The sequence below is a fragment of the Melopsittacus undulatus genome, chromosome 4 (genome assembly GCF_012275295.1).
Source record: "Melopsittacus undulatus isolate bMelUnd1 chromosome 4, bMelUnd1.mat.Z, whole genome shotgun sequence".
Classification (NCBI taxonomy): domain Eukaryota; kingdom Metazoa; phylum Chordata; class Aves; order Psittaciformes; family Psittaculidae; genus Melopsittacus; species Melopsittacus undulatus.
The window spans coordinates 28,039,401-28,111,489 of NC_047530.1; the positions used below are offsets into that span (position 1 = coordinate 28,039,401).

General features: G+C 42.9%; 1 protein-coding gene across 1 annotated transcript; it reads left to right on the forward strand.

The window, feature by feature from the left end:
• Positions 1 to 13,608: 13,608 nt before the first annotated feature.
• On the forward strand, positions 13,609 to 58,722 carry PRIMA1 (proline rich membrane anchor 1). Its single transcript, XM_034062410.1, has 4 exons — positions 13,609 to 13,701; positions 19,895 to 20,045; positions 40,760 to 40,889; positions 58,288 to 58,722. The coding sequence occupies exons 1-4, from the start codon at positions 13,609 to 13,611 to the stop codon at positions 58,385 to 58,387; spliced, it is 474 nt and encodes a 157-aa protein (XP_033918301.1). The 3' UTR covers positions 58,388 to 58,722.
• The last annotated feature ends 13,367 nt before the right edge of the window (positions 58,723 to 72,089 follow it).

Sequence of the window (72,089 nt, forward strand, 5' to 3'; positions counted from 1 at the left end):
TACATATTAAAAATTGATCCATTTATATATATATTGTTGTAGTTGAAGTTATCGAGGTTATAAATTCTGAACAGTTCCCAAGCTTGTGGTAATATCAATTTTAGTACAGCCGTATTTAGAATAACCTTCCTTTTTGCCCTAAAATGCATTTTTCTCTGCAACTTGCATCTTTAACCTCTGATATTTTCCTCTTCACAAAACACAAAGACTTCTGTTCTACTTCTGTGTTTTAGAGATCACTGGGTAGTAGTATAATTTTTTTTTGTTTTCTTCAATGATTCATTGCCTTTGAAATCACTTTAAATGCAGTGCATAAAATACTTCTTTGTGAGTTTACTACCTCTCCCAAAAGAAAGGGAAATGCCAGGCCAATATGGACTGGGTTTGAGATTATTCCATTTTTAGGTATCTCACTTTGTCTGAAAAAAAAGTCTGATTCAAAGGGTGGATTTTCAGCTTGACATGTGTTCCAAAAGATATTTATGTACGCAGTATGTGTGCCTATGCACTGAGCTCTCTGAGCGAGTGACTCTTCTTTCTGCTGTATATGTCCCCAACCCCATTGAATGAAATCCCAGATTCCAAATCCTGAATTTTGGTGGAAGGCGAGATCAGGCATCTCATCCCGCCTGGCCATGGCCTTGTTGAGCAGAACTGAGCAACTCCTAGGCCACAGCTTCTTCCATCCAGAAGAAATAGCATCATCCACTTGATTATTCTCCATGGGAGCTGATTTTTCTTTTCATAACTGTTCATCTCAAGCCTTCAGATTTTTCTCACTCTTGCATCTTTTTTTCAAACCTGTTTTTTTCCTATGATATATAATCAGTACTCACCTGACAGGAGAGTGTACTGAAGACTTACAAAAAAAGCTGCTTTAAGACCACATGATGATAAATTCTCCTTAATCCCAAATATATATGAGAAATGGAGCAAGGCCCACAGAAAAGTTTTATAGAGAGTGTTAGTATCAGCAGTTTAAACAGAATTAACAGCAAAAATAACATTCCATCCCTGAGGAAAAATCCAAGTAGTGCATAAGACCAAAATGAACATTTCTATAGGGAACTGCTTATGAAAGAGATTTAGTTCAAAATAAGGAAATCACTAGTCACTGCAGAAGGATTATATTGATCAAAAATAGTCTTCTGAAATACGAAGATTCAAAGAAGGGCCCAAGTAGAAGACAAAATGAAAGGAAAGCAAGCAAGCCCAAATGCATAAAGCGCTCCATCTTTCATTTGCAGCAAAGATTGTTTGTGATCACAGAATCACAGAATCCCAAGGGTTGGAAGGGACCTCGAAACATCATCTAGTCCAACCCCCCTGCAAGAGCAGGGGAACCTAGAGTACATCACACAGGAACTTGTCAGACTCCTGAATAAGACAGATGCTACATACAGTTGGGAACATTTGAAAACTGACTTATAGGTATGATCCATAACAGTGCTGGATTTATTTGCCACATGCTGTGAAAGCAGACCCTTTTTTTTTTTCAGCAGAACCTTAGCTCACCATTTGTGAAGTATCTCCTTTGTCATTTTCACAATTTCCTACAAGATGTGATTAACCAAGATGCCGGTGCTGCTCAGTTCCTGCATGCTCACCAATCAGTGCAGTATTAATAAGATACCAGGTGAGACCAGTAAAACCTCCTGTTGAGCATTGAAAGGAAAGTGAGCATGCTAAAAATATTTAGAGAGATTTATTTGATTTCTCCACGTGAAGTCCTCTATAATTTATTAGATCAGCTCATACTTCTTTGTTTCATTTTAGAAATGGGCCTTTTTTCTCCTGGCTTTTACTGTAAGCACATAACAGATTTGGATCTATGGTGGTTATCAGAGCCCTTCAGTCCCTGTGTTTAGCTATTTGTCCTATCTGATAAACTAGGAGACTTCTCCAGTTCTGCTGAGCACAGAGAGGTTGAAATTATATACATCTCAAATATATATGTATTGAGCAATAAGGTTACAGTATTCTCTTTGCAAGCACATATGGTGTCCATAAATACCTAGAGACACAAATGCACACAGTACTGAGCAACTAGAGAGTTGACTCTTCTGAGCTGCAGGAGCCTGCTCTGCTTCTCTAAATCACAGTGAAACAACCCTCTCATCTAATGGATATTTAATTCAATCCAACAGGTCCCCTTGGAACAGGCAGGTTTTCTGTGAGAAGCTGAAAACAAAATCAGACATGACACTTTTGGGTATTCATCAAAAGCAGTTGAACGAACAAATGTCTAAAAATAAACACGAGGTTTTCTCCAACATTTCAATACCCAGGCTTGGAGACATAACAAATTTTAGAAATAAAAAGATTGTCAGGTTTCCATTGTAAACTGCTGACAAATAAAAGTAAACTGTTAAGTTTATATGAAAACTTAGCATTATTATGGAAAGTCTTATAAGCATAGCAACAGCCCCATGGAGTACCCATGCTGGGTATGCAGTAGCAGCAATTATTTTTTGCATGAAAATATGTCACAATCAATACAAAATACAAAGTGCAAAAGCAAAGTACATATATGAACATAAAGGTAGTGAATGAAGCTGCCATTCTGGATGACCCAGAACTGGTCTTTTACTAATCAAGGTCACAAGGCACATTTGTTTCTGACACTTCTAAATGGGCAGAAAAACTCACTAAAGCACAAGGAATAGACTGATTGATAATAGAGAGTAAAATTATTTTTTTACTATAAAGCAAGCCCAAAATGGCTGATCCTAACCAGAATGAGATGTCAATGTATACCTAGTTACCTCGTGGGTGATGCTGAAATAGATAAATGGGTAGATTCATATTTGCCTGAGCTGAAAATTGTCTGAAAATGCAAGCAATCAGACTGGTACTGACCTGGCGCAATACAGAAGGCAAAAGTGATATTTACAGACATGTTTCAGTGAATGTACTCATCACTGTTTTGAGATATGTCCCCAAAGTCTCAATGAAGTTGACATCATTGTCTTAGGCTGAGCACTTCACAGTGCTGCCCAGAATCATCAGCTGTCTTTGGAAATCCTGATCCTTGTATGTAGAGAGCCATTTGTAGGTGAGTGGCTTTTTTAAAACAAATACATTTATCTATACCTATGTAAATATATAAGTAAAGATATAAATATATGGATTTATTCCATTCAGGAGAGGGCTGTCGACAGGGCTGTAAACACATTATATCTGTCTCCACTGAGCATACAGTAAGAGCCTAAGAGCCTGTGAAAAGAAATAAGGGATGAGTACTCCTGAATGAAGGAGGCAGGCACTGCCTGCCCTCTGTACTGCTTACTGCTCTCACTGCTCAGTCTTAGTTTCACAGGACTTAACCCCAGGCAGAGATTAAATGGCAACTTTTAAGAGTTTAGACAAACTTAGTGAGCCCATTGCATGCAACAAGACATTTTCTTTCAAAGGTGATTTATCTCCTTTGTGTGCCTGGAGCAATAAATACCCTGCAAATGAACTTCATGTGCGCTTATAAAATAAAATCCACATTAATCTCAACTATCAGAGACAACTATAAATTGAATGAAAGTGAAACAGGGTAAAGAGGGTTTGGAAGGAATAGCTCCATCACTGGCAACACAGCCCTGGGCAGTCATCATGGCAATGCTCGCTGAGTTCAGCTGTTGAGAGGCTGCAGAGAACCAGCTCTTGGGTCATCTTCAACAAGGTTGAACATGAAACTTCAGGTCTCTACAAGCCACATGCAAGTCCTGAAGACCACTGTGGGGAATAAATATCTTTGCTTCAAGAAGGAGATAAGTAGGAAAGCTGGTTTTTTTTGTCAATAGAAGAAGGAGCAAAAATTTTGGGGTAGCTATTTTTACTGGATTATGAAATGTGCTGAAATGCCTATAGTTTTCCTAATTTGAATAAATGTGCTCATCAGGGCCCCTTTTCATCAAAGAATACCGTATGTATGTTATCTATGAGTGCATGGCCACTATACCCTGTAGATGATACACAGATTCAGTGTTAGATATATACTTACAAAGCCTCCTGAACTGCCATCTAAACAAGCATCATCTGCTATCAGATTTGCAGGGCACTGATATTCTGTACTCCAAATCAGTCCTGGGTGAATTCCATCCCCACAGCTCACCCATTTCCTATTGAAACTAATCCAATCACCTCAGACTTTTATCTTCCTACCAGTAAGCACATATGTCATCTTCCTCATGCAAGTCATCTTGTAGAAATGTTAATGACCATATTTACGTGAGAGAAGTTATGGATCAAAGTGTTTAGAGGTGCAGCGGTTTATTATGGATAAGATGGATGAGTGTAATTTAAACAAATGAAAAGAGAGTATGAATGAGTACCTGAAAAAGGCTAAACATCATTTCCAGTTCAGACTCACAATAGGACAAAGAGAAATGTTCTTGAAAGCAGATGGTCAACACTGGAGAAAGCTTTGAGATACAAATTTTCCCCTTTCCAAAAGGAAACTATGCAGAGTGCCCACTGCTGATGGAGTTTCACACCTGCAGGTGCCAGCAGGCTCTGACAGTGCTCACCAGAACTCTCTGCTTGAATAAAGCCAAAGCTGCAATATCCAGTATACAACATCAGAACAGCAGAATTACATTCCTACACATCTAGGAAAAGTGTGTGGAGTTGTACTCTGGATTTCCAGTTCACTGGACAGTGCTCTACAGACATGGACACATACAGACTGCTGCAGGCATTCCAGCTCCTCTCTCACCACTGGGACTCTGCAGGACTGCTGCTGTCAGCTGGCCAATTTATGTAGTGGAAACCAGAAACAGCAGCTAAGGAGCTGAACAGATAAATAGCATAGTGTTTCCAAGAAAAAATAAGTTGTCCTTTGCAAACAAAGATACGTCTAGGACAGAAAACTGCTTAGCACTTTCCATTAATGTTTGCACTTTATACCTTCTCATTGGGTGTTTGCTCTGCTCCTTAACGCCATAAGTGCACTGGGACATCACTGCCTACTTGTCAGCATTTGACCAGGGCCTTATTAAGTGAAGCCCCAATATTAGCACATCCCTTGGCACTGTGGTAATAAGCACAAGGACACAATATTCATGTTAGGCAGCTACCATAGCTTTGCATACAGAGAAACCAAAATGGATGCATTTGTTCGTAAACAGATGTTTCCTCTGATTATGGGTTTCCTCCCTGCTCATTACAAACAACTGTTAACTATTCCTGCCTATATCAATATTACTCATCACCAAGCTAACAGAAAGGCAAACCACAGTTGCTTCTATAATTTAGGTTTAGAGTTATTACAGCAGCACATCAGAAGGATTATATGAGAAGGAGGGTATGCTGAATAAAAGAAAATATTATATGCAAATTGTGATCGTTCATGACTGAGTCACAAAAAAAGAATGTATTCAAAATCTGTCATGATTTAAACTTTTAACAATACAATGCTTTGGATTTATGTAATGACTTTCATCAGAGTATCTCAAAATGATTTGGAGGCACCAAGATGAATGCAAAATAATGTCAGTCTCACAGGGGGGCTTTGGGTGCATTTCTTTTCCAATCAGCAGTTAGTGGGGCATGATGCACCTGGGATTAGAAGCAAGAGAAAACCTAAGTGTCAGCAGAGGCCTAAGAGTCAGTTGAACAAGGCTGGACCTTCAAACAGTGTGAGGGGCAGTCAGCTATGTGAGAAGTACCACACATTAGTGTGTTACCTCCTGGGGAAGGAGCATCCCAAGCCAACATTTTTGAAACTGTGTGTGTCAGTGTACTTAGGAGGATGCTGTGCCAACATAAGATGAAATGTGTCGTCATTAGCAAAAATTTGCTACTGTTGCCTCAGTTATCTCTTTGTAACACCTTGCACACCAGTTATCTCCCACCACTGCCTCAGAGAAATGGATGGGAAGGTTCCCCTCAAAACAGTGCCTCCCAGAGGTTTCCAAGACACAAGAATGTGAAAAAAGTGGCAATTTTAATTAAAAAAAAATAACCTACCACCTATGATCAGCAGGCAGATTCTAGTATATATTTGCATACCAGAAAGCATCAGCACCAGTTTAGGTGTCTTTCTTCTCTTTCTTTGGATGGATACAGACCACACAGGATTCAAGAAATTACAGCAACAGCCAACTGGATTGTTCGGCATGCCTCATGGTGACTTCAAACATAGATGATGGAAAAGACTTAAAGAACTTTAACACTCTGTAAAAATCTAGAAACCACTGACGAACTGATAGATCTTCCTTCCCAGCTACAGAGAGAACCACAGTATATTTTTTCAAGAGAGTACAGATATATTGGACAGTTTTGAATTAATACATAAAATAAGGGCCTCTGTTACATACCAAACAGACACTGGCTGGGAGAACTGGGAGCTGTTACCAGTAATGCCACTATGAACTGCCAATATTTGTCCCAGCACTATGTTTGTTTTTCAGCATCCAGATGTTGGAGAGAACCTCTGCCCATTAACCCCTGTGCTATCTGACTGCAGTGGTTCTCAAGGAAGAGCTCTGCTGCCAGTGGTCTCTTTGCAATAGTTCACCACTAGCAATGACTTATAACCAATCAATAGCTCTTGTTCTGAGACAGATGGGCCCATTACAATCCAACCTGCTTGCAGTCTGGCTCTTAACTCTTAACCTCAGCTGATATAAAACATTCACCATAATTCTGTTAGACATTGGCACAACTTCTATTTCTTTTCATGCCATTAACAAATGTCACTCATTTGTCAGTGGCATAAATGATCACATCCACCTTACCACAATGGATACCACATTTGTTAAACGTATTGTTACAGATAATGTAGAATGGCTCTTTACCAAAATCCACTGTGGAGTTTATGGGTACATGAATAAAACCCAAAATAGCTTGGGAAGTATTTCTAGCAGCATTTTCTTATAATCATTAATAACACCTTTGTGATTTACTCTCGAAACCAAGGTCAGACAGAACTCACCCTGACGAAGTTTGGCAGAGGTGATTCATGTTTTGCCCCATGTTGCTTGCCCAAAGGAGTGCAGGTCTGTGTATTTGCTACAGCCTGGAGTGTCTCACAGACACAAAGACAGGTTGGACAAAGACAGGTTGGACAACCGCACCTGAGACCTGAAGACTGACATCTTTCTAGAATCTGGTTCCTAACTTTTCAGAATGGGAATCATATCTATTAGAAATAGAGGTATGTAAGAGAGAGACTGCAGAATGAAAAAGCAATGTCCTGTGAAATGGACCATCTTTCAAGCATTTTTTTTATGGCACACTGTCAAATATACAGACTTACAGACAATGGTATTAGTCACCAATTCAATCATATTTTGCTGGGCATAGAAACTCTTGGACTTTCAGTTTTGGGAAAGATTCTGAAGCTTAGGATTCACTAACCTGTCAATCAAAATTAGATCAGTCAGTCCAAACAATTAGACAAAAATATGTGCAGGTTTCTACTTGCGGGAGGGGTGGGAGGGGTGGGGGTGGGGGTGGGGTGTGGGTGTGTGTGTGTGTGTGTGTTAAAAAAGGAAGCTATAGTGATATTTTTTCTTAAAAATAGCAGTTCTTGATCCTTGCCTTTCAGATGGAGCTAACTACACTCTTGTACATTTTCTCTGCCTTGTCCTTTTCATCTATCCATTTCCATAATGGTCTGGGCAGTCATAGTTATGGTCTTATTCATTCTCCATCTATAACAACCTCAAGAAGAGACAAACACAACCTTACTAGTGGTATGGAATAAACAAGGTATTGTTTCAGGGCTTATTAATGTTTTATGAAGTTTTATAATCTCATCAGCCATTTTCCAATGGAGCAGCTACAGACCATAACCTATTAGGCAATTGTACCCAATTTCCATGGTAAAGCAGATGAGGAATTCCTCCTAGAAATGTGTAACCAGCCCTGCCTTTTATATTGGATATGCAAGGGAGCCAAAAGGAGTCAAAGAGTAAATGTGAAGGCAGTGCTTACATCTTGTCTTTTACACATTCAAATAACAAGGATTTCATCTTCTGAAAAGACAGATGAAACCTAAGCAGCAATGAATGTTGAGTGTAAAACTGATAAAGCACTTAAGTGATTCCCGCAACCTGCAGTTCTCTCAGGAGCTAAGGACCTCATTGTAATAGCCACAAGAGGCTAAAAATGTAATATATGTAAGGAGAAGCAATGTGCTGTGTGAACAATTGACAAAGCTGAAAAACCCAGACATATTTGGGCTATACAAACCCTTCCTCACATCTCGGACTAATAGCTAATCCCACACATTTCACCTTTACATTGAGAAATAAAGAACAGTGATACTGATAAGCAAATCCATTTGCTGAAGAGAATAAATGAGAGAAAACTACAGAAAATGAGCAAACTGGAGGCCTTTTTATCACTAATTGCAGCATTTCAGAGCTAGAAAACTGAAAGCAAGTGCAGGTTTACATGATGTATTAGCCATAGGTCTTCTGGCCGTGAACACAAATATGCCATGTCCTCTTATTCAGGTGCTGGAGCACAAGCTGAAGATTATGTGACAGAACTTTTCATGTTGGTCCTTTTCACCACTCACCTAGACTGGATCCATTGATTTCAGTTAAGGTACCAAGGAAAAAGAGACACTCTGTCTTCATTTTCCAGATGCAGTGCCATTGTCCATATTTATCTGTGAAAAAACTTAAAGTGCACTTCCTGAAATTCAGACACCTTTAAAACTTAAAACCCACTTCCAATATTTAACTAACAATTAATATAATGAAAACTAAAGAATCAGTTGTTATAACAATTTATTCTAGATGTGCTCAAAGTTTGGAATCTTTTCCCACAAGCTGGAATTATAGAACAATTAAACAATCAAGTCTTCTAAAAATCGAATCTGTTACTTGTATGTGTAAATACAATTAAGGGTCTTAGTATTGTTCTGCATTCTTTAAAGTAATTGGGATCACCAAGAAGAATCCTCTCCCCTCCCTAGCAGCTGATGTGTTGGAGAACTGCAAATTCCTCCACTGTTTCTATTGCTGTGACCTTCACTATTTTGTTACCTCCTAAAACCTTCCCAGAAAGGTGTGGATTCCTGGGTAGAGACTTTAAATCCAAACCAAATAAATTTGCTTACCACATGTTGGAAGCACTGCTTTAGATATAAGGAGCAATATAAGTATCTTTGATTTACGGAACAGAATGTCATAACTCACAAAGAGTTATAAAGCAAGTATGTTTATTGGAGGGCCAGGTGCAAGGGGGATCACTCCTCCTAACTCGCACACTGAGAGCTCAACAAGCTAGATATTTATTACACACAAACACACATATTCATTAGATTTCACAAGCATAGGAAGGGATTTCTCAAAAGAGGAGGAGATTATTACAACTAGTTCTAAGAACTCATTAATACCATTCCCCTCCCCTCTACGCCTGGGCACTGCCATCTGGTGGTCTTGGGCAGGGATCTTCTGGATTAAGTAAGAGGTCTTCCTTGCCATGCATTTTTCATCCTTGGCAGAGTTTCCCCAGATGGCAACCTCAAGTCTTACAGAGACTAGCTGAAACAGGTTCTTGTCAGACATTCATCTTCTTGAGGGAAAAGGGTCCCTGATTTTGAACAATGTGTTTCGGCTACCTATTCTGTTCTGAGTTATAATTTAACCACAAGACTAGCAAGAACGAGAACATACCTGCTCCCTATACTAAGTTAAGTGAATCAATACATAGTTTGAAGAAAAATCTTAACCCTTTCCTTAGTCCGTTACTATTCCTCACATCATCTTCAAAAGAATAGCAACAAAAATATTTCCAGTGCAAGCCAAAGTGATGCTGTACGTTTATCAGCCCACCAATGGTATTCTAGACTCACACCCAAAAAATAATCAGAGAGAAAATATGCTTTCAGGCTGCAGAAGGCTTTGACATCTCCACCACAAAATGTTTTATGTTTATGTTTGGCTAGGATTTCACCAAGTTGGATACACTTCTTGAGTTCATTGACTTGCATCCAGAAATGTCATTAGCAAAAAAACCTTAAGTGGATTCCTCTTACTTTTGATTGACCACAAAGCTTGAGAAGTGGTTGCCTTTGCTTCCTCTTCTGCTGGCTCCAGCTAATAGACTGCTCCCATGTGTTCAAAGACATAGGGACAAATTCTACCTGAAGTCAGATTGGTGAATATCTATTGATTTTAATGAAGTTTTGACAAGTCAACCTGGAAGAGAACCTTCTGTGCCCTCTGAATACTTGAATACATGTTGTAAACTCAATCTACACAAAATAAATAGCCTCTTAGAGACCATTATGGCTACCTAAAGGAGTAGGATTGTATTTGTTTGTACATCTAATCAGTGTTGCAGTCCTTGCTAATGTTTCCTGAGTAGATGCTGTATAGGAGTGTTAATCATGATTGCTCTGATTATAAGCAATTGTTTTAAGAAAAGAAATAAAACCACAAAGCAAACAAGATAAATACTCTTCTCTGATAATCAAAACAAAGATAAAAGGGAAAAGGCTAATGGTCATCGCTCCATTGAGTGTTAATATTCATCTTAAATTTTTGAGAGACAGCTCGTATGATGCTGTTTGAACAGCCTTTTTCCTTTTTCTGAAAACAACAAAAGCTTTTCAAATAGCTTAAGTTATTATTTTGAAATATAATGCTTACTTGTAAGGCACTTTTCATCTCCAGAAGGACACCATGGACCTGTGTTGATCACACCAGTGAAGGATCTGGCATTGCCCCTGATTTCTGTGATGTCCTAAATGCGTCTTGCAGGACAGGAGCCCATTACTGCCTCTGCCACCAAATACTGTGCAGCCTTCAAGGTAGCTGGATTTGATCGTGCTGTTTTGACAGGCGAGAAACCTGGTGCAGCTACATCTGTGCCTAAGGCAGCAGAGGAAGTCTTGGCTAGTAGTGGGGCTTACAACCCATGAAATCCTGGTTCTAATCCAGGGATCACAATCCTAGCCAATATCCATCTCAACACTCCAGTAGCATGACTGCTGCAGACAAATCATTTTGTTCTTACACCAATCCCAGTGCTACAAAACCATGAATGTGTTATTAAGCAAAACACTTCAAGTCTGTCACTGATTCAGAGCCGGCAGTCTTACAAGCACCATATCATTTATCTTCCTTGTAAGTAGGAAAAAAATCCTGGACTATTTTCTCTCCATAGAAACTACAGAACAGAAGCCAACATAATTAACAAAAAGCACTGGTATCGTGTGGACAAAAACAGGGCACATACTCAGCTCTTTCTTCAGCCATTCAGTCTAATAGTAATATGCCCATTTGTGGAGCACATGACTGGGGTCAAAGACTGAATTTAATGTATCCACAGCCAAATCATTTCCACAAGGGAACTGTCAATTACTAGTGCAAAACAGAAAAGATGCTGATTACGCAGGCCAAACTCTGCTCTTGTTTGTGTCACAGCGATATCCCTGATTACACTTACTTCCATGCAACTGTGGGTCGAGTTTGGCTCCATCTCCTCAGTTCCCTGGTTTGTTTTTGAACCACAGGAACAACGCTTTGAGACAGCTACTCGGACAGTTGCTAACGGCAGGAAAATCCACAGTTCTGACGTTAAGGTATTGTAAATACTGGAAGAAATCTGTGTTTTATGTTTGTGGCGTACAATGCCTAAAGCTTTATCTCTCATTCTGTCAGTAACCAAGAACTATGTATACAGATAGTACAATTTATTATGTTCTGTACTGTGACCAAGTGCTGAAATACCTTCAGGAAATCACCAGAAAGCCTGAAAAGCTTTGCTGTCTCTTGTGACTCCAGCTCACTAAAACTATAATTGAATGAGCACAATATACTGAGCACTGTGTTACACAGTAGACTTACAGATAAGGACACCATTTTTTTCAGCATCATTACAGAAAATATATTTGCTGTACAATTACTGCCTATACCCATGGTCATAATGCCTCTGCCTCTCTGTATTCTGCATTACAAAGCCGTAAGAAGACGACTTAAATGTCTAGGCTCAGTAAGTCTACCTCAGACCAGGTGTAACTCCATTAAATTCCACTACACTGCTTTCATTTGTAAGATGTTGGGCCTGGTAGTCCTGACATTTAAACCAGTGTCTGTTGGGGCTGAAATTAATGGAGATATGTTGATGTAACAGTGATATGAAAAAAGAATTTTAGCCCTGTATCAGCTGAGAGGTTAATGTATTTCCATTCCTGCTTCACTGAGCAGATTCTTATGAACCTGATTATTAAAGTTGGCCCACCAAGTGCAATAAATACAAAGAAAAACTAAAATCAATGTTCTCAAACTCATTCATGCCTGGGTGTGAAATATAAACACTGGGCCCAACATTTTATTCAAATCTATTTGATTACTGTATTCAAAACAACTGAAAACAGGACCCCTATGCTACTGATCCAACCACAGACGTTTATGGTCATTGTGATATATACCAGTACAAGCCAAACTTGCAGCAATGGCCACCATTCACACAGAGCAGGTGTTCTGCGCATTATCTGCCTCACTGGAAGCAAAACCATCTTCATCTCCGATTTTCTCCTGTTTCGATTTTGTGGGGCTGTGCTGCAGCACCTTGATATTGGTGGATGCTTTACCCACTTTCCCCCAGGCACTGTTAAGCATTTCCACTTGCTTTGTTTTTACATAGAAACACGAATGCCATGAAGCATCTTCCTTATTTCATCCCAGTCACCTCACAGCCTGGGGACACAGCGGGGGAAACTCCTGCCGGTCACGGGACAAGACCTCACATCACTCTGGGGAAACGAAACAAAACAAAACACCATCACCACAACAAGAAGAAGGCCAGAAAAATCCAACCCAAAAGCCACCTGGTTGCAGACTGGGATGGGGCTCCTCCAGGGCGCGGGGGTGCCGGCCTATGCCTTATCTCCGCTGAGCCCGGGCCAGGTGCTGAATGCGGGAGTGGCTCCTCCCTGGCCCGCCGGAGCAACCCGGGCTGCCGTGCCCAGGGCCAGCCTCGCAGGGCCTGAGAGGAGGGCAGCTGCCACCGGGAGGAGCTCGGGCGGGGAGGAAGAGACGAGGGGAGCTAAGCGCGCAAGGGACTGACTGCCTCGATGGGCTTGAAAAATCACTGCACCAGCAGCGGGCAAGGGGAAGATGCAATCTCCGGGCTGAGCGGCCACGCCGCTCTCTCCGCCCCTGCTGCCGGCTCCGGCAGCGCCCCCGGCATTGCCCGGTCCCTCTACCCCCGACCCCAGCTCCAAACTTTTTCCACTGCCCGCTCCCCGCCGGGTGTGAGGGAACCCCGGGCTCAGCGGTGAGCGCCGGTCGCGGAGCCCCTGCGCGGGCAGGCTGCTGGGGGAGCACCCCGGGGAGGGGACGCGGCTGGAGGGACGCAGGCGGGACTGGGTGGAGGCACGGCTGACAGCGGAGCCAGACGGCACTTGCAGAGCGTTGGGTTTTCCCGACCACCCTTTCCCCTCCCCACCCGCCCATCTCCCTGCCCCCCTCCCCCCCCCTTTCCTTCCCTCCCTCTCTCCTTCCCTCCCTCCCCTGCAGAATTAAAGTTGGGACAGTCGCGCTCCGGGGATGGGTGCGAGCCAACGCCTCTGCTGCCGGCTCGCTCTGCTCCCTCCGCTCCCTCCCCAGGTCGCCCGGAGCCCGCACCCTGCCCGCCCGCCCAGGAGGGATGCTGCTCCGGGAGCTGCTGGGGCTGCTCCGCTGCTGCTGGCCCTCCCTGCTGCTGCACTGTGCTCTCCACCCGCTCTGGGGCTCCGCACAGGTAGGGCTGCCGCAGCCTGTCCGGAGCGGGGCCGGGGCCGGGCGTGGGGCGGCGGGCTGAGCGCCGGAGACACCCACGGAAGCGCGGGGAGCGACGGGCGGTGGTCGCCCGGGCGGGCCCCGGAGCGGGCAGAGCTGTTGCTCTTCTCGGCGCGGTCTGCCCTTCGGCCGCTGCTGCGGGACGGGACACGCGAGGGGTGGGTGGCGGGCGCCGAGCCCCGGGAGCGCTGAACTCGATGCTGTCTCTCTGAGCAAGATGTAGTTGAGTTTCTTCGGCGCGCCGGCAGGCAGGAGCTCGCAAGTGCATTTTGCTGTAGGTGGCAAGATGCACAGAAAGAAGCAGTGCATGGAGCGAGGCTCCGGCAGTCTAATTTTGGTAATGTTTTGCCGTGGGTTTTCGATGTTGGTTGCGAATTGAGGGTTCTCTGAGTAAAGGGCTGCATCAGGTTCTGCCAACTCCGACTCTGATGTTGTGTGACCTTGATTGAAATGGGGGGTGACTATCAAGATGGACTGGGGAAAACTGGTATATGGTGAGGGAGAACCATTCAGTTCGGAGAATCATAACGGCAGCAAAGCTCAACTCAAATGCGTCACTTTGGTATTTTAAAGTTTATTTATAATACATGCCTTCAGAGGAGTGACTGATGAGACAGCCAAGTGGTGTTCAAGAACAGAACAATTACAGTTTCTTTCTTGGAGAAAACACAGTGGAGACTCCACGTCTTTTACTCGCTGTTCTAAACTTGGTGACTCCCAAGAGATTAAAGGGAGATGTTGTTTGTTTTGACATCTTGTCTCTTACCCTGATTTGCAAAGAGGATTTGCACTCCTTACAGACTAAAATGAACATAAATGCAACAAAACAACCTCCTTTAAACCAATGTCCCCATCATAAAGGTCTTTGTCAGAGCTACCATCATGCTGTCCTGCTCAGGATTCAGGTAGCTAAACTTAAGTTAAAACTGGAACTTCATTTTTAAGGGAAGGGCAGTTGTGTAAAAAGAAAGGTATTCTGCAGCCTCTCTCCTGTAATCAGTCAGCCAATCAAGCAGTCAAAAAAAAGGCATAAACATCTTTCTGCCAAACTACTCAGATGATCTAAGCCAATCTTTCAAAAACAAGTACATTTATAATAATTTGAACTGCCAGTGTGAAATGACAAAGCTGGGGGGCCCAGCCTTTCCTTGCAATCATTTGGAAGTTTTGTGTCCCATTTATCAACTGTACTTATGTTGTTCCTTGCTATTCTGTGGAAGGGCAATCAAGACATCTGCTGGTACTCAAGTTTGTTTCCAACTGTCCCAAAGCTACGGTGTAGCTAAAGCTTCCATCAGCAGGTAGGGATGAGAAGGGCATGTGTGTAGGGCTCACCAGCATGCCGGCCCTCCTGAGAGTGAAACTCCCGCAATCTTTGAATCCCTCCCTTGACTCCGTTCTCCATGCAGAGTCATAATCCTTGCTCTATCTTCAGAGTCTCACAAGCTGTACTCTTCTCTACTAATTCGGTAATGTCAAATCATGTCGTGTCCCTGCTCCATTTATAGCAGCCACCGTGTTTTCTCATGTCTCTTCTCACAGTCCCCCTTCAGCCATTCGTCCATGCAATGACCTATGTATGGCATGGCTTTCCCTCCCACATCTTTGCATTCCCACTTCAGGCCCTTCCTTGAGGCACTTAAGAGAGTCAGCCAGATGCTAATCAGAGGGGAAATATTTATCTTACTAAAAAAAAAAACCCCAAAACAACAACAAAACCCAAACCCAGAATCTTTTCTTATTAGCGTCATAGCCAGCACTGTGACAAGAAGGAAGGGACGATTCTGTCTGAGGCTTTTGACATAATTAAGAAAAGGAGCAGTAAGTGTCATGATAAATAACAGAGTCACGTTTTTTTCTGGTTTCATAAACATAGATCTGCATTAACTCTGATGTGAATTATGCAGAGCCATCCCGGGATTTACACAGCAGTGTTGAGATCTCATCTCTGTAGACTGCTTCCAAGAGACAAAGCTCTTGCCACATCAGCAGGCTTTTAGAGATCTCTGTGCCTTTTCAGTCAACTGTACTTTTCTTTTCAAGCTTTCCTTCTTTTACCTGATTTAAAAAGTCACAAAAGGGCCACCCTCAGGGGACTGTATTAATCCTCTTTTCCCATCCCACTCTGTAGAGCATGCTAGTGGACTGCTGCAACCCTATAGGACTCTACTGAAATATTAAACAGCTCTGACCACATGCAGATTTAATCTTCCACTCTCCACAACGCAGGCCTAGGACCACTTTCAGAGGGAAATCTCTTATTAGAAAGAAATGCATCACAAGCACAAACTTCAACAGAAAGACTGCAAAAGGAAACCACCAGTTAAGACTTTGTTTTCTTTTTCCCTGGACATTTGTGGATCACTTTCATTTTCATGAATATTTAAAAACATTTGTCCTTTTTGCAAAGCATGTTCATATTAAATGCACAAATCTATGAAGTCATCTCTTTGTATTTTCAGAGAAGGGAAAAAAAAAAGGCATTGACTAGAAATCCAGGCAACATATATGTCCAAACTGGCCAACTGTTGAGTGTGTTAAGAAAGCCCCATGCCAAACAAGCAACCAGGTTTTACACAGGCTGAGGAGACACATGTTCATGGCTGGAAAATGCAGAAGTAACAACTAGGGAGCAAGCCCTGTGTGCTCCATTGCCGTAGATGACCCCTCTCCAAGGCAAATTCTGTGCGACGAACAGCCAAGTGGGTGTCTGGTCAGTTTTTATCTGCAGAGTGCTCCCAAAGCCGTTCTGGGGACATGGTACTGTCCAGCAGAACAAACAAGCAGTAAAGTTTGAGGCTGGACCTGAATTAGCAGACCTGGCTGGAGAAAGATGAGGCTATTCCAGAGTGCCTTTTTTCTCTTGCCATCTCCTGTAAAGGCAGCTTACCTTGAATTGCAGACAGTAAGAAAGAAACATGGGTTAATTTATTTCATCATCCTCTGCCAGAGCAAGATTGTTCCCTAAAGCATAATTTCTTGTGATTTGCCCTGCTTACCTTTAGAAGACCAAGTAATAGCCTTAATTCCTTTCATAAGAAGACTAATAGACATCAACAGTGGGATTTTTTTTTTTTGTTGAAAAGGAGCCAAATGGCTTTTCTTATTTTCTCAAGTCCATCTTGCTACTGTTAGTTAATCTTCCTGCAGGAGTCCTTGACTGTTTCTCTCCTCCTCAAGGCCCTCAACCTTGATTCAAGTCTTTTCTCTTTCAGCCAACTTGCAATATCTTTGTTATTTTAAATTAACCCACTAAGACAAACCCCTGGCAAGGTAATATCTATGTAATATCTGTGTAAAAGGTAATACAGGTATTTTCTAACAACCAGGCATTTTACTGAATGACAAGAGAAGGGAAACAAAGAGGTGATAAAGCCCATGCTTTTAAATGTCAGTTCGTTCCCAGCCTTTTTAAAATGGTCATGGGGAATGGTGATAAAGGTTTGGACTAAGGTACTGGAAGACAAAGCAACTTATTTTTCACACACACACACATCCCGCCCCCAGAAATAGTATTTTAAAACTACAGAGGAGCAGGGAGTGGCTGGGCATGTATGGAGTTAACCTTGTCTGCAGAGTAATTGAGAAAAATATCCGCTGGTTTCTGAGACCACTTGATTATCAGCCTAAGGTAGGAGAGCCTCCAGGGATTTAGAAACAGTCAATAGTGCTAAAAAAAGACAGAGCAAGCCTTTGGTTCTGGTTGATATTAAGTTAAAGCAATAAGTCAATGTAGCTTTTCCATACCAGCACCATCTTCAGACTTACATACACAAAGCTGATTCTGGTCTGTAAATTAAGCTGACTACAAGACTGCTCACTGTTACTCCTCCCTGTCTCTATCCTCTCACACTGCACTGGCTCTTGTAAGACTGTAGTGAGCCACAGGATTCATCAACTGGGCAACTAGGTAGGGGATGTTCATTGTAGCTAAGAGTTGATAGCTGCTTCCTAATCAGATGCCAGGGCCAGTGGAAGGATCTTCCCTTACCTCCTCTCTCTGCACAGTAAATGTTGTCATACCGGTACAACTAGGAGGTACCCCAGGTTATGCTACTGTCACCACATGGAGTGGCCACTTTTCCTATGGGGCTTCTCTTGGGAGAGTCCCTAACACCCCAACCTAGCATGTGAACAGTGCTGGAATAGCTGGAGCAGTATGGAGGATATTCTGCTGTGCTGTGATCACTTTTAAAGTAAATAAGCCTGCTTAGCAGACAGATTTATTACCAGCCACGACGGATTAAGAAGCCAAGTCACTTTGATTCATTAGAGCTTTCAGGGAGTTTGTGTAAGTTCCTGGAGGCTGTCTGGGACGGTCCTTAGCCATCCTCTGTTACCTGATGGAGAAAGGGAAAGTTGGAAAGCACTTGTGCTGAATTTGTTTCTCCCTATGTTTGGTAATAGATTTTGACAAGCTGTTTAAAGAACTGAGCCTTCTGAACTTGTGCTGTGCTGAGCTGTCCTTCCAGCTCAGCTGTGCATAGCCTCCTCTACTCTTTCCTCCCTCTCCATAATATTTAATCAACAAAGCCCTACCTCCGTTTCCCTGAGGCCACAGTAATGCGTCTTTCTGCATTTAGAAACCTCCTACGCATGTGAATATGTCCTTTGTGCACTGATGTTGTTTTAATTAGCCATGTCTCTTTTTGCCCAGAAATGCATGAAATGACTGTGTACAGCTTTCGTGCAGCCAAGAAGCAGCACAGCACCCTTGGTGCCCAGCGGTGGGTGGTGGGAGAGGCTCTGCTGGGAGCTGGTGGCTAGGATCCAAAGGGGAGAGGAGACAGACTGTGTTCCTGGAGCTGGCAGGGGAAGGAAAGCAAAGCTTGGACAGGAGAGAGGAGGGCAGAGAAGGCAACCCCGGGGAAAAGCAGGGTCAGAAGAGGTCAGAAAGCATGGCACGAGTCATCCTCTTAGTAACAACCAGCATGTTGTAGAAAAGAGCTAATTAAAGAAGGTAATGTTAGGACAAAACTACTAGGACTTTAATATGCTCAAGACCAAGCTGTACAAGACAATGGTCGAATGCTTAAACTGCTTAAAGCTTAACTTTGCTTAAATGCTCAAAATGCTTAAAGCATAACTGTCCTTAGCTTCAGCAAGACACAAGTCTGTCCCAGGTGGCCTCCTAATGCTACATTCAAAGTGCTTGTTAGATAACATGCTTATTCATCTTTTAGACTTCTCCTTAAAACTGTATACAGTATTTTCCATCTGAGTATCAGTCCATTCAAAAAGAGCTGGCTTAGAAACTGCTGAATTTAACACCTCTCAAAAGCTCCTGTGATATTCAGCAAATATCCTTTTCATTAGGGACTTACTCCATTTGTAGTGTTAGAATAGGAATTTTACTGAATATTCTTTAAATCCCTAGTTATGTAAATAATACTGATGGTAAGAAAAATATGCTGTTAATGACTAGATCAAACTATTAAATTGCATACCAATCATAGCTAAATCATTGTCCCGTGCAAAGCGATGCCCACACTTGGGTTCTGCAATGCCTCATCTTCAGCTTTATTGCTAGACAACAGTGCCTGTTGAAAAGGCTACAAGTCACAGTTTGTGGCATTTCCATTTTGACCGTGTCGTTGCTGTGGAGTGAATTGTAGGCTCCTCTCCTCTTGGTGGGAAGTGAAACACCCTGTGAAATGCTCTCCGAACATCAAAGGAGGCTGGCAAAGCAGAAGAGAGATCTCCTCTGGCTTTCAGTTCTGCCATAAGGAAAATGAACATAATCCCGACCCAAACTGTCATGCGATTTTTATTTGCTCTCTTTGGCTTGCAGCAATGACCCTGTGAATAATGTATGCTGCTAGATGGCTTTCCTAAGGAAAGAAGGCTTACGCAATCATAATGTCTGCCACTACCTGCCTTCTACTTACCCCATAATAACTCAGAAACCAGCTGGCCAGTTTCAACCAAGTTTGAGGGAGGGAAAGTGGTCTTGAAGATAATTGTGTTAAGTAAAAAAAAAAAAAAGGGGACCATGTAGGGAAGAGACCTCTTTGTAGTGTCCTTAGGGAGGAACGTGAGCACAGTTCTCACACAGGTCTGAAGTGCCCCTTGGGTGTTCAAGTCCAAGGAACACATTCATACAAAATCAGTTTTCACTGTTTCTGCTGCTCATGCAATGACTTGTTTCTTCACAGATCACTCAGGGTGAGCCCCAGAAGTCATGCTCCAAGCCCGTAGCAGAGAAAGTCACAGAGAGCTGCCAGCAGATTTGCCAGTGCAGGTTACCGCCACTGTTACCACCACCACCTCCACCTCCACCGCCCCCGAGGTTGCTAGTGGTGCCAAGTAAGTAGCCACTGGTACAGTTGTGGTGCACTGAGGGAGGGCGAAGCAATGGGCATGTTTGGACAGACAGAAGGAGAAAGGATATGGGAGAGAACACAGCTAGCTCGTCTTTCATTTTCCACTTAGCAAATAAAAGAGAAAATGTTCTCAGTAGAGATGGAGGTTTGTTTTCTGATCAATGAATAATGCTTGGCTTTTGGAGGAAAACCAGCGAAATCCCTTCTTTCACTGTATTATATATGATTCCCTAGCTTTAAATGGTTCTCTAATGCCCTAGCCCTGGGAAGTACTTTGCTACAGAGATATAGCACTGGCTTCCCCTTGAGGTACCTGGTCTCTTTTTTCGCCAGGTGTGCAGCTTGAATGGGTGCTCCAAGGCAAATGAATTTGTAAGCAGCAAACATTTGAACACTCTGACTAGACTGTCCTGCAGGTTTGGCTGTCTTTGAGACACTGGAGCTCTACTGTTTTACCATAGAAGTGAGTCACATGCACTGATTTTATGTTGCTTGCAACCCTAACAGAAGTCAGAGGCACGTTAGGAGTCAGTGGCAAGTAAGCAGTTTCCTCACTAATGCACATACAGGCTGTCATCTATTGCTCTTCATACAAATCAGTGCTCCCAACCTTTATACAGCCCACCTGAGCTCCTCCTAATTTCCAGCTGTGCATTCCCATGTCCAACACACATTGTGCCTGCAGTTCCAGCTGTGCCAGTTTTCATCCACATCAGTATTCATGTGATCCCTGACACACAGATCCTTTCTGGAAAGTGATAACTGTGCCAGTGGTCCCCAGAGAAACAGTCCCTCTGCAGTGCAGGGCTGGGGGCAGGGATGTGGGCTGAACCTTGCACAGACACTTTCAGGTCCCAGGTGTTTGGTGTTCCAGCAAATCACTTTAATGCCTCTACATTTTCACAAATTGGTCTCTCCTAAAAGGCTTCCTATTAATTCTTCATTTGCTTAGATAAATTCCCCTGTGAACAGTGTTGCCAAGTGTATCTAGCATCCTTCTCAGTGCTTTCCCAAGGGAAAATAAATCATTAGGTAGCATCATTCAGCTGTTTGTCGTTATTAGCATCATCCCCAGATGTGCAGAAGACATGAAGAAGGCTTCTGAACACCTTTTAGGACATTTAGAATTTGCAGTGTTTTCTGTCAGGAACGTGCTTCATATTTGTGCCATGCTGCAGAAATTTAAGGCTGAGGCCAGAAAAAAAACCAGTGAAACACTTGGGAAAGGAAGTACAAAGACAGCTTGGAAAGCAGAGATGAAGGTTATTTATAGCTGGAAAAATCTCTTTCAATGTTCAACAAAATGTCATGAAAAATAATATTGAATATTCCCTTGATCTTTGTCTCACAGTCAGAAAATGAAGTACTTTGCCAGTCTCTTTTCTTGTATCTGGGGTACCCTGTTGCTGTGAGGGAGCTGTGTGGCAGAACAGTGTTGGCACGGGGACCAGCCCTGCTGCTCAGCTGCGCTGGAGGAGGACACCACTGCAGGCTGCCTCCCTCCCTCCCTGGGCTGCCATCAGGCAGCTGCTCCAAGAGTGTGGATTTGTCTCCTGTGAAGTGGGAAAGAAATCCTATCAGAGAAAAAGAATTCTGTCATGCACTGCAAAAAGAGGAAAGAGAAATCAAATGGGCCTGCCACTGGGGTAACCTGGTGCTTACTCAGGCTGGATTGCCAGGTGCTAACCCAGTTCTAGAAATGAACTATATAAATCCAGATGACTAATATTTAAATAAGTTATTTCATTTTCAATGCCATGTAAAAAAAAAAAAGATTACGCATTCCTTTCACCAGTAAGCTTTAGAGTAGCAATCATGTGCCTCATCTTGAAAGATGCTTTCATTATTATCAGTTGTCTAGGCACTGTGATTTAGCCCACATGTACAGCAATCCCCATCCTTGTGAGAATGAGCAAGCCTCATGGTTAAATATTGATGTTACAGACACCACTTTTAAACAGCACTCAGAGAGAGCAGTAAAGGGACAAGACAAGCTATTATTAAGTGGTTGATACCAGACTTGCACCTCACACTATTTAAGTTATTAAAGTACTAGAAAGACCTCTGTAAAAAACAGCGGCCCAGGAGTTGCAATTTTTTTTGCCTTTATGAGATACAGTGTATGTGCCATGAGGCACTGCATAAAGATGCTGGCATTGCTCTTTCAGCTTTGTGAGCCACAAAAGGCTGCAGGCACTGTCCTTAGAAGCTCTTTTTGCAATCAAACTGAATATTGTTGAAGGTTTAGATCACCTGTATGTCCTTCTAAAACAGCTACTCTGATGATCAAAGCCAACAGATTAAAAAACTCCTGTTTATCTAGTTACTGCAGACACTGACAGCTCAGTTATCTGCTAAATGAAGTCATCTGGGACTCTTCAGTGTGTCCTGTCTGGTCTCCAGCTGCTGCTGTAGAAGAGCAGGAGACCCTCTTTGTGTCCTCTCTCAGGCCCACATGAATGTTTGCAAACCCTGGTTGGATGTATGGGATGGTACTAGGTAACTGTTTATGAGCAGCTGAATGCCTTCCTGAAAGGATTTTATTGTGCCTGGGAATTTTCAGGAGCAATTACAGTACATTTAGTATGTCTTTAGACATTTTGATATTGACAGGTTGATCCAGCTACAAATCTTTAGCTCTGCTTCCTGCAGATAGATAAATACAAAATCTGTCAGATGTGAACTCCAAAATTCATGAATAATAACTGATAAATGTTGTGTGTACTTTGGTGGACAGTAAGCTAGTTCTCTCCACAGAAAATGAGTAGAATCACATAGAACTTAGCAGTCAAATACATGACTGGTGGTAGAAACACCAACTTTCAAAGCAGATAGTAAGGCATCTCAACATTACAGTCATGTATTTACAACAGGAATGTGTGGGGTGTGATTCAGTGCACCCTAAGGAAGCGTATCATTCATATAACAATGTGAATATGGGAAATTAAATTGGATCATGTGGCCCTTGTATTTCCAGATATTGACAACAAAATAATGATCTTGTGAATTCAGAGACTGCCTCTGTCACCAGAACACCAGGGCCCAGGGGGGAAAGCATAGACTGGTTTTGTCCTCCTTCAGCCATACCCCAGGCTCCCCATTTTCCCACATTTCTAACTCCTTCGCACAAACCACTGGCATTTCTGATGTCCCTTCCACCCCCTGTTCTTGCCTTCACTGCATCCAATATGTAGCTATCATGGGACTTTCCCTCATCACAGCATATCCATGTGCATCCACCTCACTAAGCAGAGGACTCCTGGTCTCTCCAGTGAATCCATCTGCTTTGTGGTGTCTAAATGAAGGCTAGGATCAGCCACGCGGGTCCCTGTAGACTGCTAGTTCAGCCTTGCCTTTTTCTGTGAAGTGGGACACATGGAGCATTTCAGTTTTGAGTTTTCCAAGATGCTTTTGAGATGCGGTTTGTTAGCATCCTGCTGAGATACTGCTGTCTTGTTTGTTATAGATGTGTACCTTTACTGAGGGTCTTCAATGAGAGAGGCTCCAGCCCATGGTAGAAGTAACTAGGATGGTGGGGACTGTCAGGAGACATGGTCACTGACCCAATTGCAGTTTCTCCAGACTGTCTGGCATATTGATGTTTCTGCAGTAACTCTTCTTATGCAAGCAGCAGCCTGCTCTTTAACCTGTGCCTAGAAAACTGCTTGTTGATGTAGTGAAGGGAAAGCTTATGAAGCTTTGAAGGGCTAAGGCCAAATGAGCTTAAATTCTGACAGCAAAGAAAGAAGGAGCTTTCAGTGAAATTGAGTCTGTTCCCTAGATGTGGCTGTAATGACGTGAATGGAGATATAGAACCTGGCTTTTGATTAACTGTGTCTTTCCCCTCCTCCATTTTCTTTCTTCCTTGTCTCTGGATTTCAGCCAGGATGAGGGCAAGGTAGATAGAGTACTTGTTTAGGCAGCATTTCAAACCCAGCTTCACCAACACATGAGGTTAAGCTATGTTAACATATGTTAACATAGGTTAAACAATGTTGACCTTTCAAAATATAAAGAACTGCTGTTGTCAACCGTTAAATAGTTTGTGAGCACACAGGTTTCTCCAGGGGCATTACAAAGAAAGGAATTTGGAAGCAGAAGCTAGGCTTTCAAAACAGGAAAGGGTTAAAGATACACAACACTGCAGTAACTTTCAGTTTTAACCTGTGGAAGGTTTGGGGAAAAAACACTTCAGAAGTGACTTCTTCAAAATTGTACAAGGAAGAGAAAGAATGTTTAGCATGACCTCCTCACTTGCTGGGTGTCAGCATTTGCTGTCTCTGTTCTACCCATCTCCTGCATTAGGTGAAGAATCCTTGGTACTGCCATCTGTTATCTGGGTGATGGAAGTGCCCAGTCAAACACAGCTTCAGTCAAAATTAAGAGGAGGAAACTCAAATAAAAGTTTTTATCTAAGATCATTACAAGCTGTGCAAGTATTGCTGAGTCTGGATACATGCACCAACCTCTGGCTTATTGAATGCTTGCACATAGGTACACAAGCGAAGTCTTTATAGCTCCTGACCTGAGTGCGAGTTTGCCCTGAGCTATCAGTTGAGATAAAGCACAGTCAAGTCAGTTCAAAGCCAACGTGAATGATATCACTGCAGAGGATCTTATTTCCAGGCTGTAAGTGTATGATTTTGTTTTCCAAGGTGAAATCTTTATCTTTAGAGAGAGTGCATCTAATTAATTAATTATTTGGGCTGGTGAAAATTCCAAAGTAAAAATGGCCAACTGCAGGAAGGGTGCAACTTTTTTGGCAGCTACATAAGCACAGATGTACAGCTTAATTTCAGAAAATGGACAGTGTCCCTTCAGTGCAAGTAGGAAAGCTAAGGATATTTGGATCTTTCAGGACAGATGATCACAATATGTGTGTATATATATAGGCAGGAATCTGAAGTACGGGAACAGTCTGGGACTTGTTAAACTTTGAGTAGTTTTTAAAGCAACTAAAATGTGCAGATTTGGCTTGCTGACTATTAGCAACATAGCTTTTCACAACAGGAACTTGTTACAGAAATAAAAACTGTCTGGCTCTGGAACATTAAAGAATAAGAAATGTTTTTTCCTTAGGCTTTTCTGAGACCCAGATCCTGGTGGTAGAACAGACAGGGTGACCTGGTGTGGGTCCAGAGAAGCCTCATGTTGAGCACTGTCTCCACATGGCCATTCAAGCGGGAGAACTGAGCATGTTCCTGATGCTCGCCACGTTGCTTCTTGTACTACCTGGGTAGAGATGTTGATGTGCTTTGCCTACACGATGCCAGAAGGACTTCTCTCTTTGACGGAAGTCTATGGTTGTCTCTGAAGAGCTGATGGGAGGTTGTGATTGAAAACTGAATTGAAATATTCCTGAAGGCCACCGTGTGATTTAAAAAGTGAGGTGCCAAAAACTTTGCTGGGGGAAGATTGGTGTAGTTGCTGCAACATGGGCTGAGCATCTCGGAGAGCTCAGACTTTCAGTTTCCCATTGGGTGGGCCTTTTGTCTTGTGAGTGCTTTGCACCTTTCCAAACAACCATCACAAATGCAGTTCTAACCCTAAAGGCTCATCTGGAAGGACCAGCCTTTACCTATTGCTCTTCTGCCAAAAGGACCAGTTCTGAATAGTTTTGAGATGTTTGAGCACACTTGAGGAGTTTTAGATTAACTTCTGCCAATATTTGATGCCCAAAGGAATTGTTAGCAAACAGATTGGGGTGGGTTTGTTTTACAGTATAGGGAAGGTATTTTCCTACTTCATACTTCATGCATACTAGCGACTTCATACAACATAGCAACAACCAAAACTGAACAGTAGTGGGAAAGAACTACAGTAGCACCAAAATGGCAGGGGGTACATTGTCTCCTATACTGAGACGTTTATAGTAATGACAGCTACTGTGAGATAATATTGTTTTACTACAAGTCTAGTCTAGACAGTGACTTTTTTTAAATGCAAGCAGAATGCTGAAACAGGGAAGCCCTTTCAGTTTTGGTAACACAGCTGTCATACTGTGAATTACAGTCTTGTGTGAGAGTATTGTTTATAATTCACAAAGCAAAACCAAAATTTGATTCTTGTCTTCTCCCACATACACTTTTATTTTACTGAAGGGTTGTGACTCTAAGAACTGACAGCAGGATTTTGAGGCTTTCAAGTCTGAATTGAAATCCAGCCCTGCAGCCTGGAGTCATGGGTAAAGGCACATGCAGAGTCTAATCCAGGTCCCCATAGTGTTATTTTCACATCACAGACACTACTTTCTCTGTTAGCAGAGTGAACCAAATCATTAAACATCCAAGATGGGATTTAGGCAGAACTTACCCACCTAAATCAGAAACGCAACGATTAGATTGCCTGCCTCAAACTGCAGGTGCCTCTGATTTTGTCACTAAAGACATAAAGACTTCAAAATCCTGATTTTTTATTTCTTTTTAAAATTTTTTTAATTGTATTTAGCACAGTTATGTCTGGAATGAAAGTTACAAGTCCTTACCTCCCAGTCAAAATAAGAAAATTAGCATGAGAAGATTGCTTAAGCAACAATCAAATATGAAGTTTGAAATAGTTTGGATAGCTGGGATGTTAAATCTGAAGAGTTGGATTAGTGACTAGAAAGCCAGTAAGCCTGGAAAGATTCGTACTAATACTTTAATGATAGAATTCTGCTATCACTTGTGCACCTAATATGTCCTCATTTTGGGCTTTTTTAAACTCACTATCTTTGTAAAACGTTGGTTAGATCAGACTGTCGTTCACAGCTTCCACTGCTTTTCCAGTTCAATGTTTTTCACCACAGTAAATTCTGAGATGTTTTGTCAAGTCTAACTTTTATTTAGACAAGTGATGAATCTTTCCCCTGCTCTGGGACCTTGCAAATCTGTTTTGAAATTTCCATGCAGGAATAAATCCATATTATGGAAAAATCCACTCCCTTGAAAACACACTTGTTCGTACTTTTTAAAGTATTTAGAAGTAAGAGCCTCAGGCCAGATTCTGCAGTGCAGGAATCACTGGGAGTTCTGTTATCTACCGATTAAAAGCATTGTCTAATTTTGAGCAAAGAAGCATTGGGTATTAAACTGCTGCTGCAGTAGAACAGTCCTTTCTGCTCCAAGATGCATGCTCTCTCCAAGAGCTTGATTTCTTCAAATTTTTGTTGTTTTCAGCAAAAGGAATTGGCTAAGCTGAAAACATTTATTCCCTGTTTGGATGGTGGTCCATTTGTACATCCCAGCCATTTCACTGATGAAGGTAACAGATCTTCAAGGAAACTACTGATGGGTCAGAGGCTGCTGATTTACAAGTAATTGTAGGGTCCCCTGCCTGTGGCAGGAGGAGTTGTGCCTCAGTTGAACAAGTCAGAAGTAAACACTTTATTGGCACAAACTGTTCTAGCAGGGAGGGCTAAGCAGCTGACCTTGGTGAAGCAGACCCACAGAAATGTATGTTCTAGTAATGGTTTTGTGCATTGTCTTTGTTGTAAACATGATAAAAAAGTGTTGCACTGCCTGTGTAATTACAATTCACATGTAATTTTTAAGTCAACATAGCAGATTAAAGAATTAGCAGTCTGGATATTTTGGTTGTTATGCCAAAATGAGTACATAGTGTCCGTTATTATAGTACAAAGATAGGTTAATAAATGATGCCACTGCAAAAACTGTCATTAATAATTATGCAAGTTAACACACTGGTAAATCATACCACATTATATAGTAGCAAAATGTGAATTCCCAGTTGTTATTAAAATTAATTGTTTTATAATTTTGAAGTGTCTTTTAAATGGAGCTGATATTTCACCAGTTCATTGATCAGAAATATTTTAGACAAAAATCTGTTCCTTGACAAATGCTGCTATTAAACTGGGCTTTTACCAGCAGCACTGCTGCTATTAAACTGGACGTTTACCAATGGAGCAGATTCCATTGGATTATCCCTGGACATCTTCCTTTCCTTTTGGAAGCAGTGCATAATCTTATTTCTATTATAGTCTATAACCTGCTAATCTAGCCATTGTCAAAGGAAATTACTATCAGTGGAGCAAAGGGAGGGTTTGGTTTAACCCTCAGCAAGCTGCAGATGCTCTACCTCAGCTTAACAGGGCATCAGTCGGCAGCATTGGCTGCCTACTGCTGTAGGCTTCAGAAGGGAGCAATGGTGACAGACTTGTCTGTAAAGCCTGAGGAAAGTGCAGATAGAAAACAGTAACCAATTTGCTTGCCTTTATAACTGTAAGGTAGCCTTGTGTCTTGTCTTTTAGCTTTCAGAGTTACACATGTACTGAGTGGTGACTGAGGACTTCATATTGGGCATTTGGCATGGTGAAACTCCTTGAGCTGTTAATATTCTATATTTTATGGACACTGCATAAAAAATTATCAGTTGATAAATGTAATTTTCTTTTTATTAGTATTAAATTTGCTCCTGATTTGGAAGGCATTTGGCACTTCGGTTGCATTTTACTCTTGGAGGATCATTAATTGTATTTCTCTTAAGTTGAACCTGAATACAATTTGAAAAAGGAACTTGAGTGCACTAGGGCAGGGGAATTACTAATTGGACTCCTCAGGGACATTTTTAACTGATATCTGTAGCCCTTACTTCCAGCAATAACTGAGTCGTTGAAGTGATACAATGATACATGTACATACAATTCACATGTACAATGATACAGTGAATATCAAACAAGAGGATTATTTTTATATAGATGCCCTACACTATCAGAAGTATCTGCTACGTAGTCAACCAGCTGTTCCCTAAAACTCAGGCATACGACTTGCAGTATGGCTTTCTTTGTAAAGTGAAGTCTTTAAAGCCATTGTACTTACAAATCTAAAGTATGTCTATTAGAGTCACACTCTCCATATAGTGTCTGAATGCCCAACAGGCAAACAGCTAATTTTTCAGAGATGAACACAAACCAGTGTCTTAGAAACTGCTGTTACTAACACATTAGGAAAATAATCAAAGTATTCCCAAGTCTTCCACAATCTGTGCTGGGAAATTCAGTCTGCAGCTGGCTGAAGCTAGTTTTGTAGCTGCCTTCCCTGAAGGTACTAATTTCGAGAAAGTTTCAGCTCTAAAATGTGAGGCTTGTCCAATCTTTACTATTATCTGGATGGTCCTGAGCTCTTTAGAAAGCCACTAAAGATCTAAGAGGTAATATCTTAATCATACCAGTAGCACTGAATTTTACTCACATTTCGTAGCCTATGACTTTGATGGCATCACTCATGTGATTACTATTCATCCTAAAGAAATTGTACAGATCTGAACCTTAATTCAATCTATATATAGAACATTATACCAAGAAAATCTCATCTTTCTGTTGGGATTGAATCTGCCAGCCCTGAGGTATCTTATTAATCATTTGCTGATGAGAGACTGACCATCAATGTAGGAGCTTAGACTTCTGAAATCAATTTTAGCTGTCTGAATTTCAGCCTCTATCATCCCTCCTTCGAAGGCCTATTTGCTGCAAGAGCTGAAAGATGGACAAGCTTTCAGAAGGCTTGTTGATGATGTGCTGTGACTCTTGCAAAGGAGACAACGTGCCCACCCTGTGGAGAATGGCAAAAAAAGAGTCCAGGATGATGCTTTTCCCTCTGCCACTGACCTGCTGGGAGATCCAAAGAGAGTCAACTACCCTATCAACTATGTGGAGCTGTCATATCTGAAACTGAGATACTTTTTCTCTTCTGTAAACCTTGGATTTGGGATTAGTGGATGTCAAGGGCTAAAGATTACTATTATTATTAGGCTCAAAAGTGAGCAGTAATTGCTATAGACTTGATCAGCTATGTCCTGTCCTACCACTCATTGAAGAGGAGGCTGCACTACCACACAGCAAGAAGGATAAGGCACCTAGTGTGCCAGGAGCAAGAGGCAGAGCCTATGGCCATGCAGTTGCTGCATGATAATGAAAGAAAGGAGGAAGCTTGAGGGGCTGGACAGGAACACGTTGTGCAAAACAGCACTATGTCATGTCTTATTTCTTCTCTGTCAATGACAATACAGCTTCAGCAAAACCCTTACAAAGCAGCATGTATCAGCAGATACGGGATTTAACAGCCTGGAAGAGCAATCACTCTGTGTGCTTACACAGTGTCCATATAAGTGCCACTGCACAGTACCTTAACATGCTCAGCTATGCATGCCTTCACAGCACCTCTTGGGGCATAGGTTTCATCCCAGGGTGCCTGAGGCTCGATAAAACAAGGACTAGTTTTTTAAGGGCTTTTATCACATAAAAATACGGATAGATGTTAATAGAGCTCTCCAAACCATTTAACTACCTGAAAGCATCGTAAGCCATGGCCCTCTCCACCTTATTTTGGAGATGACACATGCTTTCTATGTGCTGTTTACTAAGCACTGCCTTGCTGTTGATATGAGGGAGGATGTGGGGAGGATGAGGTCAGTTTTCTACTCATGTATTTGCTCCTTGGCAGTCACTTCTTCATGAGATGCCATGTGCAGCTGCACTGCCCCATGCAGAGGTCTGTCTTCTTGTAATATCTTACAGCTGGTATAGATATCTGTATGTCTGTATATGTGCATTGTGTTTGTGCTTGCTGAATAGTGATAGAAATATGCTAATATGCTTTCAGGTTCAGAGTGTTGAAATGGCAAAAGCAGACTTAGCGTGAAGGTTCAGGATGCCTTTTCAGTACCGTAACGTGATGAGGTCCCATGGTTTGCTGGGGAAAGCAGATGATCCTCAGCAGTGATCTTTCTCTGCTGAAGAATAGCCAGTGCTCTCTGTGTACGTCACTTGTCGCCAGAGAGCCAGCCTGTGTGTTTGTGCAATGAAGTGGATGGTACTATGCTGGCACATCTCTGAGCCTCTCAGTAGTGCCTCTGTTCAAAAGAACTGAGAATTGCTGTCCTCACGTCAGTGCTGTGCTACTGTTGTTCTGGGGTTGGAGGACTGAGACTTCTGTCCTTGTCCATGGGAAGGAGAAAGGCAGGCTGGGGATGAAGATCTTTCTAAAAACACCCAACAAGCAATGGGGAGAGCTGAGGTTGGAATCCATGTCCTGAGATGAATTTCTCTCTTCTATTGATGGTGACATTCTGCCTAAGTAGAGAGGTTAAAGTCTGTATTCTAAAACTCGGAAGATTAAACTTAAGGTTGTATATCTACACAACCCAATTTAAAGCATTTGGCTTTCTGAGTGCTCAGAACCTCTGGAAATCAGGCCACCTTCTAAAATAAATTCCAGCATACTAATTTGACATCAAATTTTCAGACCAGAGGCACCAGATACCCACTAATCTGATCCATGACTCCTGTGTTTTGGAAAGCATGCTGCAGGTATGGCAGGATTCGCTCAAGTGATGGCTCTCAAGTGGCGGCAGAGCATAGGACTATCTGGGGGTGTTCCTAGGAGTATCTTGGTACTGCCCAGCCTGGCGCTGATCCAGGTTGCAGAGAGCAAGGAAATCTGAGGGTGCCCACGAGGCTCTCCAGAATTACTGTATTGCTGCAGGGAAGAGGCTGCCTTCCAAGGCACAGGCTTCAATTCTCATTGGCTCAGGACAGAAACTGATAGGGTGTGATTTAATTGGGCTAAAACCAATTCAGTCTTTTTTGCTGAGGGAGAATCAGATGGTGAGGGAGAGCCAGCGTCTCAACGGGAGACTGCTGTTTAGAAAAACGTGACAAAGTCAGATCAGCGGGCAGTGGCTGACATGAGCATCCATTGTAAAGATAAATGCCAGAGCTGCGTGTTAGCACAGAAGCTAGCTATGATGTAATCTCCTTAAAAGCCTTTTTTTCCACAAGGCCTTTAAATGATTGTGCTTTAGAAAACAGAGTCTCCCTCTGTATTTTCTAACCCTACTCTCCTCCAAAAGACCTTGGCAGCTGAATCCATATTTCACTTCTATTTACAGGGTCATACCTCAGTTCTGGCAGGTCCGATCAGCTTCACCAACAACCTAATTGGATTAAGGCTGGCAGATCTGGCCATCAGCCTGTCGATCTTTTGGAGCGGACTTTCCCTTCCTACCATTTTTGATAGTCTTTTGACTGCTCTCCTGTATGCATCATCGTCCTTCCATAACCATGTAGGACTCTGGAATGTCAGTTTCATCTGCAGCCTTAGAAAACCAATACAAGTTATCCCACAAGCTTAGCATCAGCCCTTCGTGGGCACCTTATGGTATCCCACCTTGTTTCTGTTCATAGGTCTTGACCCCACATAGCTCCTGGCCACTGCGTCAGTGTGTCAGCTTGCGACAAAGATCTGGCACCTGCCCAGGAAGTCAACAGGGTAGCTTGCTGCTGATACCCCTGTAATGTAGTTATGACCATATCCAGTGTTTACATCTACTCCCAAGGAGGAGGCAACATGATACAGAGGGTAGGACTGGCCAGGAGTCGAAAGACATTTCCTTTCCTGGCTTTTTCACTGGGCTACAGTGACTTTGCACAAGCTGCTTCCTCACAATGTGCTTCACTTATGCCTGTGTGACCAATACTTTCATCTTTATTTTGGTCCTAATGATATGTTCAGTTTCTAAGACTCACAAGTCTGCCAGGGAAAAGCAGCTGCACAAGACCTACAAAGACAGCACAGCAACATGTATAATAAACTGCAAAACCCAAACCTGAATGCATGTGGGTTCAATAACCTCTAAAGCTAAGATCATAAGCACCACCTTAAAAATCCCCACCCAGCTCCTCTCTTTTTCACTGCCTGTATCCAGACTCAGGTTTTTTCAGTGGCAGTTCCAGTGCAGTTTCTTGCAGTGAGCCATGCACTCCTGTATCGCCCATGACCTTCAGAAAACTCCTGCAGAATTGCCCCATTCCTCTACCTCCTGCAAACTCCAGTCTCTAAAACTAAGCACAAAACTGAGCATGTTTCTTGTTTCAGAAGGGAAGTATTTTTAGAAAGGGTGAGAAAACTCAAGGAGATCAGGGAACCAAGAGTGTAGAATAACAGCATCTATAGTGTAAAAACTGTGGGGGAGGGAATTTCTCCAGCATCATCCCACACATTTTTATTATAGCAGAACTTCCTGCTGTCTAGTGATTGCAGTATCCTCCTTAAAAGTGTCATAGGAACATATGCACAGAGCAGCTGCATGATACAAACTTGTCTGCAACATACTGTGATAAACAGAAGTATCATCTGCTACAGGAATAGCTGATTTCCACCAGTATTATTTAACCTAGCTACTCCAGGGAGACAGTAACTGGGCAGGCTTTATGCTGAGCACAGCACTATTGCCTGGTAGTAGCTGTTTACCCAATTAACTCGTGGCACTATGGAAGTGGCCCTATATTTACAAGCAACAGAAGGGGCACAGATCTATATGGAAGTAAAAAACAAATGAAAGAAAATCCAACATAGGTGTTTTTTTTTTTCCTGAATCACAATTTGCTCCAAAATTAGGTGGTTTTTATTTTCTTTAAGCCAGTCTATTGCACACTGTGTACAGTTACAGCCCAAGGTGGTGGGATAGGATATTGCTGGATTAAAAGCAGTTCTTTGGTCTTTCCTCACTGGGTAGCATCTTCCTCCTGTGCCTGTTCTCTGTGTAGGATCACAAGGAACAGGTCCAGCAGAGCAGCTTTCTGGGTCACTGCTCTTTGGGGACTGTGAAAAACCAAATCCTTTCCACTGTGTTCGAATTTAGTAGAGATGAACGTGCCCAAGCTCACTTCAGCTCTTACTGAAGCTGTCATTCATTGCTGCATTATATTCCTGTTGCATTGACCCAGCCCCTTGAGTTAATGATGGCTGTTAATAGATCTGACTTTCTGTGCTGCCCATCATGCACCTTTTCCCCGTGCAAACTCTCTAAGTAGCAGCGTCTCTATCACTTTGGGCAGAACAGCCCTGGGAAGCCACAGTGCAGTAGGAATCTCATATTTTATTGTCTTTGCTGGATTTAATCCACACAACACTGCTTTAGTGTTTGGAGTTCCCCTTTAAAGTTTGCTCTGTTTCTGCTTCTCGGGGGAAACAAAGGCAAAGCAGCACCAGGCCTGGGTCACATCCCAACCACTGTGCTCAGAAACTGCAGTGCCAGAGCACTGGACATTTAAACATAAAATCACAGGGGGATGTTATTGCAGCTGCCACTGGGAGAGAGGAAGTCTGCCCTCTGGCCAGCAGTTAGATGGGTTTAGGTTATGACTGCGGCTTACCATGGAGCAAAGAAGTTTTCCCATTGCAGTTGTGGCCAAATCCAGTTTATCTAAATTAGGGTGTGTAAATGCAGCTGGGAGTGGAACCTGTGCCACCACCAGCTCATGTGGTTGAGGCTAGATCTGCTCAGATTCCTGATGTCTTGGGTTTACCGTAGCTGAAATATGAGAATGCCTCTACCTTGCCCTCCTTGAGTTTGCTCACAGTCTTTGTTCTGCATTCGCTGTGCAGTCTGGAGACGGTGCAGAGGAGGATTATGGCTCTTGCAGGCTGTTTCCAAGGCTGTGGCCAGCCAGCTGGGGAGGGGGTTGACCCAGCTCCCAAGGCTCCTATTGATACCAGCATAGCCTTTGGCACTTGATGTGATGTGCTCCTGCATCTCCCCTTCAGCAATTCAAGCGTGGCCTGGTGTGTTGTCTGCAGGCAACAACTGTGAAGGGAGGTTGATGAGATGATTTCTGGACCTGCCATGGAGACAGTGAAGTGCATCCATTCATATCTTATAGCTCCAATATCTTCAAAATGTTTCATTTCAGACACATACAGAGGGTGCTTCAAATGTGAATATTTGCTCTTACGTGTTCAGCTCATGTAAGGAATCTCAAGGGCAGGGAAGAAGGGGAAGGAGACAATTAGCTGGTAGTTTCTCACATTCTCTCACCAGCACTTATTAATTAATCCTGTGGAGCCACTCAGAATGCAAGCACATTTAAAAAGCTGTTGGCAGCAGTTTCACTGATATGGACACATGTGTACACTCCTATATATGTGTAAGTTAAATATATATCTATCATATACACATCACTTCTACATATATATGTCTGTTTATACACATACATATGTTCAACACCTTGCGGTGTTCAAGGCCAGGTTGGACAGAGCCTTGGGTGATATGGTTTAGTGTGAGGTGTCCCTGCCCATGTCAGGGAGGTTGGAACTTGATGATCTTAAAGTCCTTTCCAACCCTAACGGGTCTATGATTCTATGTATGTGTATGTATATATGTATGTATACATATGGTGTTTATATATATACATATATATATATACAAACACTAGGGAGTTCCTCTGACAGCATGCAGAAACCTGACATGGTTAGACGAGTCTCTTCATCTGTCAGTGGAAGGTGGCAGTCCTTCCTTCTGTAAGCCAGTCTTTGTATCCGATCACCAGCCTGAGCACTGCCTTCTGTGGGTAGCTGTGGATGCAATGTGAATATGAACTCAGGTTTTCCTCTGGCCAACACAACCTCCCAGGGCCTGTGTGTCAGGGCAAGTGTGAGGCTGGGGAGAGCGGAGGAGATGCTGCATGGCATACATGTATGCATGGCTTTCTGCTCTGGGAGGGGCACCAAGGTCCTCCATCTCCTGATCAGCCTCCTGTCCCACATCCTCACAGGAAATTTTGCCCTCACATCCAAATGTGAATGGGTACGGTTCAAGGGAAATCACGCTTTGCCTATTCCTGAAATGTCTTTTAGAATAACAGCTGAAGATCTATATTTCTATCAGGGTCTACCAGTACCACAAACTCCATTAGAAAGTTCTTTTGAAGGATTTGTTTTTCCCATGCTGACTGCCTCTCACTGTTGGCTGCCTTGGGTACACACAGCACATTCCTACCACATAGATCATACAAATACATCTGTAGTGTTTCCTACATGGCAAGATACTGCAGAGGGGACAGTTGAGCTGACACTAACTCACAGATCTCTCCACATCACTCTGGGTTAGATAACAAAACCTGCATTCAGAGAGCCACAGTTTCCAGGGCTTTGAGGATTGAGCTCCTGACCTTCATCAAAATTTGGAGCAGTGCTTGTGAGTGTCATCATGCAGATGCTGGGACAAGGTTATCTGTTGGCTCTGGTGTCGTAGCTGGGTGCACTTCTACTAGTTTACATCACTTGAGCTGTTGGTCCTTTTTTATTGGCTGCCTAGAGCTTCACTTTGATGTACAATTAAGTTAATCAGCATTAAGTTAACCAGCACTCACTTTGGGGTGAGTGTGCACTGCTGCAAGGAGTGAAGGGCCTTAGCATAAAAGTAGACAAGTGACCTCAGGCTCAGCACTGAAATCAGCTTTCTCAAAAAAGATGTGGGCACATAAGGGAGGCTCTCCTTGTTTCTTGTCTTTTACACAACACAATGCTTATAGAGTAAGTATCCAAGCCTTGGTGTCTGTGTGCAGCTGTTCTTCTGTAGGGTTTCTCCTCCCAGAACCCAAGTTATTTCACATTACTCAGGGGATTCACTGGACTCCTCTATTCCACAGGGGTTTGGACACCTTGCTGTGAAGAGACCCAAACGGCAACAGATTGAAAGTCCCTCTCCATATTTAACTGGAGTGTCCTGGAAGGCTTTCCATATACCTTGACATCTGAAATCACATCTAAACCTCTTCACATTTTCTGTACTTATTCCTGCATCCCAGTGTCATAATGGCTATAGGAACTAGTGGATTCTCTCAAATAGAGATGCCTACATGCAAATTATGTGAATGTATCAAAATAATAAAGCAAATAAGAGGAGACTAGAACCCTGCCCTAGCTAGCAGACCAACAGGTCTCTATGTGACATACGTAGAGATTGATAGAAACCTGCATCTCCAGTTCCTTTTAAGTTCTAACCAAGACTGATAAAACACTTGAGGCCCTTGGAATACGAGCCTGTCTTTAAATAAAATCCAGTCTTGCTTTCTAGCATGCTAATTAAAAGTGCATGGCTGATTCAGGCAGCCGTACAATAGCAAAAGGAGTGCTGCAGGCACAGAGATGGCAGGGCTTAGCCTGTTGTTGAGTATACAGTATTAAAAACAAGCAGATGTCTTATAAAGATGATTACGCCAGCACCATTGACCTTTCTGCAAGAACAGGAAAAAAAGCAGGAGGGGAAACAATAATCAGTTTTGATTTATCTCGAAAGCACTCTTCTTTTTTTAGGCATGAAGCTACTGTTGCTTTAGAGAGGTGAGGGAGGTCGCTGTCACCCTTCTATGTCACGTCAGTGCACACTCACCAGCTGCTTGGAGCTGAGCCTGTGAGTGGGTTGACACACTCAGACCTCAGCCAGAGACACCTCCCCTGGGACTGCACATGGGAGCATGGGTCACTGCCTCCCTTAGATATTTTCCAGCTCAGCCCTGTGTTTGGTTTGTGTTTGTTTTGTTCTGTTCTGTTTTGTTTTGCTGTATTTTGTTGGGCTGGTGGATGAGTGGAGGCCGGTGGAAAGGGGTGCCCTGATGCAGGCTCCCTGGCTCAGCACCACTGCTGAGGGCTACACAGAGGCACCAACTGATCCCAGAGTAGCCCCCATGATGGAGCACTTACTCTCTCCTGACAGACTTGGTGTTACTTTCTCATGGCCCAGCATTCCTATGCAGAGCAATTAGTTTACAACCCATATCACAATGGAAAGTAATATCCTTGACCAAATTAATGTTAGGAGTACTAGATTTCCAAAATCTGAGCTTTATAAAGTACAGCCACAACTACTAAAGATAACCTGAGGGCATATCCAAGGATACCAGTTCCTGTTTCTATATTCTGTTGCAGGCAGTACAAGTATGTGTGGTTTTATAACATACACGCTAGAGGGAAGGAATGCCATTCAGAGGGACCTTGACACACTTGTGAAGTGGGCTGATGCCAACCTCATGAAGTTTAACCATGCCAAGTGCAAGGTCCTACACCTGGGTCAGAGCAATCCCAGGCACAGCTACAGGTTGGGCAGAGAAGAGATTCAGAGCAGTCCTGCGGAGAAGGACTTGGGGGTGTCGGTCAATGAGAAAATGAACATGAGCCGGCTTCAGTGTGCCCTCTCAGCCCAGAAAGCCAACCTTATCCTGAGCTGCATCAAGAGGAGCATGGCCAGCAGGTCAAATGAGGTGATCCTGCCACTCTACTCTGCTCTCGTGAGACCTCACTTGGAGTATTGTGTTCAGTTCTGGTGTCCTCAACATAAAAAGGACATGGAACTGTTGGAACAAGTCCAGAGGAGGCCCACGAGGATGATCAGGGGACTGGAGCACCTCCCATATGAAGACAGGCTGAGAAAGTTGGGGCTGTTCAGCCTGGAGAAGAGAAGGCTGCATGGAGACCTCATAGTAGCCTTCCAGTATCTCAAGGGGGCCTACAGGGATGCTGGGGAGGGACTATTCATTAGGGACTGTAGTGATAGGACAAGGGGTAACAGGTTGAAACTTAAACAGCAGAGGTTTAGATTGGATATAAGAAAGAAATTCTTTACTGTTAGGGTGGTGAGGTACTGGAATGGGTTGCCCAGGGAGGTAGTGAATGCTCCATCCCTGGCAGTGTTCAAGACCAGGTTGGATGAAGCCTTGGGTGATATGGTTTAGTGTGAGGTGTCCCTGCCCATGGCAGGGGGATTGGAACTAGATGATCTTGAGGTCCTTTCCAATCCTAACTATTCTATGATTCTATGATATAGTGCTTAATCTAGAAAATTAAAACAGCTTCGTCCCTGTTTTTTGGCTTGGGAAGCTCAGGACAATTTTGAGAGTGACCCACTCTGAGATTTGCTAAAAAGAAAACAGAAGTTTCTTTGTAATTTTATGTCATTTTATGAGAACCTCCTTTCTGCTCTATTTTTGTGCCAGGGCACTGAGGGAAACCCTCTGTAGCTGAGCTAATCTTTCCTGGTATGCACATTTCTGGCTAGAGCCATGTGTGTACAGATACCTGCTAACATTAGAACTGGAGCTGTATCTTTATGCTGAGCCTTCAAAACAAATTTAGTCAAAGCAAGCAAGCGTGTAAGATTTTTGTGGTGCTGAAATAGTTTGCAGGATGCCTTTGTTCTAAGAGTACTTTTTCATTAATTTGTTTTTATTAAGTTGGATCCAGCCACCAGCTATAGGTCTGAAATGGGTCTGTTTATGCATTGTATTTATTTAGGCCTGGTGCTTTTGGGAATAGGAGAAGGTGTTGGCCCTCTAAGAGTAAACCTAACCAACTGTTGTACTTCATACATTATAAGGCCAGGAGAAAAAAGACATCATGCTCATGCGGACCTTTCAAAGACAGAATTTTCTTTACTTACATAATTCTTACTCTGAGTCCAATCTCTTTAGCTGAATTTAGACTTACTTATTTTAGGAAAAATGAAGAGTCTACCTTAAAATAATTTTTTCAGTTAAATGCTCTACCAGAGCTGATACACTACTGTAATGGATAGTTACCCTTAATGATAATAATTACCTGTTTCTAATCTATTCACCTTTCCTCAGTCATTTACAAACTCTACGAGTACCCATCACCCTGTTTTGGGGAGAGGAAGTCATTCTTAAAAAAAACACATTCTCTCAGCAGTGACTTTCCATTTGTAGTTAGATTTTGAGACATACCAGTTGCCTGACTCAGTTTATGTGTGCTACACTGTGTAGCTCTATAGTTTCATAAACCCAACATCACGTGGAATTAAGTTGAATATCATACCAAAGACTAAAGTTATCATACCAGCACCAATACATCTATTTACCAAACCAGTAATCTCCTCAGAAAATATCTACTTAGTTTGGCAAGATGTTTTTTCCTAAACCTATGCTGCTTAGCACCAATTATTTATTATAATATTTTATTGAGACATTTTAACTTGTGTAGCTGTTTGTGATGTGTATAACTAGAAGTTCAGAATATAGGATATATTTTGCTATATTTAATTCCTCTGCTTAACTGAACATGTAGATTTAGACATTTCCATTGAATGATTCATTATGCAACTTGACCCAAATTCTTCTAGAGTTTATGTGATTGCACACACTGCAGTAGGGGTCTCTTCTCCCTCTGCAATGCACTGATACTGCTCATGGCATTGGCTGTTGCTCACCATCCTTTAGGAAATGTGTTCCCCTCATAGCACAGGAAAAGGAATACGGCCCTGAAGGAAAATATTTTAACCAAGTACTGCCAGTGTTCCTTTCAATGCAAAATATTGCTTATATGAGTGGTACTTACATAGACATTTCCTACATATTAGACATACAATTCAAAGACAGTGTAATGAGCAAGAAGCTTGTCAACTATAGTCCTCTAAAAGCAATTAATAAATGTAATAAAATCCCCGTTCTTTTAAAATAGATCCCCCTTCCTTGCTCCAGGGTTACAATGATAGCAGCTGCAATACTGATGGGTAGGCACTGCTGTGGCTCCCAATAAAGCTCCCCTAATGGAGTTTGAAAGCCTGCCCTTATCAGCATAGCACGTTTTTCTAAAACTAAATCCAATGCAGCAAGAGATAGCTAATGCAGAGGGAGAAGATATTTTCTATGGGTAGCAAAGCTGAGCACCAGGATGTGGACAGCACTGACACAGAATTTGGTCATCTGGGGACCATGACAGCTAGAACCAAACAGAGGAGTTGATTGCTTAGGAAAAAAATCTGCATCTTAAAGGTGAAATATTTGCATGTCTTTGTATCTGTCTGTGGCCCTGACTTAGTGCTATTGCATGTGTGACTGGACTGTATCTGATTATACACTATTCATTTGGGAGAACTCATATATTCTTCCACACTCTTTTACAGCTCCCAAGACTACCTTTTGTCCCACTGAAGAGACCTGGTGGCCAGGCCTGGTTATTATCATTGCAGTATGCTGTGCCACACTAGTGTTCCTCTTTGTAGTTGTCATCATTTGCTACAAAGCCATAAAAAGGTAAGACTCCAAATGCTTTTACTGTGGTTAGGGCAACGCAACCCCACAAAGCTTGATCCAAGGCTTGGCTGACACCTAAAGGGAAATACGTCCTATAGTCAATGTGTGTTTTCATTGGAAAGTCACTTTATGTACTATATCCTGCCTGTTTAAATGGTGAAGTTCACTGCACAGTCACGGGTATGAGGAGGAGGAAAACTAATAATGTGATATAGCCACAATGTTCAGATTAATAATAACTTCCCCAAAGCCAAATTGATGCAGGTTGCTGTGGAATATCAATAGCTTTGGCTTGGCCAAGTGTAAAGGTAGGAAACACTGTTTTACCACTTCTGGAAGTATTCAAAATTTACATGTGAGGTTTTTGGCTCAGGCCCATCACTAGTTGTAGTATTTCAAATTGATGCAAGTTCTTTTAACTCAAACTTTAGGATAATTTATGTTGGTTTTCATTTGGAGGCTCTACTTCCCATTTATTCTTGCTTCCTAATCCTCATCTAGAGAATCAAATGCAAAAGCTGTCTCTTTTAATGTAAAAGCCAGTATAAAGCCTATGTACAGCATGGTGTTGTAGTAACCATTTCAGCTCACTGTCGTTGCAATAGATGTGCTTGCATAGGCCTCCAGCAGTTAAAAGTATTGTCTTCAGTTACATAGAAAAAAGGGAGTGGGAATAATTTCCTCATCTAAATAATATTTCGTATTGCTGGTGGAAGAAGTCAAAACTTTAACGTTTCTGTATGAATATTCCAACTGCAAGTCCAAAGTGTCAATTTAGAGAAGAAAGTAACTTGGGATTTGTATCCTGGATGGAGGGAGTTTCTTTTCTCCTGTATGGTTTTCAGTGTGGCTCTTACAACACCCTACAGTTACGGCTTCATGGTGTCTTGCGCAGGAGCTGCTAGTACACCCAGGTGACCCAGCTGCAGTAGAGTATGTAATATACAATCCATAACTCTCCTGAGATACTGCAGTGACAAATGTATTGCAGCTTGGACTAAATTTTTTTTCAATTTTGTGATTTCTGAGTGATACTAAAAAAAAAAGGAAAAGAAATTAAAATACCTTTCATGGAAAATGTTATCTGCATGAAAAAACTGCAACATTTTTGATGAGCCTCAGTGGGGATATCACAGTGATGGAGCACTGCACATGCTTTGTAGTTGTCTGAAAAATTTATGCAGGATTTGAAGGATAATGTATCCAAGAGCATAAAAAAGGAAAACTTCAAATGAGAAGACAGAAGTCTGTATTTGATTTCTTATTAAATTTACATAAGTATCTTTGCTGTTCTAGTTTAGCTAAAGTGAATGCTTCTTAGTTTTAAGGATTTGGAAAGCTTTCACTCTAGTGACAGCACTTGTAAAAAATCATCTATGAAGGACTGCAGTTGGAGTCTATTAGATTGGTATCACAGTGCAAAGTCTCTTACTTGTAGTTCCTACATTGTACATCCTACCATTGGCTGCTCGTAGGGGATTGGTCCAATTCCACGTGTAATTCTATTAGTTTCTGTTAGTTTCAAAGCCAGTTATTGTACTTACCTTCCTACTGCCAAAATGTGGATTTCTGCCGAGGCTGCAAAATATACCTATGGGAGCAGTAATTCTTCAGGGAAACTTGTGCTTAGTGAGGAATTTCTTGTCATATCTGGTGCTGGTATATGGGAGGAATAGAAAAGAAATGTAAACAGCAAATTTAGAGCTGCCTTGAAAAGGGTTTGGGAGTTCACATAACAGTCTCATGCTTTGTGTTGGTGAATAATACTGATACTTCATGAAGATACTCATTGTCAACGGTGTGAATATCAGCATACAAGTCAGCTGCTTAAACAGGCATTAGGTACAGAGAAGAATGAAAACTCCTCTTACATATGCTTATTGTTAACATTCACACTGCTGACAAATGCTAAGCTGAAAGCTGCTCAGATATGGGATGGACAGCTATAAAGGAAAATCTTATTAATTATATTTATACAGGGTAACTAGAGCATTCTGTTTCATCAATGAGTCCTGAAACAGCTCTGCTGAAAGGATGCCCTGAAGTTCCTAGCAGCATTCCCCAGTAGTTCAGGGTCCTTGATCCACTGTAAAAGATATCGTTTGGTAAATGCTAGGAAATAAGGTAAGATGCTTCACAAGAGAAGCATCTCTGCCTTCAACACAGAGTATTGTTACATATTGTTGAGCTGAATTTGCTTTAGCTAGCGTGAGCAGTCCTTCTCTCTGCTTCTTTGCTGGAAGGCAGTGGTGGCTGGAGAAAGAGTAAGGGGATTAATTTGGTTGATGCTGAAGCCAAGGGCCCATCCAGCATATTCCCAGCCTCTGGTTCCATGCTCTGCCCTGTCCTTTTCCACACCCATACCCCTACCAGCTGGCGTCTCCAGTCATCCTGTCAGAAACTTGTTCTGTGCATCTCCTGGAACTGGGACCTCTGTCATTGCATCATCTCTGACAGATCTGTCTTCTTCCCCCCCCCCCGAAGGGATGCTGAAGACTGAAGTAGCAGCAGTCACCTGGTTGTAGGCTGTAGCAGGAGTTAAACATTTTAGTAGGAAAATACAGGCAGAGATTTATTCGCAGAGAGCTTGGATCTGTTGTATTAATCCCTCACTTTCATGAGAATCAAATTTGAAGTAGAAAGAAAAAGAAAAATCCTATTGTGCTCAAGTTAAAATCTCATTTACTGGTTTCGACGGGTGAGACCCGATCAAACTCTCTCATGTCTGCTTTTCTGTAGCAGGAAAAGAAGGAGTGACTGGCCTTGAAGTATTTTTATTCAATCTGTATAAAAAATGTTTCTTGTGGGTCGTTTGTTTTCTCTCGTAAAAACTAAAACTTCAGCAGATCTCTGAATTTAGGCATTAAGGGTTTTTGTGATAATATACAACCTAGAGGATCGGTGCTTCTTCATATAAAATAACTACCAGAGCCAAGCAGGCATGCTGATACCTCCATCTCTGCATCTCCCCTGAAAATACTCAGGTTCTCCCAGTATTAAATGGTTGTAAGAAATTCTGAATTCCATTCCAGTGGATGGACTTGACCTCTCTGATCCCTGAGGGAACTAATACCATAATGTGCCAATCATCTTTAATCCTCAGGGAACTACTAGACAGGTTAAACTATTGGGAAGATACATATGGGGTGATTCTTCAAAGGCTCTTACATCAGTCTCTAAATTTCCTATGTGTATTGGACACTGCATAACTGACACACCAGGTACCGGTGTGTGTTGCTGCACAGATCAAGCACCAGAAGAGATAGGATGTGACACCGTGTTGTGCTGCAGCACGGTTACACACATCATAATAGCACCCTCAGTCTGGCCGTGGAGAAACAGCTCTTTTCTCTGGTCTTGGCGACAGAGGAGTATTTCCTTTTTTAAAAAAAAATGTAAATTTTCTCCCAAGAAACTTTTCCATGGCATGTTAGAAAAAAATTAAGGGTTGGAACTTAGCATAGCAGCAATTGCAGTCTGACATCTGCAGGTTTCTAGAACAGCCTTAATCACTGGCTAAGGCTGAGACCCACTGTAAGCAGTGGAACTTTTGTGCTCATTTCATGGTTAAGGAAAGTGATCTCACAACCAGTGACTTCTGTAATACTAGCAGGAGCAGATGAAAAACAGCCTCAAAATCTGGAATACCTCCAGGTATTTCTCTTCCATGTCTCTATCTGTAAAATCCTGCCATTCTTTCTCTTCCCCTGGAAGACCGTCACCAAGAAGTAAAAGCAGGGCGTCCATAAACTAACACAGGATAAAGCTGGATCATTGCAGTATTACATGGTTTGTGAACTTGGGCAAGTGCACTGTGAATGCCAGCAGCTCTAACAAATACTCATCTCATATAAATCAATGTGGACTCAAAAACAGTCAGTGGAGATCAGGGTCTTTAATCAGTTCTGGAGATGGCTATTTCTGAAGTGATTTTTTTAGCATCTCCAAGCACCTGAATAATAAAATAATAATAAAAATAGTAATGAGTAAAACAATAAGGCTGGAGGGAAGTGGGAAGTAAACACAGTAAAGAGGATTAACAAGAGTTGTTTGGTAAATAAGCAACTGACATCGGGGGGAAAGGGACCTGCAGTATAGAATCCTATTTCTGCAGCTCATGGTTTGTTAGTGTTTATGTGGGGAGTAACATAGTTGCATAAAAGGGAAAAATAAATCCCTGGCTCCCTGTATAAATTAAGATACTAGAGCCATCTCTGAAAACTCTAAGGGGAAAGCAAAACTGACCCTCCTGTTCTCCATGCCAGCTGATGCCCCAGCTATGCAACATGGCAAGAGGTGTTACTGATGGTTTTCCAGCATGTGGAAAACCTGTACTTAATATTTCCAGAACATCCACACAGTCTGAGATGACTCATGAACAGTCCATTGTGCCTAAGGATGTGACTCCTTGGCTCTGATGGAATTTAGGTAGGATGTATTCCTCTGCTCTCAGATGTACCACAGGGTTTGCTGACAGAGTCCTCTTGCTAAGTCAGCAGAGAAACCAGGCTGATGGTAGCAAAGTTTTACATGTATAGCTTTTACTCACCATTGTTTGTCAAGCCACTGTTTCGTATGTGTCCCAGAGCCTGAGAGAACGGTACCATAAATTGAATATCCTTGAATAGGCACTGAGTTTACCTTCAGATAGTAATTAAATGGAAGAAAACATTGTGCTGAAATAACAAGTCGTATTTGAACTGTCTTAAAATTCATTGCTCAGGTATTTTCTAGGGTACTTTGCATTAGTGCATGATTTATGGACACTGTATACTGCAAGGTCTAGTTTCCATAGCAGGAACAAAGTTTCGGAAGTTGGTTTTGCTTAACAAACTGAGGTAGATGCTTGCAAGGGGAAAACACTGAGGCTTTCTTAAGGAGGGCAGTAAGTGGGAGTGGGGCTGTGGTGAGCGTGTCCCACAGTGCTCAAAAGGAAGAAGAAGGTATGTGGGGGCAGATCTTTGCATCTTTAGCGCAATTTGTTGACATCAAACCAGTTCAGCTCTGCAAAAGGGGTCGACCCCTAAGAAGTGCCATTTAAAAGGGCATACAGTCTTCATCAGGAAGACCTAAGAATGTCACTGAAGGCAGTTGAAAGACAAACTTCAAAATAGTGAAAAAGCATCTCCCAGTGGGCTTAGTGGACACAGTGGATTTGCAGGAGCAAAGAGCAGAACAAGAAAGCCAGTAATGTATAGGAAAGCCCCAGAAGTTCCTGTGTGCCCCACACTGCGCCAGGCAGGCTCTGCCCAAACTCATTCTGATCTTCCCCAAGGTTACAAGAAGCTAAACCCAACTGTGGAGCAGCTAAGCACCAGTCAGTTCCCTATCCATCACATGCATTCAGCCACCTTCAAGATGACTGGGACTGTTCAGTGCACCTCTCAGCCCTGTGTCCATGACCCATTGCTCCCCAGTCTCTGTCCTTTCTTCTTTTCTGCAGAGGTTTATTTCCTTCATTACCCCCACATTGCCCTGAATTTGATCACACAGAAGGTACCCCTTCCCGCTGGACCTTTCAGCATGCTTCTGGCCATCAGCCCTGGGTTGGCCCTGCCCTTGGCTCTTCTAGTTCATGGCTTCTACCAATTTTGACTTTGATGCTTGGCTCTGACCAAAAGTGCTGTGTGCAGAGACCCAAGGGAAAAGCAGAGCTCAGGGAACAGCAGGAGCTGCACTCAGACATGCTTCCTTCTGTCAGTCGGAGGTAATGAGGTATCTGCCCATGGCAGTGTTATTTCCCACTGTAATCTGTGTGCATAGTTTCGCACCTTTGTATAATTAGTCAGAACAAGGTGTGCAAACAAGATCTCAGCTTTTCCATGCCCTCAGATAAAGGAAGGCTCAGGGAAGCTTGTCCTCACGAGCTGGTTTCATGGGTCCCCACTGCTGTGAAGGGAGATCAAATCACACACCACTGCCTTGCTGTGCTGTTTGCTGCCATGCAGCCACACTGTCTGGGGAGTGAAAGGGTGCAAACAGGGTGCCTCTTTGCAGTGCTTTGATGCTCCTCTAGTGCACATGGATTACTTGCAGCCACACTCCAGCCCATTGCAGCTGTGCTGCCACCACTTGTGAGGCTGCATGGTCAGATTTCTGCTCCTTCTGTCCTTCCTTTTGTGCACCCCCCATACTTACTGCTAAATATTTATCATGCTTTGGGGTTGCTAAGCAGCACACAGCTCCCTGCTCAGGAGAGCCTTACCAGGAAGGCGAGACATACAGTAGGTCTACATGGGCAGAGGTTTGGATAGGAGAAGGGGTGGTCCTGCTCTGCCACATGCTTAGCTCACTCTGACTCTGGTGTCCCCTCTGTCAGCAGGCATGTGGCCACTCCCTACAGTGTGGCTGGGCTGGAGAATCACAGAATCCCAAGGGTTGGAAGGGACCTCGAAAGATCATCTAGTCCAACCCCCCTGCAAGAGAAGGGTAACCTAGAGTACATCACACAGGAACTTGTCCAGGTGGGCCTTGAATATCTCCAATGTAGGAGACTCCACAACCCCCCTGGGCAACCTGTTCCAGTGCTCTGTCACTCTTGCAGTAACGAAGTTCTTCCTGATGTTCACATGGAACCTCCAATGCTCCAGTTTACACCCATTGCCCCTTGTCCTGTCACTGGGTATCACTGAAAAAAGCCTAGCTCCATCATCCTGACACCCACCCTTTACATATTCGTAAACACTGATGAGGTCACCCCTCAGTCTCCTCCAAGCTAAAGAGACCCAGCTCCCTCAGCCTCTCCTCATAAGGGAGGTGTTACACTCCCTTAATCATCTTTGTGGCTCTGTGCTGGACTCTTTCAAGCAATTCCCTGTCCTTCTTGAACTGAGGGGCCCAGAACTGGATGCAATATTCCAGACGCGGCCTCATCAAGGCAGAGTAGAGGGGGAGGAGAACCTCTCTTGCTCTACTAACCACACCCTTTCTAATGCACCCTAGGATGCCATTTGCCTTCTTGGCCACAAGGGCACATTGCTGGCTCATGGTCATCCTCCTATCCACCAGGACCCCCAGGTCCCTTTCCCCTTCACTACTTTCCAGCAGGTCAACCCCCAACCTGTACTGGTACATGGGGTTGTTCTTCCCCAGATGCAAGACTCTACACTTGCCCTTGTTGAATTTCATCAAGTTTCTCCTCGCCCAACTCTCCAGCCTGTCCAGGTCTCGCTGAATGGCAACACAGCCTTCTGGTGTGTCAGCCACTCCTCCCAGTTTAGTGTCATCAGCGAACTTGCTGAGGGTACACTCAGTTCCCTCATCCAGGTCATTGATGAAAATATTAAACAGCACTGGTCCCAGCACCGACCCCTGAGGGACTCCACTAGTCACAGACCTCCAGCTAGATTCTGTGCCATTGACCACAATTCTCTGCCTTCTTCCTTTCAACCAGTTCTTGATCCACCTCACTACCTGATCACCAAGCCCACATTTCCTTAGCTTATCTATGAGGATGCTGTGGGAGACAGTATCAAATGCCTTACTGAAATCAAGAAAAAACACATCTACCGCTCTGCCATCATCCCTCCACCTAGTTACTTCCTCATAGAAGGCTATAAGGTTGGTCAAACATGACTTCCCCCTCATAAAAACATGTTGGCTGTTCTTAATGACCCCTTCATCCTTGATATGCGTAGAGATGGAGTCAAGAATAAGTTGTTCTATCACCTCACCAGGGATGGAGGTAAGGCTGACCGGTCTATAATTACCCGGGTCCTCTTTCTTGCCCTTCTTATAGACTGGTGTGACATTTGCCATCCTCCAATCCTCAGGCATCTCTCCCGTTTCCCACAGTTTACCAAAGATGACTGAGAGTGGCCTAGCAATGACCTCCGTCAGCTCCCTCAGCACCTGTGGGTGTATTCCATCCGGATCCATCAATTTATAGATGTCCAGTTTGCATAGCTGATCCCTAACCCAATCCTCATCTACCAAAGTGAACTCCTCCTTTGTCCTGACTCCTTCTGGGGCTATAGGAATCTGGGGCACCCGTGGAAAGTCTGCAGGAGTAAAGACAGAGGCAAAGAAGGCATTCAGCACCTTTGATGCTCTGATTTGTCTGTCTTGGAGAGTTGTTGGCTAAATGTCCATGTCAACGTTTGTGGAGATGGGCATCATGACATCCATTCCTTAAGCTAGTGCCAGGTAATGGAGTGAAGCACTAACAGGGTCTGATGTGTAGGGTGTGATCCTAGCTGTGTGCAGGGCAATTGTGGGAAAACAGGGTCATTCCTTATTCTGGCCTTTAAAAAGAGGCTATTCAAGGAGGCAGAGAAATGGTGCCACCTTTGGTGTCTGCTTCTAGAGACAGTAGCATGAAACCGTTTGAAAGATGTTAACGCACCCAAGCAGGGGGAACTGCAGGCTAACCTGGTTCTTCCCTTCAGTTGCTCTTGAGTTCTGGGAAGCAAGCTGAACTGAAGTCCCTCCTCAGAAATTGTGCAGTTGCAATTGTCTAAAGCCAATTGCTCCCAAAATCGCTCCCAAAATCACTCCCATAAAGACAATTGGTCTCTAAAGCCAAACAGTCCTAAACTGCACAAAACCAAGTCTTTGTGTAGACATCAAGGTGTCTGACTTGCTGAGTGCTCTGCCTCTGTATGGATTTGTCCCATTTGCACGTCTAGAGCATGGGAAATCTGTGACCACCCTATGCTGTTCACTTAGCTAGGTTTGCATTTATCTTGCAAAGAGCAGGGTCTGGCTCTGCAGACTCTTCTTTGTGAGTGAGGTCAGAAGCTTGGAAATTAGTGGTCTTACTGTAGGAGGTGGCAGAGACAGATTGCCTCAAACACAGAGTGAGCTAGATTGTTGCAAAGATCAGCTCATTTTACAAGTTTTTATTTTCTTCTCAGCTCTTTACATTTGTTTGTATTGCAGACACTTCTGTTAAAGACGTTTCTTTGCCAGAAAATTGCAGAAATGTTGGTTCATCTACGCAGAAGTTAATTATAACTATGTAAATAATTTTGTGAAATTCTGTTTAAATGATTCTGTGAAACAGCAATAGCCTTGTTCTGCAGGGATCGTCTGTCATTCAGTTTATTGCGATGTTTGCGAGGGAAGAAACAGCAAGGTAGTTACCTACATTCAGCAAAAAATCTGCGCACAAAGTAGCACAGATCAACTTTGTGTTTGGGGGATGGAAAAGTCCATTGCCTAAAATGGCAATATCTACAGTCACTTGGCTGGTGAGAGACATACTGTCCTTCTGAGACAGCAAGAGAGCAATGACGAGCAGTGCTTGCTCATCTTGTCTCCCTGCCTCTTATTATTCCAACCCCACATTTTCCAGCACTACTGCTCACACTAATCTTGAGCACAGGACATCAACAGCCAGCCAATTTATAGGCATGGTATTCCTGCACCTTTTCCTACCTCTACTTTTCCATACAATGTTAATATATTTTTTGCAAAGATAACTGCTAGTTAGGAACCCAGGTAAATAGTTTATATATGTCTTACTGGCCTCACTGTAGCTGAGCAGAAGCAGGTAGGTAGTTATCATGTCTTGTTCAATGTGTATGTTCAGATGTGTTGTCTGTATAAAAAAAGCAAGGTATTGATCAGGATTGGTACAGCTGGGCACTTGAAAGCCACGTTTCTCCAGATGTCTTAATACATGTTTGTCAAGCACTTTGAAGGTAAAAAGCACTGAGTAGTGATAGGTGTTGTTCAGCCTGTTTCAGAAGGACTGGAGAATTATAAAGGACTAAGAGAAAGGTCTCTGTTTGGGATTCCACTGGTAGTTTTGTATTTCTAAGTGGCACATATGCAGAGTGTTTGATGCCTTCATGCCAACACCTGTGAGAATGTGCATGTCTCACTTTTGTGTGTGCCACATGTGTGCAGAAATGAAAGCTCAGACTTGCATATTCATTCAACTCATGGCACAAAAGCCCAGGGGTTGTGCAGAGTCCACCTTGGGGGCAGCCTTAAATTGTTGTTCAGCATTACACAAGCTCCATGACTTTGATTTAGTCAGATGCATAATGCCACTACTGCAGTAGTACATCCAGTCTGCTCTTGTCTGGAGGATGGACATGGAACTGTTGGAACAAGTCCAGAGGAGGGCTACGAGGATGATCAGGGGACTGGAGCACCTCCCGTAGGAAGACAGGCTGAGAAAGTTGGGGCTGTTCAGCCTGGAGAAGAGAAGGCTGCGGGGAGACCTCATAGCAGCCTTCCAGTATCTGAAGGGGGCCTACAGGGATGCTGGGGAGGGACTCTTCATTAGGGACTGTAGTGATAGGACAAGGGGTAACAGGTTGAAACTTAAACAGGGGATGTTTACATTGGATATAAGGAAGAAATTCTTTACTGTTAGGGTGGTGAGGTACTGTAATGGGTTGCCCAGGGAGATGTGAATGCTCCATCCCTGGCAGTGTTCAAGGCCAGGTTGGATGAAGCCTTGGGTGATATGGCCTAGTGTGAGGTGTCCCTGCCCATGGCAGGGAGGCTGGAACTGTATGATCTTGAGGTCCTTTCCAACCCTAACTAATCTATGATTCTATGTTCACAGAAGGGCTCCAGGACATGGTATTTTCTTTCTACTTCTGATCTGCACAAAATGGCAGGGGGGGGAAAGTAGGAGAGTATACTGCTATCATTATCAGCAGTTACCCATTCCTTGCCACCATCCAGACCCAGTTGCCATAGCAGAGCAACACACCCTGTGTCCAGCTATGACCACAGGTATTTCCTTGTTCACTGAGAATCAATCCCAGGGAAACTGAGGCTGTACCTGAAGTTCAGTGAACAGATTTCTCCTGTTACACTGGTTGTTTAAGTTCCCTGAAGCAGTTGGCATTCCATCTTTGATATTTCAGTATGGCAGCCAAGACGTCTGAATAACATGGAACTGGAACAAGGCACTTGGGTTACCCTGTCTGTCCCCCAGTATTGTGGGCACTGTGGCATTTGATCCTTTCCATAAACATATCAGTGTCCTTCTTGAAGCTGTATAGTTTTCCCTCTCATTTTTCCCTCTTCCAGCAGTCTCAGTTCAAACCGTTATTCTTCTGAGAGTAAAAGAAACTTTTCTGCATCTCCAGCCTAAATTTACCTCTGGGTTCATCCTATTTCTTCCTTTCAAATTCCCTTGCTGGAGTTCCCCAAGATCAATCCCATCCCCTCTTTCTTTTCATTGTACTGGGTTTTTCAAGCTTGCTTATTGCTTTCTACAAGAAATTAGGACAGAAATTTGACCTGTGTACTCTTTGTAAATTATAGATGTGCTAGGACAGATCATACCTAATGCAGTAGAGTTACATATAATCCCAGTTATCTGGGCGCTACACATACATTGAGAAACCCAGACTGTTTTTGCTTTGCTCAGCATGAGCTGAGCTCTGTGAACATACCTTAGCTGCAACTAACTGCCCCAACTTTCTCAGTTTAGCTGCATACCACTGCTCTGTGGCAGGACAGGCCTTTGAGGAGCAGGAGTGTGCCCAGCTCACCCCCAAAGGGCACTGCCAGTGCACGGACATGGCCACCCTCCAGTCATGTTTTGGCTTTGCTCAAAACAGGGTGCCTTCAGTCCATGCATGTAATGTCTTTTTTTTCCCATTTAGAGGCTTTTTTCCAGGGTGGAAGGCTGGTAACATGATCTCATTTTTTACATTAGGCCCATTCATTTTTTTTTTGTCATAAAACCATATTGACAGTGTGTTCCACGCTGAGAGCTCCCGACAGATAATGGCAGCTGTAATATCCCTTCAGTCAATAAAACCTTTTAAAGCTTAATATAGGGAATGCAAAGAATGGGTTGTAATGTGAGGGGTCACTAAAAGTACTTTTATCAATTATGACAGTTAATAGACCAGTGTCCTAATAATAAAGCTACTTCTCCTTAAGGTTGTTTTTGTGTAGGAGCATAATTCTGAAGTCAGGTTAATTGAAGACTTAATAGGAAATGTGATTGCATCACCTTAGTCTCTCAGGATGTGTTTTCCTCTGTAACATAAGAACAAATCCTCCTGAAATCCAGCAAAGTCTGTGGAATTGCTCTGACTTTCCACTGCTGACAATAAATGAAGACTAAACCCCACTTCTTAAATTTCTCATGTGGCTCAGCAATCTACTGTAATTACTTGCAATCTGAACAGGCCAGATCCTCCCTTTAGATAGATACACAGTCAAAGGGGGAAGTTAGAATGTGACTCTCTTTCCATGAAACTGAAAAGTCTCCCAGAGAAATGTCCTTCTTTAACATGAGTCCCATATGTCTGGGCCATAGCACCAGACTGTCCAGCCCAGGTTAGTAATTAGGCAAGGCTTGTTGTGAGCAGCTACATGAAATCTGTGTCGCAAAAGGCAATTGTTGTTAGTGCACTGAGCCCCTGTAGCAGGGGTCCTGTTCACAAACCAGTCTTAGAAAGTAAGTTTGCTTCTCCCACCAGATGCTGTCACAGGAACTGATTCACCTCCAATGGCTGGTGGCCAGCATGAATCAAACAGATGTTTGATGAACCTCCCCAGTACTGAGATGCAAACAGCCTCCATTCACATTCTCTATGTTCTTATAAACATTCAGGTTATTTGGAGAGATAGTCTAGTTACTGAATAACATTACAGAATTCATTCTTCCATTCCTTCACCGTATCTGCTAAATAAGGATGTTTTTGAAGTGTGACTGTAGCCCACATATCATCTCTTCTGGGCTTCCAGCAGTGAAGTCTAGCCAAGAGCTCTAAACATAGCTCCCACAGGTACTGCTAGCATCAAAGCTTAGGAGATGAAGCTGAGTGAAAATAGACTTACAGATACTTACCGTGTTTCTTGGGCAACTTTTGTAACCCAGGAAGATGCTGTTGCAGATGGATCTCTACTGGTATATGGCTAGCTTGGCTATTTCTGCTGTGTGCTGGAGGCACATCAAGACAGACCAATCCTATGAAGCTAATCAGCATGTTGCATGAAACCCACGTTTATAGAAAATAAACATGTCCAGTGAAGACAGGCTGAGAGAGCTGAGGCTGTTCAGCCTGGAGAAGAGAAGGCTCCAGGAGACCTTATACTAGCCTTTTGCTACCCAAAGGGTAGTACCCAGAGGAGCCTACAAGAAAGCTGTAGAGAGACTTTTTACGAGTGCACATAGAGATAGGCTAAGGGGTAATGGCTTTAAACTGGAAGAAGGTAGATTTAGATTAGTTGTAAGGAAAAAATGCTTCACAAAAATGTTGTGGCTGCCCCATCCCTGGAAATGTGCAAGGCCAGGTTGGATGGGGCTTTGAGCAACCTGGTTTAGTGGAAAGTATCCCTGCCTGTGGCACTGGAGATGGAACTAGATAATCTTTAAGGTCCCTTCCAACCCAAACTATTCTATGATTCTATGAAAATTACTAATTTTTATGTGTTAATAGGTGATGAAATAGTCACTGATAACGGAGAATAGCTTTGAAGTCATTGCACATACAAACAATACATCTTCAGCTCTCTGATTTTCTGATTTGTCTCTTCCCTTCTGCCACTTTGTCCGAGGGATCAGCAGGCACACACGTGACCTAGCCCATGCCACCACTGATGCGGGGCGGGGGGGCAGGCAAGCTGCAGTGATGCTCGATGGTCTTATTCTCTTCAAAGCTTCAATAAGCCTATAATTAGCAAGGCATAATAAAGTCCTGTTTAAATGAAAAGTCTGGTCATCTTCTGTTTGAATATATAGAGAGATTTGAAATATAGAGAGATTTTCTTGTGTGTGCAAGTGAAACATGAGGGGAAACCCTCCCCCAGTACTTTATCACACAGCTACCTTACAGACAGGTCTACACCAATCTTACACCAGTAGCCAAAGCTGTCAGGGAGCATTTTGTGGAATATGTAGAGTTTTGTTACTAGACATGATGAAGGGTCAAAACCTGTGTTTCCTCTTGGAAGTTTTCTAAAGACAGAACATACAAATTATATTTGAATGTGCATGGTTATGTTCACCTTTACACAGGACTCTGCAGAGAACCGGTACAAGCCAATATGAATTTATTTCATATATAAGATTTATAATGCGATCAGAACCTCATTTGAAATTTAAGTTTGACATGTGAAATATGCTATTAAATGGTAGTTTAATGCTTTCTTGATTTTAGGACTCATGCAAATTAATGCATGCATGGTGGAGAGGTCATTATGGACTCTGACGCATGATTTCAGGCGTGTACTAAGCTGTACAGAGTTGCATGTTCCTTTCGTTCGCAGATGTTTGGCACGAAGAGCGCACCAGTTTGTTTGATAAACATCAAAGCACAATGTGTAGCAAATCATACTGTAAAGCAATGCAAAGCACTTGTTAGCAAACAAGTTTCACCTGCCACCAAGTAAGTATGTCAGATATGAATAGTTCCCTACTCATTCTTTCACTAATTTGAAGCATCCCTTTTACAAGTGAGGAGCAACCCTGGAATGGAAATGCATAAATACATGGCTATAGCACTTCATCTGAAAGGGCGCTTGGAATATTGCACGTAGGAAGATCATGCATAATCTAACTCATCAGGCAGAAAATGAGATAAAAGCTTTCCCCTTGGTGTGTAAGATGAAAACTTGCATGTTTGGATATCAACAATCAATGAAATTTGAGGTAAAAAAGAGTTAGTGACACACAGTGCTAGTGGTACAAAAAAGAGCTACTGCCCTAATGCAGAAGGGCAGTTGAAAAATCACAGCAGGCCAAAATGACTTTGTATTTTTAAATATATAGGTCAATTTTAATCACTGTGACAGGTGCATACAAGTCTCCCAAGCCATGCTTCCAAAGCCTGTTATGCCCCTGGTGTAGTAGTACCAGCAGTCTCTGCCAGTGTCTGCAGATAGGTCTCACCATCTTATAGAACAGAATCATAGAATAGTTAGGGTTGGAAAGGACCTTAAGATCATCTAGTTCCAACCCCCCTGCCATGGGCAGGGACACCTCACACTAGACCATATCACCCAAGGCTTCATCCAACCTGGTCTTGAACACTGCCAGGGATGGAGCATTCACTACCTCCCTGGGCAACCCATTCCAGTACCTCACTACCCTCACAGTAAAGAATTTCTTCCTTATATCCAATCTAAACCTCTGCTGTTTAAGTTTCAACCTGTTACCCCTTGTCCTATCACTACAGTCCCTAATGAAGAGTCCCTCCCCAACATCCCTGTAGGCCCCCTTGAGATACTGGAAGGCTGCTATGAGGTCTCCACGCAGCCTTCTCTTCTCCAGGCTGAACAGCCCCAACTTTCTCAGCCTGTCTTCATACGGGAGATGCTCCAGTCCCATGATCATCCTCGTGGCCCTCCTCTGGACTTGTTCCAATAGTTCCATGTCCTTTTTATGTTGAGGGCACCAGAACTGAACACAATACTCCAAGAGAGGTCTCACAAGAGCAGGGTAGAGGGGCAGGATCACCTCCTTTGACCTGCTGGTCACGCTTCTTTTGATGCAGCCCAGGATAAAGTTGGCTTTCTTGGGTGTAAGCACACACTGAAGCCGGCTCATGTTCATTTTCTCATTGACCAACACCCCCAAGTCCTTCTCTGCAGGGCTGCCCTGAATTTCCTTTTTGCCCAACCTGTAGCTGTGCCTGGGAGAGTGTACAAACTGCCTATGTCTGTGGTGGGAGACCAGCCTGGAGAAGGGAAAGAGCAAATGGCAAGTCTTGGGGAAGAGAAGCTGAAACAAAAAAGGGGGAGGAAAGGAAAACAAGATTTTCAGGAGAAAATAAAGTTGATCTTGGAATCAGTTCTAGAAAAAAGGAAAAACATAGATAAAAATGAGAGGAGACATTTTTAACATGAAGAAAGAAGAAGAAACCTAGACAGGGAAAGAAAACTGAACTGAAAAGAATAAGATAAGTATTGCCATCAGATTCTCCATTCCTCTTGTCAGGGTTATGGCAGAGTGGATGGTTGCTTTACAATGTCACAAAAGACAGGCACAGGACCTTGTGACAGATACAGGCTGGCACAGCATGTTAATGGCTGAAAAATGGTTCAACAAACCCTTAGTCTCAACAATTCTTAGTCCCCCTTCCTTTCATCTCCATTCTCTAACAGCTGGAGTCATGGCTAATATTAACAAACCTTAACTCTTACAAGATGGAAAGACACATACATATCACAATCAGAAGTGTTTCATTCGAGATAACAAGCAAAGCAAATTTATCTTCCTTTAATTCTCCATAAATCTTTCATTAATACTTTGCTGAAATTTAATGTCATTAACCATTTTTTATTAATTGTTGTTTTGTTAAATGATGTCAAGAATAATAGCACGGACTGATTGTTGTATTACATTTGTCTGTAATTTTTGCTCTCAGAAGTTCCTTAAACTCAAGGCACTAATGTCTGCAATACTGTAGGGAAAGCACAAAGCTTTTTCCTCCTCCTATGTTTAAAGCTTAAGCTTTAAATAAGGGTCTTTTGAGAAGTTGTGGGGAAACACCTACATGATGTAACATGGTCTTTTAGGAAAATTATGCTCAGGTCTCCCTTGTCAGTGTCATGTTAAAATCACAAATAAGATTATTTTCCTCCATGATGTGCAGATGCATGTTAGTTTTGTGTACTTGCTGGCCATTCCCTGAACTGTCTCACAGTTAGCATCAGTGGCCACCAAACAAAATTAAAAAGGTGGTTGTTACTGGGGGGGCTGGTAAATTACAGCAGGTGCCATGTTTCAGTCACTAACTTGGACACCTAGAACATGGACATATGTATCCGGGCTAGCAAACTAGCCTTTCTTCACAGACAATACAGAGAAACACAAATGCCTTGGGAGCAAAGCACCTGACTTATTTTGGGTATCCGCTTTAGGCTGTTCTGAACTGTGTTTTAAAAATACTTGTTTCTCTCCATTGACTGTAAAAGTAATCTGGGATGGTCACCACAGTTTTACATATCTACACTGGTCAGATGAGTGCTCTTCTAGCGATCAAACACAATGATTTTATGATGACTGGTAAGTGAGTTGGGTCCTCAGTGAACATAACTGGTCATCATCTCAGTTTGAATGATCTGGCTCTTTGAGGAGAAAGGCCCAGGACTGCCCAAAGGCAGAGCCTGACCTAGCACCCCAGTGTCTACCCCAGAGATGAAGGTGGTGGTGGAAGGCTCTCCTTCCAGCAGCATTCATCTCATGCAACATGCACACCTATATCTGTACACAGACTAGCACAGGGTGACCAGCTACCCACCATAAGGCTTTAGGACCAAACATCTCACTTTCCAGGTAGGCACTGAGGCTTGACAAACTTGAACTGCTGGTTTGGCCTTTGTTCAGAAAGGGAAAAATAGACAGGAAAAGTTCAGTATTATGATATGTCCTTGCTTTCAATCTGTATTGACAAAGAAGATGTTTATCTCTGTCCTTTCTTCTCCCCACAACCTTGCCTATACATCACTGAACCTGGGATCACCGAAGGAAACCAATGAGAAAAGAAGAGAACGGAACCAGTCAGGCTGAATATGCAATGACCTCATCTCAAAACAACAAAACAGTTGATAACAATGCTGTTGTATAATCCCCAAAACCCCACCGAGGCACAGGAGGTGGTAAACTTTCAAAGCACACACTCGGAGTATGCAAGGTGGGTGAAATAAGGCAACGAATGGAGTTCTGTGGCCAAGGTCTTCACTTCAGAAATAGTGCACGCATCAGTGATTCAGAAGCAGGCTGCTCTACAGGCGTGTTGCTTCTCCAAAGGGAGGATAAACTTGCCCATCCAGGCTGCCTGGAGAAAAGACCTCACAAAGGCATAAGCATTGCATGCTGCATCTCGTGAAAGCTACGTCACAATGCTTCATGCTTCTTCTTCTCTTCCCCCCACTTTTCAGTGTGAATTGAGTGTCCAAAAAAAGCTGCTGAGATAGGGTCTTTTGAAGAGAACATGGTCTGCCAGTGTGACAGCAGGTTATTATAAATGGGTCTGAGGGCCAAGGGTGTGCGGTGTCACCTACATGTTTCTCCAGCCTGTGCAATTTTGTACGCTTATAATTCATCCTTATCATTCTTATTATTTCATTATTAAAAAGGGAACAAAGGTTACTGTAAAGACATTGAGCAACCAAAAATTGCATGAACTTGTGACTTACCCCAGGAAATTGATCTGCAGTGTGATGACTATGCAGTTTCCATGGCTGAAGACTTTGCAGGCAAAAGAAATCAAAATGTAAGATTTTAGCAGTTAGCATTGCTATGGAAAGAGAGATATTATTAAATGGTGCTTTGAACGTTATTGCTTCATAATCATCCTCTATTTTTGCATCACATTTTTTATCTTTAAAAAAGTTTTCCTTTGTGAAGTTCTACATATTTCTCTGTGTTTGCATCATGCTGATTCCCCAGGGAAACACCTACAGGAAAGTTGTTTACATCTTGACATGAGCATTTGGGCAGGATTGTGTTGAAAGGACTAGCAGTGCTTTCAAGTCTTCTTCATCCACTGATTAGTGTTGTTTCCTGAAAGTATTGAGTCTCCTGAACTGACCCACTGAGGACATTGTAGTTCTGCCTTGGAGGACCACTTTTGAGGGTCTGATAAGCTGGTTGTGCCCATGTTAACTCAGTCTCTGAGTCCCCTGTGCAGAGACTGCCAGTCGTGCCAAATTCAGTGTAATAGCTTCGTGTTCTACTTTCCATGATGTGGATTGCAGACTACTTAAAGCAAAACTGAATCCACCCAAGTTCATTTCACATAAGATCTCAGGTTAGACTCAGTAAATAACCCTTAAGATAAAGGCAGTGAGACTAGCCGAGATGCTTGTCTTTCCACACCTCCTGAAAACTTTCCTTTTTGTCACACCTCCATGTCTATGTCTCCATTTACCTCTGTGCTGAAAGTAGTGATGCAGTGAAAGACAGATTTCCACTCTGGCTTCTTGTCTGGACATTAAGCTTCAATACTACTCAGTCTCCATGTCTGTGAGTAACTCCCAGGGGCCGAACCAGTCTCACTGCAGGATGTGGCTGTGCCCTGGCCATCACATCCCTCAGTACTGCAACACACCGATACTTTCAGTTTTATATAAGGATGTGCCTGAACTGCAGAAACCAGACTTCAATTTTTAATGCATTCCTGTCTGTGGTTGGTCTGTAGGGTTGGTTTGGGATGTAGGGCTTGGCCTGATGGTAGAGAAAGACGATGTTCTGCAGACCTTCCCCAGTATAGCTCCAGGATGTTCAAATCAGCAGTTTCAGCTCAGGCCCATCTGTAGTTTTCTATTACCTATTGAACAATAGGGTGTATGTAAATATAAGTATCTTTTCAATGATAAAATGAAATGCTGCTATATACTGCTGTTGAGGAATTTATGGAGTTATTAAGTTAGCTTTTTAGTCTGTCATCACTATGTAAAAGTTTAGCTACATAAAATTATTTTTTAAAGATTAGACTTTCTTGAGAAGTGAATGAAATTACAAAAGTGAAAGGGAGTAAGTAGCCCTTTGCCCAAGTGTATGATCATTCCCTGCCATACTCATGTTGTGTGCTTGCACAAGACACAGTGATATGTTTTTAGATCCCAAGTGGGTTTAAAATGACAGAATTTACACTACGAGTCTAGTATCCCAAATGTTAATTGCTTAAAGAACTAAGTCCCTAAATACTATAACAAAAATATCACAAGTATATTTCAGGAATATATTTTAAACTATAACATTTATTTTGTTGTAGTTACTTACGTTTGCCTTTCTATTTTTTACTGCAGTTGTTTCTGCCTAAACATGGCATAGTTTGAGACTGGTTGCATGTTTAGCTGAGAGTAAAGTATGAGTGCAGATGAGTTTAGCATGATACGCTCAGGATTAGCACTTTCTCCTAAAGGTTGTTGATTTTAATTATTTCCTAATACAGCTTTAAAGGCATGTTCTGTAAGGCCAAAATCACAAAAGGATTTGTAGCTTATTATGTCTATCAAAATATGTCTGTTTTTGCAAGAAACGATCTAAAGAGATGGTCACGGACACTGTCTGATTTTCAGTTTTGTCAATGGCAAAATGTTCCCTCTAGAGAAAACTCTGGAGCATGACATAACACAAAAACACCCACCCCAGGTCCCCTGAGGTTTCCTCAGGAGAACATAAACAGTAAAAACACCACGGAGAGCAGGGAGGCAGGGCATTTCAAGGAGCAGCACATGAGGACGAGGATCTATTTTCAGCTCTGCCACTGATCAGCTGTGTATTTTGCCTCACTGTGCCTCAATTTACCCATCCATATAACCCAGATAAGATAAAAATACCAGCTCTGTGGCAGTATTTTGAGAGATAAAATGTAGCTTATTTGCATAGGCAGATACACGCTATCCTTATATGCAACCTGCTGATATTAAATAAATGTATTTGGGTACATAATCACCATAATATTTCTTAAACAAACATTCTCCAGTGTGCTTTTATAATCCGTTGGCCACAGAAGAGCAGCAGGAGACAGGCTGAAAGCTGCTCCTCTGCTTGTCCAGAGCTTCTGCTCTCAGCACTGTCACAGTTGCATGGCAAATCTTGCACAGGGTAGTTTTGCCTTTAGATTCCTGCCCAAGTACAGTTGACTACATTGCACCAAAATGTAAGGTGATCTACAGAAAGGCACTTGGAAAAGCATACTAGAAGCAGATGTAAGTCCTCAGAAAAGAGGGGCTAGAACAGCAGTGTCACTGAGGAATGATTTCTGAAGTTTGCTGGTGTGGTTTCAGGTTGTGTTTGATACTCTACAGACTACTTGCAAAGGTCTTCTAAAAGAGGCTTCTGTGCTTCCTTACTGAGCTATAATTAAATGCAAAGGGAAAGGAACAGGCTTGATGGATAAGGGCTTCACTAAGCAGTGACCCTGCATGTGGGGAGCTGGCTATCCAAAATGCAGCTTTATATGCATTTTGAGTTTCTTTTTAGCCACCAAAATATCAGGGGTGGAAAGGTCCTGCATAGCTCCATTCACAGAATAGCCAGATCCCCAGCAGATGCAAAGGTGGCCAGTTTCTATGCAGAAGCTAACTGCTCTGCTCTGACCATCTCCAAACAGACTCAGCACACTGCTGTGTCCAGTCTGAGGGAGAGCATCAATTCACAATTTCTTCTCAAGGATCACCACTAACAGACACATGCAGGGAATGCACTTTAAGGGCCTGAGCTGCAAAGTGTTGAATTTTTTCAGCCCTTAGCAGCACCAGGAAGGTGGAGCTGAAGCCCCAGCCCTGCCACCCTTCCTAGCTCAGAGCCGATACAGCAGTGTGCCCAGGAAAGCATCTGTACCTTGGATAGATGATGCAAAAAACAGACATGGAAGGAAAGAGGAAAGATCTATTAAGTACAAGATATAAATATATTGATATGTATCTATACAGAGACCTAATTGTCCAGTCTTGCATGCCATATGGTCACAGCATGTGAAGCGAGTGTGGGCCTCCTGCTCCAACCAGGTCAAGACCATAGATGCTGCCAAACAATGGAGAATCAGGCCTATGGTAGATATGTATTTACAATGCTCCCTGCACCTGTACAAACAGAAATATATAATTTTAAACTGCAGAATAGTGTGTTTAAATCAGTGCATGAATGTAAATATTCTAAGATCTGCCTTCTTAACTGTGTACCACATGTACAGAGGAAAATGAATATTGTTTATAGGAAATCTGTATCAGTGGTTAAATGACTAAAGAGAAAAAAATATCAGAATTAATGTTGTCATGTTTCTCAAACAAGCCATTAATGTATATTTAGTATTTAAGGATATTGCTCAATAAGTATGTTCCGTACCAAAAACTGTGTTGCATATACAGATTGTGCAGTACCCTATTTTAAAAAGGCACCATAATTAATTTTTATTTTAAATAAAAATGTACTTGTAAAAAGTTTCCTGTGTCCTGTTGGTTATGATGATAACAGTCTGCACATTGAAGAGAAATGTTGAAGGGAAGAATGTCTTCAGAGTCTTTTACTGCCCAAATTAATTCTGCTTCCTGAAATACTTTCTGTTCTGGTTTTGGAAAAGCTTGTAGCTCCTGCTCACACCTGTGTCTGGCTGGGTTTCGGTTCTGTCTAGCCTAATTCTGCAGTTTTAGTCCCAGATATGTGCACTGCTGGTGCTTCATAAGTGAAGGAACTGCACTTGTATATTCCTGCAGCCCCCCAAAGCTCAAGAAACCCCTTCTTTTTATGCCGAAAGTGCTGCAAGTTTCCCTAACAACATACTCTACTTTTAGATTGACTTATCTTTCACATCATACTCCATACCGTATTTTATTTTGGTACAAGAGATACTGTGCACCATTTCTAACTCCCTGTGTGGACATCACCCTCTCCTTTCCACACAGTAACAAAAGCAAATTATAGACCAGTCCTTAAGAAGATCAGCACTGACTTGCAGTGTTTAAACCTGGATCCTTTGGTGGTTCTTCTGCTCTTCACCACTCACCATTTTATGCACAGTCTATGTGAGGTCCTCTGGAGCCAAAGAGGCATCACAACATGAACCCTCCTTCCTAGCAAGAGCTCTTCCTTCCCCAGCCATAGAAGGAGCTTAAAGTAACTCCCCAGGGCCTACCAGGTGCCTGAGTGAGGTCAGCTCAACTGGAGAGGGAGATTTTGTTTTAAATGGGGAGGCAGCTTGGTTGTCTTTAATTCTTGTGACCACTGAGAAAGAAAATGGCTCTGGAAGGCACTGCCCCCTGCTTTAGGCATCAAAGTTGCCAGGTCAACATCTGTACCTCCAGACAGCACAAGAAGGATGTCATTTTGAAGAAGAGACTGCTATGACTGGGAAGAGACCGCTGGGAAACCAGTCCGCAGAAAAAGGTAGGGCACAGCCCTGGTGAAATTCAGGTGAGGTTCCCCAAGTCCTACTGACAGTAAAGATATCAGCCCAGAATTCACTGCCATTTGTCTGAGATCTCATCATGCTTTTGTCATGGTCACAGGAATCAATGCATGTTAAAATATGGCCCAAGTGCTGGTGCTCGTCAGCAAACAATGGGAGCATTATGTGCAAACCTGATTAGTCCAGAGCACAGCAGAAGAGATCCAAACCTAAAACCAGGGTTGTGTCTTGAGCATAGCTGAAAACATCGCTAAATAATATAAGACACAGCATCTTGCCATGCTGAAGAGCCTGGTGTTGCTTGGTGTGCTCTTCCTCCATTGTACAATCACTGGGAACCAGCATTATGATACGAAGACAGAAATTAGATTACTGGTGTTTAATATTATTTGGAGAGGGAGCAAGAGATTTGTAATGAGAGATGTAGTGTATTCTGTGATTTTGGTAATACACAATCATTATCAAGTTAATTTCACTGATTTCATCTGGACGCACGTATTGCCAAGCTCTGCATCATTTTAATAGATGTCCAGTCCAATCAATTTCAAATTACAGCTTTCTCCATTTCTGAAAGATGCTCCTATTTGGGCATGCATGCTTCATGCAGGTGTAATCTTTGCCCCCAAAGCAAACAGATGGTTGAAAAAATCCACAACTGATGCTTTAGTAGGTATTAATCTTCACTTGTTAAAGTGTTAATAGATACTTCTTTTCTATCAAAAATATCCCTTCAGAGCTGATCTTTTATTTAACAAGGATTTTATTTAAGCCATTTCCTTAAGGTTCTTTTGTAACTATTATGTCTTAAACCATTTTGTAACTGTTATGTCTTAAACCACAGAAACAATTGTCTAATTGCAAACTAACAGAGAAGTTGCCCTTGAAAGTCGCCTGAATCTAATTCAGTTTTTGAGTATTCAGGAAAACCTACTGTGAATAATAATAACAAGATTCCTGGGAAGTTCTGAACTTGTTTTGTTTTGGTTCTCATTAAAACAAAAGTACTCACTGCAACATTTAAACACTTGTCTTCCTGCTCCTGTCTTGCACCGTGGCACAGTTTGGTATATCCATGAGGGTTAACAATTCCCTGATTTGCCTGAGCATTTCAACAATGCCTGTGCCTTGCCAGTGTCCTCCCAGTCCAGCCCTTCCTGGTGTGTGCAACCATGCAGTGCTGCAAGCCCTGACAAGGGCTTTTTTACCTGAGTGGCTAACATGGAGTATATGGGATGTCCTGGCAGCCACAGAGGGAGGCAGCAATGCCTGAATGAAGCATGCAGCCCCTGAAGGGGAATTTTCTGGGGAGAGGGAGGGATGTGGCAGCTGCTGGGCACAGGATGCAACACCAACACTCACTTTGTGATGCCGCTCCAGTCAGTCACTGAACAAGTTCAGGGATAGCAGCAAAACAGCTGAGGCTGGGGGTAAGTGGTCAAACCCCCTTTATCACATATTATGAAATTCCATAAAATATTATGCCCATGAAAGAACCATTATTGCACTGAGCAGAGTTTCTGACCAGCCTCCAGTGCTGCAGGGGAGGGGGCTACATGTGCAAATGTTACATATGCAGACCAACCTTTGCCTCCCTTAACAACTTTAAAAAGAAAATCCTACGGGCTTTAATTTCTACCTCACTGTATAAATGGCAAGGCTTTAAGAAGCTGATTTTATCATAACTGCTGGCTAGATACATCAAATCTTTCTGGCTTGTTGGTTTCCTTAATCTGTGAGCTGTCATGAAAAACCCCAGTTAAATAGTATTTATATATATCTGCCTGAAAGTGTCTTATATTATATATCACTGTGCCTGAAAAAGAAAGAAAGTCTCTTTGTAAATAGCAGCTGGCTGTTTTGCTTCCCTATGCATTGATATAAATTTCATGAACTCGTTTTCTTGCAGCACAAAAAGAACTTGGAGTCAGAACGTGAATAAATTTCCCTTTACGTTCGGCATTGCTTCCCCTGCACATGCAAACAGAAATGCTTTTAGTATTTAAGTATTTTCAGTATTTCATTTAACACAGCCATAGTCGGAAGCAGAAAAGAAAATATAAAGAAAAGCAGCGGTATGGCAGACACATCCCAGTGAGCTAGCCTGTGAGCCAGAGACAGCCTTTCCTATTTCGATTTGTAATTTGAGGATAATTCAATTAGACATTTCGAGCAATTTAAACCTTTGTGCATTGTCCAGCATGAAAGCATGAGCTATTCAGCAGCAAACTAGACCTGACAGCCTTAGCAGGCCAAGTAGAAATCCCAGTGTTTCAAATGAAAAGCTCTCACCTAATTGATGCCTACTGAAAAGTAAAAAAAAATAAAAAGGGGCACAAGGGGGGACAAAGGGGTGAGGGAAGTGCAAACACCAGAACCGGGCATAGATCCTGGCCGGGGGCTTCACACCTCATTTGCTTAACAGAATTTCAAAACCTGTATGGTCCTTTTAGAGGGATTAAAACACAAATGCACCTGACCACCCATCTGCTCACCTTTCCACGTGAAAAGCAGGCCGCATTTAGGAGCAAAATAGAAGCAGAATGGACTGGATGATCTGAAGGTCCTTTCCAACCCTAGCCATTCTATGATTCTATGGCGTGCAGCTGCTTATCGCAGACAGATGTCTCCTGCCTGCACTCAATAGCACTGAGGCATTGGAAGACCTCACTTGACGCCAAGGTCCTGTCACTGTACTCATGCAGCAGAAGGAAGTCCTGCCAGGACCTGTGGCCTGCTCAGGGATGTCAGGGAGAAGTCCGGGAGCAGGTAGGCCTATCAGGGTGCTCATTTCACATAAGGCAATGCCCCTCGCCCAGCATCACATGTGGAGCTGGGTGTCTGCTGCTCTGCTCTACCCAGCTGGCCACCAGCAGCCAAACCCTTGAGGGGGTTACCATGGAGTGCCTGGCTCTGCACCCACAACACCAGGATATTGGCTGCTTGGGTGACAGCTTAGCAATGTTAAAACACTATGTATAATGATAACAATGCAAGAATTTCAGGGGGAATTTCAAACAAAAGTGTTTCAGAGCCTTGTTTGCTTTACACGTACTGTCTCTCTTAACCTCTGAATCCAGGAGAAGGAAAGCTATTTGTCTTTTCACAAACAAGCTGCCCTGGAAGCAGAAGGTCACACTAACCTATCAACCGGCTGGCTGGCTGGCAGGCAAGACAGCTTTGATGAACACATACTTGGGCTGCTCAAAGTCATTCTTTTGGTAACAACTTTTAGAGGCAGGTGATAAAAGCATCATGAATCATCAAATAAAAAGTTTTCTGGCAGGCTGCATGCCTTTGGTGTCGCTTCTAGAGCAGAAAACTCACCTGCAAAACCTCTCAGGAATGTAACACCTATCCCTCTTCATTTTAAGCATCACGTGGGACCAAGTTTGTATGGTAAAAACCCCAAAAATACATATAGTACATGTGAATGCCAGAGTCAGTGGTAATTTTTCCTATTTGAAGATGTAGTGTCCAGTGTGCTTATAACCTATTCAAGTGGAAACAGTTTGTGCAGAAATCTTCCATGCTGCCTGTAAGCTAACCTTTGCACTTGTCTAGGAGTTGCAGAAGAACAATCCTGTTGCTTCCAAGAATGATATTTGGGGGAAAGACATAAAACGCAATAGTAACTTCTGACTGTTTTATTGAGACTCTCCAGTTCCTCAGGTCTTTGGGGAAGGATAAAATTTGACAAGCAGATCAATGCCTTTATTGCAAATTACAAGCCTCTGGAAACTCAGTTTCCCTTCTTTACAGGCAACTTGAACTGAATAGGTAAATCCTCTGAAAAGTCTGCCTGTGGTGAGATTGCTCCATCTCTGACATTGCTACTAAAATTAAGACACTGAGTTTCAGTCGATTCTTGTTCAAGAATTAATCAGTTCTATGTCTGTGAATAAAGTCAGGGGTGGAGCTGAAAAAAAGCAACTCAACTACTTTGTATTCAAAACCATAGTTTTGAGGGTCAATACTATTTACAAGTTCAGTTCAAAATTAGCAGTGACTTTTGTTCAAAATATTTGCAATAATGAAAGCTGGATGCTCTCATCTTCGTATATCTTGGTAGAAACAGACATTAGTAGAACACAAAAACCACTTAGCAAAAACAGTCTCAAGAAAAGAATCTTCCTACTCACTGTGCTAGTGGGAACTAAGGATATTTTCAATATTGCAACAAAACAGGTGATGCTGATCAGACAAGCAGGTAGAGATCCTCAGCATGAAAAATCCTTCATAGGAATGACCACATCAATCTGCTCCAACCTCCTCTTTCCTGGTATTTTCCTCTTTGCAATGAGCAGTGCATAGACAAAGCTACAGTTCAACAGCTATTCAAACATGCCTCCTCCAGGTAGGCACAACATACACACACAGATATATACATAGACCCAGCACCTGTCTAGAAGTGAGTAACAACTATTTGCAATTTTCCATTATATGTGGGGCAAACTCATTCACGGCATCTTTCCAAGCAAGCTTTTCTCCCTGCCTTAGTCAATGAGGCCAAATTGGTATTATATGGTTCTCCTTTGAAAAATGACAGGAGAAAAGGAATGAGAGATATGTCTGGGTTTATCCTTTTTCCTAATGTTTTTAAGTACTGATGGTGCACATCTGAAGTTACTGAGGTTACAGGGATGGAGGAATCTACCCAAATGAACACATCACAGATTCAGCCTTCAGGGCTGAATAGCCCTAGCCTGTTTGGTGTAACATGGGACATGGCTCCTGGGCTCTGAATTCAGTGATAGTGAGAGGGCAGATGTTGCTGCACGAAGACATTTCAAAAGGGGGTTATCATTCAGTGATGCCAGACACCCATCCTAGGGGGAAACAATGCAAATGAAGGTAGCAATAATAATAATCATCATCATAGTAGTAACAGTCTATCCAAAATGGGACATATGCATACAGTCTTGTACAGAAAATCTAACCTCATTCTTCAAAACACAGTGGGTTAATTAATAGGAAATTAGACTTCAGAAGAATTGAATAAAAACACAGTGTGGTTGGTTGTGTATGTCTGCATGTGTGTGTAGGCATGCACATGTATGCAATTTAGTCCAGCCTAAGCAGAAAAACTTTATTCTGAAAATAGCAATTCTCAGGCAGATACCCTTGAGGTCACTTGCATAATCTGGTCAGGCATTCACTGAACAGAACAACTGAAAAGCCTGTGGTGCATCCTCCTCACTCCTGGTTAGCAGCAGCACACACAACACCAGCTTCCACAGCAGCTCTACGGTTACAACTGCTTGGAGTCTCAGCTTCCCTCTCTGGAGACCTAAATCCAAACTGGGACCTCACAGGGATCTGGAGAGCACATGGGAGAGGAGCCCAGGGTCCCAGCCCAGCTTTCTAGTAAGGCCTTCTCTCCATTGTTGAAGTGAACATAGAAATCATAGAATCATAGAAACATAGAATAGTTAGGGTTGGAAAGGACCTTAAGATCATCTAGTTCCAACCCCCCTGCTATGGGCAGGGACACCTCACACTAAACCATATCACCCAAGGCTTCATCCAACCTGGTCTTGAACACTGCCAGGGGTGGAGCATTCACAACCTCCCTGGGCAACCCATTCCAGTGTCTCACCACCCTAACAGTAAAGAATTTCTTCCTTATATCCAATCTAAACCTCTGCTGTTTAAGTTTCAACCCGTTACCCCTTGTCCTATCACTACAGTCCCTAATGAATAGTCCCTCCCCAGCATCCCTGTAGGCCCCCTTCAAATATTGGAAGGCTGCTATGAGGTCTCCACGCAGCTGAACAGCCCCGACTTTCTCAGCCTGTCTTCGTATGGGAGGTGCTCCAGTCCCCTGATCATCCTCGTGGGCCTCCTCTGGACTTGTTCTAACAGTTCCATGTCCTTTTTATGTTGAGGACACCAGAACTGAACACAATACTCCAAGTGGGGTCTCACGAGAGCAGAGTAGAGGGGCAGAATCACCTCCTTTGACCTGCTGGTCACGCTCCTCTTGATGCAGCCCAGGATACAGTTGGCTTTCTGGGCTGAGAGGGCACACTGAAGCTGGCTCATGTTCATTTTCTCATTGACTAACACCCCCAAGTCCTTCTCCGCAGGACTGCCATGAATTTCCTTTTTGCCCAACCTGTAGCTGTGCCTGGGATTGCTCCAACCCAGGTGTAGGACCTTGCACTTGGCATGGTTAAACTTCATGAGGTTGGCATCAGCCCACCTCACAAGTGTGTCAAGGTCCCTCTGGATGGCATTCCTTCCCTCTAGCGTATCAACAGAACCACACAGCTTGGTGTCATCGGCAAACTTGCTGAGGGCACACTCAATTCCATTGTCCATGTCAGCAACAAAGATGTTGAACAAGACCGGTCCCAACAACAATCCCTGAGGGACACCACTCGTTACTGGTCTCCAGCTGGACATTGAACCGTTGACCACAACTCTTCACATGCTGCCATCCAGCCAGTTCTTTATCCACCGAGTGGTCCACCTATCAAATTGATGTCTCTCCAATTTAGAGACAAGGATGTCATGTGGGACAGTGTCAAACGCTCTGCACAAGTCCAGGTAGATGACGTCAACTGCTCTACCCCTGTCCATCAGTTCTGTACCCCCTTCATAGAAGGCCACCAAATTGGTCAGGCAGGATTTCCCCTTAGTGAAGCCACTGGCTGTCACCAAGCACCTTGTTGTTTTTCATGTGCCCCAGCATGCCTTCCAGGAGAATCTGCTCCCAGATTTTGCCAGGCACAGAGGTGAGACTGACTGGTCTATAATTCCCTGGGTCATCCATTTTCCCCTTCTTGAAAATGGGGGTTATATTTCACTTTTTCCAGTTGTTTGGAACTTCACGTGACTGCCATGATTTTTCAAATATGATGGCCAGTGGCTTTGCAACTTCATTTGCCAGCTCCTTCAGGACCCGCGGATGGATTTCATCAGGTCCCATGGACTTGTGTATAGTCAGGTTCTTAAGATGGTCTCGAACCAGATCCTCTCGTACAGTGGGCCCGAGGTCTAGGTTTTCACAGTCCCTGCGTCTGCCTTCCAAGACTTGGGTGGTGCGGTCAGAGCCTTTGCGAGTGAAGGCCGAGGCAAAGAAGCCATTCAGAACCTCAGCCTTCTCCAAGTCCTGTGTAGCCAGTTCTCCCGAAAGCTTCCCGAGGGGGGCTACGTTGTCTCTAGTCTTTTAGCTGCTACATACCTATAAAATCCCTTCCTATTATCTTTAACATCCCTTGCCAAGTTTAGCTCTAACTGGACCTTAGCTTTCCTAACCTGGTCCCTAGCTTCCCAGACAACATCCCTGTATTCATCCCAGGCCACCTGTCCTTTCTTCCACCTTTTATAAGACTTTTTTTTCCTGTGAATTTTTCTCAGCAGCTCCTTATCCATCCAAGGAGGTCTCCTGGCCCTCCTGCTGCACTTCCTTCTAGTTGGGATGCAACACTCCTGAGCTTGTAGCAGGTGATACTTGAATATCATCCAACAGTCTTAGGCCCCCCTGCCCTCTACTACTATATCCCATGGAACCTTGCTAAGCAGGTTCCTGAAGAGGCCAAAGTCTGCTCTCTTGAAGTCCAGGGCAGTGAGCTTACTGCACGCTCTTCTCACTGTCCTGAGGACTTGCAGGTAACAACCATATTAAAACATGAAGCCCCCCCTCCCAATAAAACATTTTTTATTTTTTAGGTTAAAATAATCTGCAGCAGCCATAGGAAATCTTAAAATCTGTTTTTCCTCCTGTTTTTGAGCAGTTTCTCATGTCAGGGCAAACTGCTCAGGCACACAGGGGGGAAGCAAACACCCTTTGAACTGCCTCTCCTCTAGGGCGAGGGGCTGCATTGTCTGTCCAGGCTGGCTGGTCACATGCCATTGACAAGAATGATCAGGGGCACTCGAAAAGCCAGCTCAACCCTTCTGATGGCTGCAGTCTGTCATCGCCACCTGAATTCAGCACGCATTGCACAGACGTGCCCTTTCTCCGAGGGAACTGAGCAGCTGAAAGCAACATGACACTCCATCAGCTTAGGAAAGCTTAGAAACAACCAGCAGTGAGTTTGTCTACGGGTTTTCAGGGATTTTTCTGCCTTGATTTACATTTAATCAGCACAAATAAAAAAAATATCTAAAAACAGAATCTAAAATGTAGCAGGTACCAACCCACTTTCCCAAACATTTTAAGCTCTCAAGCCTCATTTACTCCAGGAAAATATGCCTTTATTCCAGCAATGGTGGTGTTATTTGTACCATAAACAGAGTATTTTAAAATAGGTGTTTCACGGTTATTTTTCAAACCTGGTAACTGCTCTCCTGTTCACACAACTTGTATATACAGGGTGCGATTTGCTTTGTAGTTGGTCAGATTATGCATCAGCACCTGTAGAGTTCGCCTGGAAAACAATCATAATAAAAAATCTTGCTTTGACCT

Bases quoted from the DNA above. Each gene is read 5' to 3' on its own strand.
- PRIMA1 (XM_034062410.1), top strand. From the start codon at position 13,609: ATGCTGCTCCGGGAGCTGCTGGGGCTGCTCCGCTGCTGCTGGCCCTCC. The intron at 13,702-19,894 runs GTAGGGCTGCCG...GTTTCTTCACAG, and splicing joins CGCTCTGGGGCTCCGCACAG to ATCACTCAGGGTGAGCCCCA. The intron at 20,046-40,759 runs GTAAGTAGCCAC...ACTCTTTTACAG, and splicing joins GAGGTTGCTAGTGGTGCCAA to CTCCCAAGACTACCTTTTGT.